Source organism: Melitaea cinxia, chromosome 4, assembly GCF_905220565.1.
Source record: "Melitaea cinxia chromosome 4, ilMelCinx1.1, whole genome shotgun sequence".
In the NCBI taxonomy this organism is placed as follows: Eukaryota; Metazoa; Arthropoda; class Insecta; order Lepidoptera; family Nymphalidae; genus Melitaea; species Melitaea cinxia.
The window spans coordinates 8,352,522-8,424,610 of record NC_059397.1 but is presented as its reverse complement, the minus strand read 5'-3'; the positions used below and the strand labels follow the sequence as shown (position 1 = coordinate 8,424,610).

General features: G+C 33.7%; 4 protein-coding genes across 4 annotated transcripts; 2 read left to right on the top strand and 2 right to left on the bottom strand.

The window, feature by feature from the left end:
* The first annotated feature begins 15,791 nt into the window (after positions 1–15,791).
* On the top strand, positions 15,792–30,325 carry LOC123670117 (hornerin). Its single transcript, XM_045603624.1, has 7 exons — positions 15,792–19,143; positions 20,235–20,392; positions 20,932–21,069; positions 23,154–23,400; positions 24,321–24,577; positions 28,739–28,921; positions 30,194–30,325. Exons 1-7 carry the CDS (start codon positions 15,792–15,794, stop codon positions 30,278–30,280), a joined length of 4,422 nt encoding a protein of 1,473 aa, XP_045459580.1. The 3' UTR covers positions 30,281–30,325.
* A 5,838-nt stretch (positions 30,326–36,163) lies between these two features.
* LOC123653348 (caprin homolog) lies at positions 36,164–41,766 on the bottom strand. Its single transcript, XM_045589364.1, has 4 exons — positions 41,511–41,766; positions 40,616–40,798; positions 38,512–38,678; positions 36,164–37,968 (listed from the first exon to the last, which is right to left on the bottom strand). The coding sequence occupies exons 1-4, from the start codon at positions 41,631–41,633 to the stop codon at positions 36,603–36,605; spliced, it is 1,839 nt and encodes a 612-aa protein (XP_045445320.1). The 5' UTR covers positions 41,634–41,766; the 3' UTR covers positions 36,164–36,602.
* Positions 41,767–54,713: 12,947 nt separating this feature from the next.
* On the top strand, positions 54,714–55,750 carry LOC123653347 (single-stranded DNA-binding protein, mitochondrial). The gene is made up of 3 exons (XM_045589363.1): positions 54,714–54,939; positions 55,160–55,244; positions 55,325–55,750. The coding sequence occupies exons 1-3, from the start codon at positions 54,922–54,924 to the stop codon at positions 55,660–55,662; spliced, it is 441 nt and encodes a 146-aa protein (XP_045445319.1). The 5' UTR covers positions 54,714–54,921; the 3' UTR covers positions 55,663–55,750.
* A 5,293-nt stretch (positions 55,751–61,043) lies between these two features.
* LOC123670116 (ets DNA-binding protein pokkuri) lies at positions 61,044–64,334 on the bottom strand. Its single transcript, XM_045603623.1, has 4 exons — positions 64,016–64,334; positions 62,966–63,517; positions 62,631–62,880; positions 61,044–62,543 (listed from the first exon to the last, which is right to left on the bottom strand). Exons 1-4 carry the CDS (start codon positions 64,281–64,283, stop codon positions 62,207–62,209), a joined length of 1,407 nt encoding a protein of 468 aa, XP_045459579.1. The 5' UTR covers positions 64,284–64,334; the 3' UTR covers positions 61,044–62,206.
* Between the last annotated feature and the right edge of the window lie 7,755 nt (positions 64,335–72,089).

Here is a 72,089-nt window from a genome sequence, read left to right as displayed (position 1 = left end):
CAGCGGCCCAAGTTGTAGCTTTGTTGCAAGCGGGCCATAACCAACGGCAAGTCGCTCGTGAACTTAACATAAGCCAATAAGCTATTTCACAAGTATACAGAAGGTTTCAAGAGACTGGTGGCTTCGTTCGGAGATCACAAACCAATAGACTCCGGAACACATCTGAGACAGACGACCGCTTTATTGCCTCAACTTCGTTGAGAAATCATCATCTCATGGGCGTTGATGTGCAACAGGGGCTCAGTAGGGTTCGAGGAGTGGCTGTTAGTCAGTGAACAGTTAGAAGACGCCTGAAGAAAGCCAATTTAACTCCTAAACAGTCAGCCAGAGGCCCGAAACTGACCGCAGCTCACCGTCAAGCCCGACTTCAATTTGCTCGTGAACACCTCAATTGGACTATTGAGCAATGGAGCTCCATTCTGTTCACTGAAGAGAGCAGAATGTGTCTCCATGGGTACGACAGAAGAAACCGAGTATACAGGCGTCCAGGAGATCGGTTCTCGCAATGCTGTTTCGCTGTAACAGTATCATATAGCGGTGGTTCAGTCATGATGTGGGCTGGAATATCATACGAAGGGAAGACCGAGCTTGTTTTCGTGCCTGATGGTGGTCGGAGTGGTGGTCTAACAGCTCAAAAGTACGTGAAAATCATTCTCCTCGATCATGTTGTACCTTATGCAGGGTACATAGGAGAAGATTTTCTATTGATGCATGATAATGCTCGGTGCCATACAGCAAGTGTTACTCGCCAGTTTCTTCAAGAGGTGCAAATTGAGACGATGATGTGGCCAGCCCTCACTCCTGATCTGAATTGCATTGAGCATTTATGGGACGAGCTCAAACGGAGGGTGCGAGCTAGAGATACGGCTCCATCGAGCATCGTCGAGCTCAAAACTGCGCTAGAGGAAGAATGGAATACGATACCTCAAGATTTTATCAAAAAATTGATAAAATCAATGAAAAATCGCATGCAAGCCGTTATAAAAGCTAGGGGAGGCAATACAAAGTATTGAAAATTTAAATTTTCTTTACTTTTATCAAAAACATTTTTTTTATTCATTATGTTGTTGTTTTCATTTTTCTTCATTTTTATGCACTTCTGTCAAATTAAATTTTATCAATAAATACTCAACCGATTTTTATCATTAGGATAGCATTTTTTTAAGAGAAAAGATTAGGCTTTCAAACAATAAAAAAAAACAAGAAAATCGGATAAGCCATTTTCCTAAAAATCGAACTTTTATACCAATATAGGGCTTGAGTCGATTCAGTTGCACGCGAGTGTAGTTGTTCGTTTCGACTCACGTAGATTTTTTTGCTAGACTAGATATATAGAGATTATGGAATTTATTTTAAAATACTCAATAAATACTACACAAAGTATATTTACAGATACAGCTAACGTAATATAGAAATTATTTCAAGTACAACAATGATTAATTTGCAAATCGTATTTCTATGTAACAGAAAAGAGAAATACAAACACTTTTTCTACTAACTATGTAGAAATAGTCTGTATTTACAAGTCAAATCCATTTATGATATTTTTATTCGATAGTCTTATATTAAAAAAACCAAAAAGAAACTTATATCTAGAATCTCCTTTTTTTCTCGGAGCTTCTTTATAATACAGTACAGTTTAAACATTCAGTAATATTATTAATTAAATTTTTAATACTAATTGCAGCCTATAGTTATCTGACATAGACAATGTGTCTAACAGTAACAGATAACAGCCCCCGAGAGCATCCTTTACATCCTGCTAATAATGTATCTACTGATCTTTTTATAACTTTACAAGAATAACTGGCAAATTGGCTCAACGTGTAGAGTCGCTGTCGCTTATCATAATTATAATAAGAACTCGGAAACATTGTTTCGAAATAGAAGGACTAAGTACCTACCCCATAAACAGACGCTCAAATTTAAATAAAAAAGTTCATCGTATAAATATTAGATAAAACTTTATATAAATATATAATTTTAGTCGACGACTTATCTATTCGCCTAAGAATATTTTTGTTTGAAATTTTTTTCACAGAGGGTTGAAAAAATGTCGGAGCGATCACCTTTTATTTAAAAATACTATTTAACAGATAACATAATACATACAGGGTGTGGCGTAAATAGTGGTCCACCGTTAAGGATTCGATAAACCAGTTAATTTACTATAACATATTACAATTTTATCCATTTTTACCCAAAGGTTCCGAAAATATTTTTATTTTTTATTTTTTTACGATATTTGTACCCCTTGTTACAAATTTGGTTGTAGTTTTAATAAATATCATTATTTTTTCATTTTGATTACTGGTAATTACTGCTGAATACTAGAGCTATCGTTAAATAACATGTTTTTAATGTAAATTTAAAGCTTTTGAAGAAAAAAATTGGTTTTACTCTACTTTTAACCCAAATTGTTAACATATCATGCTAATTCAAGAGCGATTTTTGTAAAAAAAATGTACTAAGCTGTCAGTGCCCATTCATTTAAAAATATGCCTACCAAATACCAATTTCAAAATGGTATCACAATAGCAGATCCTTTTGTTTAACAGAAAGATATCCAATTTTAATTGAAGAAAAGAAGATTTTCATTAAAATACATTTTAAAATTTAGTTGCGTTAATACTTATGATTTTTGTAAAAAAAGTAACTACACTGTCAGTGCCTATTTATTTTAAAATATTCCTACTAAACACAGATTTTAAAACGATTTGCCATCCCATTAATAAAAAAAATTATTGCAATTTTAATTGAAAAAGACTTGAGCAAACTCGCTCTCGCTGATTTTTCTAGCCACTGTCTGGATTCTAGTCCTCAAGTGGTCAATAGAGGTGATTTGTTCCTTGTAGACATTTTCTTTCAGGCAACCCCAATAAAAAAAAGTCCAGGGGATTTAGGTCTGGCGAGCGCGGTGGCCATATTATTGGACCTAAGCGCCCTATCCACCTATTTGGATACGCTGTGTTACAGAGTCGACGATTTAAATGGTTTATTCGACGTTGCAGAGCATGTATAGCTGCGAATGGGGGCCATTTCGAGCATTTGGTGTAATTTTTACAGTGTTTGTAATCATGTCAAAGAATAATAATAAACGATGACAGTATGACTTGTTTTTTTTTTTAATGCCTTGTTCTAATTTACAAGTTAGGCCAAGATCACTCTGTAACAGTAGTAATTTTTTTTTATTTTAAGTCTTTTTCAATTAAAATTGCAATAATTTTTTTTATTAATGGGATGGCAAATCGTTTTAAAATCTGTGTTTAGTAGGAATATTTTAAAATAAATAGGCACTGACAGTGTAGTTACTTTTTTTACAAAAATCATAAGTATTAACGCAACTAAATTTTAAAATGTATTTTAATGAAAATCTTCTTTTCTTCAATTAAAATTGGATATCTTTCTGTTAAACAAAAGGATCTGCTATTGTGATACCATTTTGAAATTGGTATTTGGTAGGCATATTTTTAAATGAATGGGCACTGACAGCTTAGTACATTTTTTTTTACAAAAATCGCTCTTGAATTAGTATGATATGTTAACAATTTGGGTTAAAAGTAGAGTAAAACCAATTTTTTTCTTCAAAAGCTTTAAATTTACATTAAAAACATGTTATTTAACGATAGCTCTAGTATTCAGCAGTAATTACCAGTAATCAAAATGAAAAAATAATGGTATTTATTAAAACTACAACCAAATTTGTAACAAGGGGTACAAATATCGTAAAAAAATAAAAAATAAAAATATTTCCGGAACCTTTGGGTAAAAATGGATAAAATTGTAATATGTTATAGTAAATTATCTGGTTTATCGAATCCTTAACGGTGGACCACTATTTACGCCACACCCTGTATGTTAAAAGCTCAAATGAAATGGCGCAATTTATTTTTACGTTTAAATCTGTAAACACGAAGCTATTGATATTTATTATGAACAAGTTATTATTAAAAATATGACTCTAAAGTACAGCTACATTTGAATTAATCAACACTTTACAGTGCGACATACCAAACCAAGTTTTGTGCTCTCGGTAAATTTTAGTATTTTAACTAATAAAATAATATTTCATACTGTATTCATGCATTTTAGCTATATGTAAATTTATTACCACCATTACATTTATAGATTCACTTCAGGACATTGTTTTGCAAGTATTGGGCAGAATTTCGACTTTGTATATTATTTACCGACCAATATTTTAGCACTTCTTTGCGCTTTATAAGTATCTGTACCAAAGCGCTCTATCAGCCTCAAATAGTACTATAAAACCGCCGAACAAATAATATATTTACTGGTATCGAAAATGGTTAATTTATCGATATTTAATGTTGTGTCTATTAAAAAAAATAAGAATATTTTGTCTGCACAAAAATCTGTATTTTGTAATAAGACGGAACTATTTCAGCGAATCAAAAATATATTTTTTATTATGTTTTGGTCTAAATATCTTAGAAAAAAAAACAACTTAATTATATTAGTGACGCGTTGGCGCAGCGGTCACAGTATTAACTGTTGCGTTGGCGGTCGCGGGTTCGATCCCCGCTCATGACAGATATTTATATTGGCCATATAGATAGTTTGTCGTGGTCTGGGCGTTTGTGCATGTGTATTGTGTGTGTTTCTGGACCGCCAACACAGGAGAAAATCCTACTGGGGGCCGTTGAGTGTGAAGCGTTTATTTATTTGTTTATTCAGATTATTTGAATGGAAATAGTTGCTTGTAAAAATAATAATTAGACCATAGTTGAAAAGAAGTAACCAATAAATGTTTTAGACTAAAAAATAAATGTTTAAATTGCATTTTTTTAATATAGTAAACCTTAAAGCTATTAAAAATTAAACGACAAACAATAACTCGAAAGTCGTAACATATACTTATGTACCTATGATTTAATTTTAAGAATGTGATAAAGTAATAAGCTACTCGTCTTCTATTTATTATACCTATATGAGCTTTATTTTGTGGTTATTTGTAAAGCCGTCCAGCACGGTTGTAAACATGTGCGTTGTAGAAATACTTACATTTATTATTTGCATTTTAATACGTTCATTTTGTGCCAAATTGTAACAACAATAAAGTTATGTTCCATAATTTCAAATTAAAATTATACGCTGTAATAAATATAAAATGAATTATTTTTATTATGACCCGGTCAGCATCCAAATCATTAAGATTTCAGTATGAACTCTTTTAAAAGACCTCTTATACCTATAGTTCTAACATGACGTCTTAAGTAATTCATTTTTATGAGCTCAGAATTCAGAGTTCATAATGAACTCATAAATGTTTAGTCAATTTTTTGATGTCTCAATGAATATCTTTTTATCTCTGTGTGTTATTTTTGCAAGTTCTGAAAAAAGAGCTCTGAGGGATTTTTTTGATGAGATCTAAAATTCTACGTTTGGTGGCGCATGCGGGTATTAAAGATGACGACGTATGAATGATGACGTATTGAGACGTAGGATGTGAAGTCCAAATCATAAATCTGACCTCATATGGACTGACCTAAAACGTCATTTGCTATCTGGAGTAATGCGCACAAAACAAGCGTGTAAAACCCTCATTCCTACTTTTACTTTAATAGCGAAAAGAAATATAAGGTACACTTCTAAAGGCAACTATTCGCCTATTGCACCTTATTTTTAAAAGCATAATATAATTATCACTTTGGAACATATTAAGTGGTAAAACAAGTTATCGATGTCATATTATTTGATACACAATCCGAAAAAATAATTTTTATTCATAGAAATGCTTTGTTATTCAGCATAATCCTAAACATGTTATATCTAAAATAAAATAGAAAAATATTTTTAAAATGTGGTTTAAACGATACCTACGAGTATATTAGCAAAAGGTAATAAATACTTAAAGAATACTTGATTACAAGTAAAAATATGTAAACAAGTACCAAAATATACAATAATTTTTTTAACCAAGCCTTGATTTTTGTAAAAGTGCAACAAGCAATCGTTCTCCGAACTACTCTAGTTCTTATCGCGTTTTCGAATTGTCTGCAAATAGTAAAAATAGCATTTTGTTATACTAGGATTTCGTATTGTATTCAGTTTTGAAATATATAATTATGTAATTGATATATTCGACATGTATTTTTGTGCTGCAAATTGTACTTTTCAGTTCACCTGGTTTTTCTCATTCTCTGGTCATTTTTTTAAGCTGATTATTATGTCATACTAACTGAGCCCACGACTTTGTCCGCGTGGAATGAAAAAAAATGTATTGTTCAGTTCGCAGTTATAAAATAAATAAATTAATAAAATAAAAGTAGCCTAAGTTACTCCTTACTATATCAGCTATCTCCCGTCAAAATTGGTTCAGCCGTTTTAGAGATTAGCCGGAACAAATAGACGGACAGACAAAAAATGTTATTTTGGTATATGTACCGTTTAAACATCCATATGCATGTTATTTTAATATTAAAAAAGACACTCTAATTTTATTTATTTGTATAGATGTTAATTTGAATCAAAAACCAAGAATACAACAGGCGTTACTAGATAATCTAATCGAAATAAACGTGTTAAGCCGGCAATTGTTTTTATTATTTCACATCCAGACATCCAGGACATTTAAAACGTAGAAACCTGGTGAAGCTTTTTTGTACGCGTTCTATCCTATTAACGTGAATACGATACAAGGGATTTCAGACTGGGGACGCGTACTCCAAGATGCTTCTGACTAGGGTATTGTATAGTAATTTAAGGGTTGATACTGATCAAAACTCAGAACAAGCTCTCTTTACAAAACCAACCATTTTTGATGCTTTGGCTACTATCGAATCGAAATGGTTCATGAAACTAAGTTTCCTATCAAGTTGTATACCTAAGTCACGGATAGTAGACGACGACAACGACGTACGACAAGGTTAATCACAGACTACTAATATCAAAACTGGAGCAGTTTGGTCCCTTGCTTAAATGGTTTGCATCTTCCCTATCAGAGAGGAAACAAAGAGTGATGTTAAAAGGTTACATGTAGGTTAGGTGCATGGAGCATAGAGGTTAGGTGTTAAAGGTTACTCTCAGTTTATTGACATTTTATGTACATATATTAATCAAAATAACATTAGACTGTAGCACTGTTTGTCTTGATTAACCCTACTAACCAATGTTTATTTATGTTTGTTTGTCTTTTGTTTCAGATCCGACGTTTTTTCTGATTCACTTCTTAGTCTTTATTTTTGCTCTTACGACTTGCATTCTTACAAAGCCTTATACAAAGCAAAGTTTTCTGCCCTAACTTAACAATTCTCATAACATAAGCTAAGCTCCACTCAGATATTGGCAAATCCTTCAGGGAGCCAAAGTAAAAGAAGAAGAAGAAATATCAAATTGCGTATCAGTTTTATTAAACAAAATGACATAACTTTTTCATTACAAATTATAAAATGCAAACAAAAATTTCGATATGAAAATTATAATAAAAAAATTAACAGATGTACCTACTGCGGATTTGACCTTATATACATTGATACATACATATTTAATCATTAACGTAGAGTCCATGTAGAGCTCGATGTAGAGTCTACGTCAAAGAGTAAAATAACATAAACAAGTCTACGTCGTAGAGAGTAGACACTTAGAGTAAACTACAAACCTACCCAACCCCAGACTGCAAAATAATGATATTTGTAATAAAAAAAATACTAATTGATAGATTTTGAATTGCTCAATTCAACTACGTTGTCCTTTTAAATTGCTCACCTCAAATTATATAATTAAAAATCAAAATTTAAAAAAAAAATTCAAATATTTTCAAACTCCTATATCTTTTGATGTATACAATATTTTAAATTGCTCAAAGTGTTAAAAAACTGCTCAAGTTGCATTTATAATTGCTCAAGTATAGTTTAGAACAGATCCACTTCCCTTAATTTTTAAATAAATATAAATAGTTTGAACAAATAAAATATTGATACTTGTAAAAAAAAAAAATACTAATCGATACATTTTCAATCGCTCAATTCGACTACGTTGTCCTTTTAAATTGCTCACCTCAAATTATTTAATTATAAATTAAAAAATCGTTGAAAAATATTCTTTTATCAATATTTTCAAACTCCTATATCTTTTGATGTATTCAATATTTTAAATTGCTCAACGTGTTAAAACCCTGCTCAAGTTGCATTTATAATTGCTCAAGTACAGATTTGAACAGCTCCACTTTCCTTAATTTTTAAATAAATATAAATAGTTTGAACAAATTTAACGTTTATATCGATAAAGTGAGCGCTGCAGATGCGCATAGACAATGATGGGAAGCCAAAAAAATTGCGGATATTCGTAATAAAAAGATGCTAATCGTTCGATTTTCAATAGCTCAATTCAACTACGTTATCCTTTTAAATTGCTCACCTCAAATTATTTAATTATAAATCAAAAAAGTCGTTGAAAAATATTCTTTTATCAATATTTTCAAACTCCTATATCTTTTGATGTATACAATATTTTAAATTGCTCAATGTGTTAAAGAACTGCTCAAGTTGCATTTATAATTGCTCAAGTACCGTTTGGAACAGCTCCACTTTCCTTAATTTTTAAATATATATAAATTGTTTGAACAAATAAAATAATGATATTTGTAAAAAAAAAAAAAATACTAATCGATACATTTTCAATAGCTCAATTCAACTACGTTATCCTTTTAAATTGCTCACCTCAAATTATTTAATTATAAATCAAAAAAGTCGTTGAAAAATATTCTTTTATCAATATTTTCAAACTCCTATATCTTTTGATGTATACAATATTTTAAATTGCTCAAAGTGTTAAAGAACTGCTCAAATTGCATTTATAATTGCTCAAGTACAGTTTTGAACAGCTTCACTTTCCTTAATTTTTAAATAAATATAAATAGTTTGAACAAATTTAACGTTTATATCATAAAGCAGGTGTACGCTGCGCGTGCGCATAGACAATGATGCGAAGCCAAAAAATTGCGGATATTCGTAATAAAAAAGATACTAATCGATAGATTTTCAATAGCTCAATTCAACTACGTTGTCCTTTTAAATTGCTCACCTCAAATTATTTAATTACAAATCAAAAAAGTCGTTGAAAAATATTCTTTTATCAATATTTTCAAACTCCTATATCTTTTGATGTATACAATATTTTAAATTGCTCAACGTGTTAAAGAACTGCTCAAGTTGCATTTATAATTGCTCATGTACAGTTTTGAACGGCTCCACTTTCCTTAATTTTTAAATATATATAAATTGTTTGAACAAATAAAATAATGATATTTGTAAAAAAAAAAAAAAAAATACTAATCGATACATTTTCAATAGCTCAATTCAACTACGTTATCCTTTTAAATTGCTCACCTAAAATTATTTAATTATAAATCAAAAAAGTCGTTGAAAAATATTCTTTTATCAATATTTTCAAACTCCTATATCTTTTGATGTATACAATATTTTAAATTGCTCAATGTGTTAAAGAACTGCTCAAGTTGCATTTATAATTGCTCAAGTACCGTTTGGAACAGCTCCACTTTCCTTAATTTTTAAATATATATAAATTGTTTGAACAAATAAAATAATGATATTTGTAAAAAAAAAAAAATACTAATCGATACATTTTCAATAGCTCAATTCAACTACGTTATCCTTTTAAATTGCTCACCTCAAATTATTTAATTATAAATCAAAAAAGTCGTTGAAAAATATTCTTTTATCAATATTTTCAAACTCCTACATCTTTTGATGTATACAATATTTTAAATTGCTCAAAGTGTTAAAGAACTGCTCAAATTGCATTTATAATTGCTCAAGTACAGTTTTGAACAGCTCCAGTTTCCTTAATTTTTAAATAAATATAAATAGTTTGAACAAATTTAACGTTTATATCATAAAGCAGGTGTACGCTGCGCGTGCGCATAGACAATGATGCGAAGCCAAAAAATTGCGGATATTCGTCATAAAAAAGATACTAATCGATAGATTTTCAATAGCTCAATTCAACTACGTTGTCCTTTTAAATTGCTCACCTCAAATTATTTAATTACAAATCAAAAAAGTCGTTGAAAAATATTCTTTTATCAATATTTTCAAACTCCTATATCTTTTGATGTATACAATATTTTAAATTGCTCAACGTGTTAAAGAACTGCTCAAGTTGCATTTATAATTGCTCATGTACAGTTTTGAACGGCTCCACTTTCCTTAATCTTATTATATATATATATATATATATATATATATATATATATATATATATATACAGGGTGTGGCGTAAATAGTGGTCCACCGTTAAGGATTCGATTAACCAGATAATTTACTATAACATATTACAATTTTATCCATTTTTACCCAAAGGTTCCGAAAATATAATTTTTTTTTATTTTTTAACGATATTTGTACCTCTTGTTACAAATTTGGTTGTATTTTTAACAAATACCATTATTTTTTCATTTTGATTACTGGTAATTACTCCTGAATACTAGAGCTATCGTTAAATAACATGTTTTTGATATAAATTTAAAGCTTTTGAAGAAAAAATTGGTTTTACTCTACTTTTAACCCAAATTTTTAACATAACATGCTAATTCAAGAGCGATTTTTGTAAAAAAAATGTACTAAGCCGTCAGTGCCCATTCATTTAAAAATATGCCTACTAAATACCAATTTCAAAATGGTATCACAATAGCAGATCCTTTTGTTTAACGGAAAGATATCCAATTTTAATTGAAGAAAAGAAGATTTTCATTAAAATACATTTTAAAATTTAGTTGGGTGAATATTATTACAAAACGTATTAAATTCTAAAAAACAGATAAAATGTAACTTTTTACTTTTGAAATATGATTGTAGTCTGACAACGACATGTCTCAGGTAAAAAAGCCCGACCCATTTTTTACGTGAGACATATTTAAAAACAAAACATCTGTTGAAGCTCTCGCCAATTGAGTAACTACTAACTACTACTTAATACTTATGATTTTTGTAAAAAAGTTACTACACTGTCCATGCCTATTCATTTTAAAATATTCCTACGAAACACAGATTTTAAAATGATTTGCCATCCCATTAATAAAAAAAATATATTGCATTTTTAATTGAAAAAGACTTAAAATGAAAAAAAATTACCACTGTTACAAAGTGATCTTGACTTAACTTGTAAATTAGAACAAGGCATTAAAAAAAGAACAAGTGATACTAGTCATCGTTTATTATGATTCTTTGACATGATTACAAACACTGTAAAAATTACACCAAATGCTCGAAATGGCCCCCATTCGCAGCTATACATGCTCTGCAACGTCGAATAAACGACCGTTTAAATCGTCGAGCAAACTCGCTCTCGCTGATTTTCCTAGCCGCTGTCTGGATTCTAGTCCTCAAGTGGTCAATAGAGGTGATTTGTTCCTTGTAGACATTTTCTTTCAGGCAACCCCAATAAAAAAAGTCCAGGGGATTTAGGTCCGGCGAGCGTGGTGGCCACATTATTGGACCTAAGCGCCCTATCCACCTATTTGGATACGCTGTGTTAAGGTGCTCTCGTACTCTAACAGCATAGTGAGCGGCACAGCCATCGTTCTGTAGCCACATGTCTTCTTGGACTTCAGGAACGACATTTTGCAGAAGCAGGGGCAAGTCAATTCGCAAAAAATTTAAATAACTATCTGCGTTTAAAGTTTCTGGCAGCTCGTGTGGACCGATTATCTGTCCGTTAATGATTCCAGTCCAAAGGTTTATTTTAAATTGATACTGTGATCTATCTTGTCTTATGAGATGCGGGTTTTCTAGCTGCCAGCTATGCAGATTGTGTAGATTTAAATATCCATCCTTTTTGCAGGATGATTCGTCGCAATTTAACAGAGTCCGGGGCAGGGATAAAGAAACGACGGAGGTAAACACATAGAAAAAACAAAACGCATACGACGCACGAGTGACGAGATCGTACTAAATTATTTCGAGATTTCTGGAGATTACAACGTTAGGAATGAAAGGGATAGCATTCATTAACCATATCTTTTTCTAATCACTCGTATTGTGCGATACTCAATTGGCGAGAGCTTCAACAGATGTTTTGTTTTTAAATATGTCTCACGTAAAAAATGGGTCCGGCTTTTTTTACCTGAGACATGTCGTTGTCAGACTACAATCATATTTCAAAAGTAAAAAGTTACATTTTATCTGTTTTTTAGAATTTAATACGTTTTGTAATAATATTCACCCAACTAAATTTTAAAATGTATTTTAATGAAAATCTTCTTTTCTTCAATTAAAATTGGATATCTTTCTGTTAAACAACAGGATCTGCTATTGTGATACCATTTTGAAATTGGTATTTAGTAGGCATATTTTTAAATGAATGGGCACTGACGGCTTAGTACATTTTTTTTACAAAAATCGCTCTTGAATTAGCATGTTATGTTAAAAATTTGGGTTAAAAGTAGAGTAAAACCAATTTTTTTCTTCAAAAGCTTTAAATTTACATCAAAAACATGTTATTTGACGATAGCTCTAGTATTCAGGAGTAATTACCAGTAATCAAAATGAAAAAATAATGGTATTTGTTAAAACTACAACCAAATTTGTAACAAGAGGTACAAATATCGTTAAAAAATAAAAAATAAATTATATTTTCGGAACCTTTGGGTAAAAATGGATAAAATTGTAATATGTTATAGTAAATTATCTGGTTTATCGAATCCTTAACGGTGGACCACTATTTACGCCACACCCTGTATATATATATATAAATCAATTGCTGTTCTTTAGTCTCGCTAAAACTCGAGAACGGCTGAACGGATTTATCTTATCTTGGTCTTGAAATATTCGTGGAGGTCTAGGGAAGGTTTAAAAGGTGAGAAAAATTCGAATAATTTCCGGGAATACCCTAAAAACAGCCCTTTTCTTTTTCCCATACAAACGTTTTCTAACTAAAATGTAGAGTCAATTTGAACTTTATTGCTAGTCAATAAAGTTCATGTTAAATAATATATTAGGGCGCATTTTACGTAAGTTATTAATGATTAAATTGATCTTAATCGTAGACCGCATTTTACATACTGTAAAAATTGTATTAACTAGCTATTTCACATTACTAATTATATTCTTGCGGGGGCGTTAACAATGGAAAATTCCCATTTTTAAATTATATCTCATATCGACTCCAAATTTGGTACGAATTTCCTATATATGTGATCATAGAAATGATCAATGAGCGGATTTTAGGATAACTCATCCCCAATAAGGATTTCAGTGGTGGTCGTTAACTAAACGTACGTAACTCCGAAACCACTGAACCAATTTTTATCATATTTTTGCACGCATCTATAATTTGGTCCAAGTTGGGAGATCGGGTTATTTTTTATCTCAGTCGGACCCGGTAGGTGGCGCTACTATCGGTAAATAAGCTATCAAATTTGGTAGCTGTTTTCCGGGCAGGATTATATTTATTTAAAAATTAAGGGAAGTGGATCTGTTCCAAACTATACTTGAGCAATTATAAATGCAACGCGAGCAGTTTTTTTACACTTTGAGCAATTTAAAATATTGTATACATCAAAAGATATAGGAGTTTGAAAATATTGATAAAAGAATATTTTTCAACGACTTTTTTGATTTGTAATTAAATAATTTGAGGTGAGCAATTTAAAAGGACAACGTAGTTGAATTGAGCTATTGAAAATCTATCGATTAGTATCTTTTTTATTACAGATATCCGCAATTTTTTGGCTTCGCATCATTGTCTATGCGCACGCACAGCGTACACATGTCTTATGATATAAACGTTAAATTTGTTCAAACTATTTATATTTATTTAAAAATTAAGGAAAGTGGAGCTGTTCCAAACGGTACTTGAGCAATTATAAATGCAACTTGAGCAGTTCTTTAACACATTGAGCAATTTAAAATATTGTATACATCAAAAGATATAGGAGTTTGAAAATATTGATAAAAGAATATTTTTCAACGACTTTTTTGATTTGTAATTAAATAATTTGAAGTGAGCAATTTAAAAGGACAACGTAGTTGAATTGAGCTATTGAAAATCGAACGATTAGCATCTTTTTATTACGAATATCCGCAATTTTTTTGGCTTCCCATCATTGTCTATGCGCATCTGCAGCGCTCACTTTATCGATATAAACGTTAAATTTGTTCCAACTTTATATATTTATTTAAAAATTAAGGAAAGTGGAGCTGTTCAAATCTGTACTTGAGCAATTATAAATGCAACTTGAGCAGGGTTTTAACACGTTGAGCAATTTAAAATATTGTATACATCAAAAGATATAGGAGTTTGAAAATATTGATAAAAGAATATTTTTCAACGACTTTTTTAATTTATAATTAAATAATTTGAGGTGAGCAATTTAAAAGGACAACGTAGTCGAATTGAGCGATTGAAAATGTATCGATTAGTATTTTTTTTTTTTTTTACAAGTATCAATATTTTATTTGTTCAAACTATTTATATTTATTTAAAAATTTAGGGAAGTGGATCTGTTCTAAACTATACTTGAGCAATTATAAATGCAACTTGAGCAGTTTTTTATTACTTTGAGCAATTTAAAATATTGTATACATCATAAGATATAGGAGTTTGAAAATATTTGAAGTTTTTTTTAAATTTTGATTTTTAATTATATAATTTGAGGTGAGCAATTTAAAAGGACAACGTAGTTGAATTGAGCAATTCAAAATCTATCAATCAGTATTTTTTTTATTACAAATATCATTATTTTGCAGGCTGGGGTGGGGTAGGTAAACTACAATAGTTTACTCTGTCTACGATCATTAATGTCAACGAAATATTTTATGTAGTGGTTGGCAACACATTTTCTAATTTTTTAAGTAAATAAAAAGTATTTAGGAAGATATTAATCCTATTAATATACAATATACATCCAATTAATATACATATTTTTTTGATAAAAAACTATATGTATATTTTAACAAAAAAATATTTAAAAAATGTTGTTCGAGATCTTGTATAGATGGCACTACATCGCTTGTTGTGCGGTCGTTCTTTCGACATTCGACAAGTAAGATGGCGGCGATTAATGTGAAAGGCGAAACGTTGTCGTATTTCTAATTGTAAATAAAGTAATTGCTTCGCTGAAACAATAACATCGCTAAACAAAGAAAAGAAGACTAGCTACAAAGTTTATTTTATTTAGTGTATAGTTGTGTGTAACATATAATACAATTTAAGTGGTCATAATTTCACAATAGACAAAACCCGTCTCAACGAGCACTCGAAGAGTCGAGGCCATATTTATGATGTTATCTGTCGTGTGAGCGTCCTCTGAAACCACATTTATAAATGGTTATTCCAAACTAATGCGATGGTATGTTATATTCGAATTATGCTGATATTGTTTAACAGACTTTGGTACGATCTTTTTGTATTGTTTTAACATATTGACGCTACTGTCTTTGAGCGGCGCATTATTATTATTTCGTTAAATGTTTATATTGGGAGTTATTGTAATCAATTTCGTTTATTTTAAAATTTCTTATTTTTTTTTTGCAAACCTTAAATAATTTGATACAGTACTGAAACATAAATATGCGTCTTATAAGAATTCGTCAATAAAGACCGAAGTGGTATACTAATGTTTTTTTTTTTCGTTTCAGGAGATTTATCTGCTTATGAAGAATAATTGACTTATTAAATATGACTTCAAGTGCTCCAATTTAGTGGAAGTTAATAAATGATCGTGTGTAAATCAAATTATGGATGAAAGTGTGGATTTTTATTAATAATTTACATAAATTGACACAACACAAAGTAACACGAAGGTGGTAATGGATCCAGTAGGACCATGGTCAGCATATGCTTCGTACAATCGGCTAGCAGGAGTACAAGCTGGTGCTGCAAGTGGGGATTTTCATCACCATCTAGCAAGTGGTGGTACTGGATTGGGCAGTCAAACAGTGCCTTCTACAACAAGCCAATTACTTCTTCAAGCAGCTCATACGACAGCATCATTAGCAGGCCAATTAGGGTCATCAACTGCTTCACCTTTTAATCCTGGCGGATTTCTCTCCCCACCTGCTGTGGGATATGATGCAGTATTTTCACCTTTATTTCATCATGCAAACCCGAAACCAGCTCATTATAGTTCATCACTTCAAGCTCAACACCGCCAAGTGATTGCACAAGCTCAAGCGGCTGTAGCATCAAAACAGTCCTCAGTTGAAACTGAAATCTCATCATTAAGAGAAAGTTATTCACATCAAACTCTAGCTGCACAAGGATCTTCATTTTTTGATCAACCCTCTACTCCAGGCAGTACAGCAGGATTAAGTTGGCAAGGAAATAATCAACTTCCTAGTCCGTTTGGAATTCTACCTCATGAAAGTGTTGTGCCCTCTTCTCCGAGTCCTGCAACAACAAAGGCATCAGCAACATATGAAAACTTTAATGCTCACTTTGCTGCTGCACAATCTCTTAACAATCACCTCAACTCTCAAATTTCCAGCACTGGTAAACAAACAAATAGGTCTGGCTCACCAGCCGCTGTATCTAAACAACCTGCATCATCTTCATCATCAACTTTTTTTCAATCACCTTCATCTTTTGGAAATCAGACTGATAGTTCATATAGTACAAGTGGTGCAAAAAGTGGTCAACTATCATCACAGCAGGATTATGCAGGAAGTAAGTCCTATTCAAGTTCTGCAAGTAACACTTCTCACTCTCAGCAATCGTGTATTGTGTCAACTCCATCAGTAACCTCTTCCTCTACACCACCCAGTAAAGATTACCGCTCTTCCTCTACAACACCCACACGACCTTCAGCATCAATTTATAATTCCCAGTCCCCTAAAGCTGCCTCTAATGAAAAGAATTCTCGTAGCTTGACCTGTAGTAGTAGTGGTTTTGTATCGCCCACGTCTAAACCTCCACAGATACAGACAAAAGCACAAAGTAAAGTATATCCTGAACTCGGCAGTGAACAGAGAAAAAGTTGTGAATCAAATGATAAACTCCAACCCCAATCTTCTCCTATAAGTTACTCTATTATGGATGCTCCTGGAAGGATGAACTATAGCGGAAATAGTGGAAGCTCTTCTAAATCAAATAGAATTGGTTCTACTCAATATTCATCTTCCCAGAGTTCTAGTTTTAGGCATTATCAAAGTGGTAATAATGTAGAGTCTGAGTATCATGTTCGAGCAAAAAGTAGCTCTAGTACAGATACAGGCTATTCTAGCAGTAGTTCTCAAAATGGTCCAGACTGTAGTGTTGTTGTAGCCAGAAGGCAAAGTCCTTTACAAACAGCCCCTGAAACTTCACCATTGGGACATGGTTCTAGTCCGGCTTATCCCATGTATCATAGCCCTATGAATTCTATAAATTCCCCACAACAGCATGGAGATCATTATAGTAAAGTAAACAATGCAGCTCCAAGATCACCACTTGATGCTTCTATTTCGAGGCCTCCTTCGCAAAATAGTCAAGTGGCATATCCTTCTGTTATAACAAGAGCTTTGGGTATAGAACAAAGTAAATCATTTAGTGAAAATAGATATGACCGTAATCAAAATTCTAGCCAAAGTTGTTGGGATAGCGAAAGGCAGTCAAACAGAAAATTCAGTAGTAATGGTAATAGTACTAATTCTAGTAATTATAATAATGGTTTATCTGAAAGCAATACCCATGAAAAGTCAACTACTCAATCTCAAAATTCCACTGATAGAAGCTTAAGTTTATCTGACAAACACCAACACCCCTATATTGATGGTAGTAATGTAGCTTTGCAAGATCTTTCCAGTTGTCGTGGTGATCCTATGAGTATAGTAAAAAATTTACAAAACTTACAACAGAGTTGCCAATTACTAGAAGTTAAAGCTTCTAAGAGTCAAACTCCATTATCCAGTATACCAGTGACTACTAAAGCTGTTACCCGTCGAAAAAGTACAGAAAAATCTCCTCATACAAATATAAATGAAATCTCGAATGCTGTGATGGCTGATTACTTGGCAAATAGAATACCTCCTCCAGCTCATAGTTCTACTAGTAATCAACAGCAAAATGGTTACTTAGATTTCGAGAGGTGGAATCTTCCACCCCCACCCCCGAAAATGTTTCCTGGCACATCTGCTTTTGGATCTCAAGCGCCCCTACATGCTACAAATTTTGCTAACCAACATCAGGCTCTAGCAATGCAACATGGACATGCACTCACATATTTCCCACCTTTCCATCTAGGTCCTCATCCTGATTTCCAGTCCTCTGTGGAGTTAACACCGTTATCATCGTTTAGCGAGACTCCACCTTCGGCTTCCTCATCATCTTTTTCAACACCAGAAACTCGTGAAGAGGAACAGCCTAAGGTGGTAGTACCTAATATAGAAGAAGAACTTGGTTTCCTTGCAGAACAACGAGCAAATACTGCATCGTCGGTAGCACCCTCTTCACAGCAGCAGAACATTAACAGCACTTCCCAAGACGCTACTTCAAAAATAATGGAAAAAAAGTTTAACGTTCCCGTCACGGGCCCAGGTTCAGGTTTCATGGCTTCTTATTTAAAATTTTTACAAGGAGAGCGAGATACATCTCCTCCGCCTGCCGGCAGGGGCGCCAGAAAGTCGACTTGGTCGCGAACCACGAACAGTACCACGAACAAAGTATACACTAACGACCACAATAAGAGTCAGTGTGAGGCAAATACCGCTCAACAGAGTACCAACGGCGCGATGGCTTCCAATAACGCACTAAACGCAGGTATGTCTCTGAGCAATCCCGTCATGAGCTCCTCGGCGAACATGAGTTCGACAGGTCTGCTCGGCACGAACCAATTGCACGGCGTGCCGCCGAACGTACTCGGCTCGCAAGCGAAAAACGTCGAGCTAGACGACCCTCGCTACTACAATCTAAACAAAGATAGAAAAAGAAAGTACGACGGCTCGGACGAGTCGGCGTACGACGCGGACGAGGAGGCGCGGCGGCTGAACAAGCCGGTGCTGAACGTGCCCAGCACGCCGCTGAGCGACAAGGGCAAGAAGGGGCGCGCGGCGGGCGCGGGCAAGCCGCCGGCGGCCGCCGTGGCGCCGCAGCCGGCCGCGCCCAAGAAGCCGCGCGCGCCCGCGCCGCCCGCCGCGCTGCAGGCGCCGCAGCAGCAGTACTATTACCAGCACCAGCCCGATGAAGGTGCGTTCAACTTGCTCGATTTCCACTTGAGAAGTAGAGCGCGATGGTGAAGAGCTAGCCCTGAAGCTTGTATGACAGGAGCAAGCTAGCCGCCCCGGAGGCGGCCCGTGAAAACTTGTTACATTTTAACTGTGATATGTAAATTTTTATTAGATAAAATCTATTATTATTTACTGTAAATAATTTCTATAATGAAAATGTGATGTACCTATCTTAGAAGAGGTCGATATTTTAGGGTTAGCCTGTAACAAGATTTCACCAACTTTATTGTTGATGACACATTATTAGTGCCATTTTATTGTAAATTGTAGAATTTGTGACTCTTGTCATACTCGCTATTGAAGGGGTGCTACCATTAATAATTCCAAAATTGTGGTATATTTTTTTATGGGATTGACACCAGTGATGTCCGTTGTATATACTTAACAGTGTATTGTATTTTACAGTATTTGATTTTAGTTGGTACTTATGATAGTGTATTCGTATACTTTGATGTTAGCCGAAAGTGATTTTATATTGTAAGATGACAAAATGCATAATATTAATACATTTGACAGCTATAAGTTAGTGCAAGAAATGTATTAGGCGGCCATGCCCTGAATATGAGTTTTTGTATTTCTATTTAATTGTTATTTGTTTATGCACAATTCTCAATATTTTATGTAAATAATTTTGTATAATAGAAGACATAAAATAAACGCGAGTATATTACTGATATGTGTTAAATAATTTTAGTTTGTAATTATTCCTGGTAGCACCCCTCACTTCGCCAAATAGGGATAACATGTTCATACTTAATTATTGTAATATTTTTTAATTGTAATCTAATCCTCATAAAGGTTACATAGTTTATTTATAAAACTATAATATGTACATGTTATCGCGGTGGTGAAAATCGTTTGTCTCTCCTTTTCCTGACCGTTCCAAATCCTTACAAGTTTTCGTAAAAAAAAATTACATTCAAATTCTTAATTAAAAAAAAAGTGCGATGTCTTTTTTTTTGTGAAGAAAAAGGTAATGCAAATTACATACATGCATAATTATGTTGACTTATTTAATTGAATTGTGATTAATCAGTTTTAATATTTTAGTTACTGCACACGCAGCTGGATTGGGTTACAGTGCATATGGAACTGCAGAAAACGATGCTAATTCAAACAGAAAATTGCACCATATAAAATCGCATCAACAAGTATCAAGCTCAGGGCAAATAGATAATAATAGACCTATTGAAGAAATGCCCTATCAGGTTATTATAAATTATTATTTTAAATATATTTTAAGTTTTTTATTTGACTGTCATTTGGGAGATTACCGCGAGTCGGTGTTCTTTTAAATAACAACGTTTTTGTTGCTGAGGCTTTTTATGTAACAAAATAATATACAGTCATCATTTTCAGTGACCTTTTTAAGAATATTTTTTAATAATTTATTTTGGTTTAGCTATGACTTGCCGAGAAGCGTATTCGGTTAGTCATTGGCTTATTTAAATATATTGATCTTCCATAAACATTTACGATCATGGAAAGAAAATTATTCATTCAAACCAATTTATCGAGTCATGATTAAAATACATAATCTAGATTATGATAAAAACTGGTAAAAGGAAATTATTTTATTTTTCTTCAGTACAATCAAGTTACTGTGCATAAAAGGTGCATATCTGCATACATATTTAGAGCTGCTATATCTTGTGACATAGGGGTATTGTATAGGAGTATCAATGCTTTCAAACTGTTTTTATTAAAATTATTAAATATATGTATAATATTTTTTTTAATTTAACAGTCGGGAGAGTTTGTAGCGATAAAAAGTGAGTTAAATGAGATGTGGCCAGCAATATGGAGAGTGGATGGTAAAACGCTGTTGCAAAAGTATGAACCTTTCGAGGAAAATGGGAAAGTATTATATAGAAATATATCAACGGTAAGGAATTTTCTTTATAGATAGATTGTTTAATATTTTTCTAACTATCTTTACCAGTTCTTTTTACAGGCTCTAAAATGGATATTGTAATTATAATATTTTTGATAAATACAAAAGAGATTTTGTCAGGTTATCGTACAATATTTAGTAAGTCACAAACCTGCTGTGAGCTGACAATATTTCTTCAAGAAATTATAATAGTACTCAATAAAAAATGAAATTAGAGAAAGGTCGAATTCTTATTAATTTTTTTATTTCTTGCCACTTCAACTTTATAACTCATATTCTTTTTAACCGACTTCCAAAAAAGTAGGAGGTTCTCAATTCGACTGTACTTTTTTTTATGTATGTTACATCAGAACTTTTGACCGGGTGGACCGATTTCGACAATTTTTTTTTTAATCGAAAGGTGGTGTGTGTCAATTGGTCCCATTTAAATTTATTTGAGATCTAACAACTACTTTTCGAGTTATATATCTAATAATGCGTTTTTACTTGACGCTTTTTTCGTCGACCTACGTTGTATTATACCGCATAACATCTACTGGATATACCAATTTGGATAATTCTTTTTTTGTTAGAAAGGGGATATCTCTAGTTTAGTACCATGATAAGGAAACCAGGATCTGATGATGGGATCCCAGAGAAATCGAGGGAAACTCGAAAATCCGCAATAAATCTTTACTGGGTGTTTCGATTTTGATAATTTTTAATTTAATGAAAAGCTGATGTTCATCATGTGGTCACATTTAAATTTTATTGAGATCTGATAACTACTTTTCGAGTAATTTTTGATAACGCTTAGTTACTTGACTATTTTTTCGTCGATCTACGTTGTGTTACTTGTCGATGTAATTGAAGTCGGTTTTTTTTTCGTTTGTCTGCAAACACAATTATTCTATTAAGTTAACGAATATTGAAGTCTTGAAAATAAAAATAATAAAGTCTATAAAAAAATATATCAGGGTAAAAAACGAACACAAAAGGAAATATACGCGGCTACTACTTACAAATTTCTCTCATGATTTTATGTAACAAAATTTAGGGGTTGTTACACCACTTGTGGATAAAATTTGTCCTACACAAAAGTTACAAATGGTCTTTAACGGTAGAATAGGCATTAGGGACCCATTTCTCCCCAATTAATAAACTACAACTTAGATTCATATGTGCGAACAGAAACATCTCAAAAAGAATAATACGTATAGTTCGCGTCATGTAAAAAGAACGCTGACCTTGAAGCTGCGCAGAAGCGATTTATCGGTCTATTTGGTGGTACGGGTAGGGGGACGGGAGTGTTTATCAGGTGTCGCATGCTTGCCGGTGTGCTATTGGTTGACAGCGGTTGATAGATCGACGTCGACTCAAAATATTATCGCGCACAAAAGTTTTAAATTACAAAATTCTCCATTTACTATTTATTTCACTAAAAAACAATTATCAATTTATCATTTTAAACACATAAAAACTATTAAGATACGAATATCGGGAGTACAGATAATTATTATTTTTGAATACGACATTTCAATAACTAAAAAAGTTGTTATTGCTTTTGTTTAAAAAAAAATTGTGATTTTGTAAAGTGATAATTATTATACTTATTTAGTCCGAATTATTCGCACTTGTATTTCTAGTATTTTTTAATGTACCTGCCAATAACCATTATACGAAGCCGCGAGTGAAAGCCTAATTAAAAAATAAAACAGTAGTACTTGTGCGCGAGTATACCCATGCGCAAACGCACCCCCTCCAGTTTCTTTCAGCGTTCTTTTTACATGACGCGAACTATAATAAACTATTATCAATTGGATACCATCATCCGTCAAATAGCGTTATCCACCCTATCGCGTATCCCTTAGTGTTATGAATAAAAGTTTTATTTATTTAGATTTCTGACTGCTTTTGAAGTCATTTTAATTTTAGTGTTTTCTAAATTAGTTTTATTATTTTATTTGGTTGTAAGGAAGAAATAAGAAAGCATGAAAATCCTTTAATATTCAGATTATTTTTCTCACATACTACCCATATTATGATGACACTAAACATGTATACATAATTAACATTTTCTTTCATAAATTTTTCAGTATGCTGCATGGAATCCTGAAAATAAGAAACTATATACTCAAGTCCCAGTCAAAGTTCGATCACAATCTCATTTAGAAACTATAGTTGAATTAGCAAGAAGTGAGCTTCCACTCGACGATTGTAATTTTATAGAAAAGCGAATGTTAGAAACTCAAATATATCAAGAGAATTTTGAAGTATATATACAAACGTTAATATCGCATGCACTGGATCCCAATTTCTTGACGGAAATTTTTCAAGAACAAGGTAATGTAAATAAAATTTACTTTTATATTTAAAATATTCCTATTTCTTTATAATTTCAGAGTTCGTTATTGTTATTGTATTTGTAATTCAGTTTTAAGTTACCAAAATAAAATGATTCTGATTTTTGATTGAATTTGATATATTTTTATTGTAAATGTAAAAAAAAAAAACATGGTGGTACGAAGTTTGCCAGGTCAGCTAGCACTTCTATAAAAAATAATCACTAATGTGATAAGCATCTAGTCAAACATTTATAGATATTTGTTTTCTGCCCTCATTGCTTTTTGTGCATATTGATTGATCAAAAATGGTAACATTTTTCTACCCACATTTTTAATTTTGTTGTAGATAATACTATTGCTGTATTTTTAATTATGGGTCATTTAACAGCAAGGCTGAAAAAAGTCCCATAATGTCTTAATCACAATCGACAATTCAACTATATAATCTATTCATTTTTTTTTTCGAAAAAATAATGTTTAGAATTTCCTAATGTGTGTGTAACACAAAAATGAAATCGTACAGAAATTATATATTCTATTCTTAATTTCTATTTAAATCTAAAGCTTCACATTATATCGATAATAATGTGTTTTTAATATGTACGATTTTATTTTTGCGTTACTCACACATTAGGAATTCTAAACATTTTTGAATATCATATCAAAAATTGACCGCTCCAGCGGGATTCGAACCCGCGTCTCCGACACGGTCAGTCGGAACGCGGGTTCGAATCCCGCTGGAGCGGTCAATTTTTGATATGATATTCAAAAGTGTGTTTTTAATCGACTTCGACTACGTTTACAATGTTCTCATTTTGTACTCGATGTATATTAAAGGCGGTCCTTTTTTGAGCACAATAATTTATAGTTGTGTAAATAAGTAAACCCTAGCATAACCGTGCACGCACGCCGTCGCAGACGAGTACTTCCTGTCGAACGTGAAGACGGTGGACGAGGTGACGGAGGCGATGCGCGCGCGCGTGGCGGGCGGCGCGGCGGCGCGCGCGCTGGACGCGGCGGCGGGCACGTGGCCGGGGCTCAGCGTGGCGGCGGGCGCGGGCGCCTGCCGCGCCTGCGCGCGCGCCGCCGCCGCGCGCCTGCTGCTCTACGGCCAGCCCTACAACCCCGCCACGCTCGAGCCCGTGCAGCCGGACGCGCGCCTCGCCTACGAGAAGGTCCATTTTCTATTCATACTTCTTATGACTCGAGCCTGGGGACCGAGCTGGTGAATGCGTGACGAGTGCGTTACGAAAAGTGTGATCGGGCGAGGCGAACGGAAATTGAGAGGGAGGTGTAGGCTATTATTATTATTATATATACTTTATTGCACTCAAAAAATACATGTAAAAACAACATAATAATAATATTTATGGCAAAGGTGGACTTATCTCTAAAAGAGATTTCTTCCAGTCAACCCATGGTCATGAGTAAGTGTTTAATATAGTTAGTGAAGATAGAAAGAGAGAGTTACGTTTCCTAAGTTTTACTTCAGTCGTGTGGTGTTAAAGCACACTTGCTTTATTTTAATAGAGTAACTGTGGAGTTTCTAGCCCGTTCCTCTGCAGAATCACCATTCCGAATAGATGATAGCTTCACTTTTAGCGATAATTAAAATTTTTAATTGTAAGACGATGATTCGAAGGTGCTTTTGAAGTTTATTTGAATATATACATACACATACACCGTCACATGATTAGGACCATCGTATTTTTGTTTTCTATCTAAAAAGTCTTTTCTTATTTTGTATTAAAAAGTTGCAAATCTTTTTGGTTGTAAACTGGCTGGTTTTGGTACCATGAAAATATTAAATTTTGAAAATGAAAAAGTAAAAAACAGTTTCCTGCAACTTTTCATTTGTTTTTGTTTTTTTGTTCGCCAAAATGAGTAAATCCAGCGAAAAATTCGGGACATTATAAACATTCACTTTAAAAAACAGGAAAATGTGACTCAAACCGCCAGAATAAATACTGACGTTTATGAACCTAATGCAGTGTCAGTAAATTTTGTCATCGTCAAAATTTGTTTAAGTGTTTTCAGTCAGGAAATTTTGATCTCGAAGATTCATTTTGCTCAGGTCGCCCAGTTATGGATAAAGATGACATTTTTGAAAAAGTGGAGGTAGATCGACATTTGATTAGTTACTATATAGCTGAAGATACTTTAGTGAAAAAGCTATTTAATGAATGAAGTTAAAAAATATATATCAAAAATATAAAAACATGAAATGAGTTTTGAATATTATTCGGATATAAAAAAGTTTCTATAGGTGTGGAAACGCCATACCATACCATAAAACAGTTTTCACCCATTAGAAAAAGGCTGGTTGTACAAAAAGCTCGATATATGGGTGCTAAGAACTCACTGAAAGAAACCTAATGGACAGTGTTGATTTGCGATTCTATATTAAGACGTAATAATATCGAAATATTTTTGAAGAGATGATCACTGGTGACAAAAAGTCGATCACCTACGATAAGAATGTACGAAAGAGATGGTAGTCAAAGTTCGGTCAAGCTGCACAGACTAGACAGAGATTAGTCTGCAAGTTCAAATTTACTTTCTATAGAACCTAAACGAAACGAAACTTGGAGTCTTTCTTAAAGATAGGTAATTAAGAGAAAATCCGCAAGTTGAAGTCACGGTGGGCCGGTCACATATATCGGACTACCGCATCGCTGGTAATCGCTGTAGCAGACGTATTCTGAAGTAGAGACCGAGTACTGGCTAAGCAAGGGAGTATGAGGCATTCTGCGGCCCACTGGAAAGAGTATCTGCGTAAGATAGCCAGCGGAAGCTGGATGAGGATTGAGACAATTGGAAGATTTGAAATGAACTTGGGGAAAAGCCTATGTCCAGCTGTGGACTGTCGTCAATCAATCACGTCTAACAAATACCTATATTATAAAAATACTAATACGCACCGAATCCGTAAAAGTGAACGATCGTTATCGCTATACATTGAATAATTGCAGTTCAAATAAATTAAGGATATTTAAAATTGTTTGGCATAATTTTCCAAAGTTTAATATACTCTTGTTTTTCCCTCAAATCGGTTTAAAACTAGATAGTTATCATGTTTAAACTACTCGTTGAGCTGAGGGCCGCAGCTTGACGGCCAAGGAATTAATGGGTTAATAAAGTACAAGAAAGTTTAAGGATCAATCAAACAGAATAATATAAAATGAAATTACTTTGGAAAACGTCCGTTATCTACGACCGTCCAGACGAAAGGTTGCCGATCGGCCGATGGCCTGTCACTCCTATCTGTTACAGTATAATAATTAGATTTTTTCTAATAATTTGATGACTTAATGTTTTGTAACTCACAAATTAGTTGATATTCGAATTGCTAATAAGCTCTTAGATTTCTAAGTTTAATTATCCACATAACATTAATCCACGCGGAAAGTAGAATTAATCCTAATTGCAAAAAGTTTAGTCAACATTAAATAAATGCTAGTAAGATTCAAATAAAAATAAAGTTTATAATTAACGAAAAACTATTGAGTTTTAAAGTTGTGGTACATTGAACAATGGTCTAAGATCCGAACTTAAATCGATCTTCACCAAGCTGATAATAGAATAAAAACATACTGTATAATAAATTAATACTATATTAGATAATATATTAAAAATGGGTTGACTAAAAAAGTCATGACTTTGACTGAATATTTTTTAATGATTAAAAAAAAATATTAAAAATTGCACGTACTTCTCCTACATAAAGAAAGAGACCTAGTCTAGTAGTGGGATTCTATAAGCTGAATCATAATCGTGATTATTCAATTAGTGGATATTTATAGATACAGTTAGTTTCTGAATCGAAGCATTTTCACTGATTTTTTTTATTTAATAATAGAATCAATTGCTTAAACAGACACTGATATAAGATTCACAAAACACATTTATCTTATTTAAAAATGTGCAGACACTGAGACATTAAATAAATGTGTATATTTTATATTAATTCATACAGATTCACAGGGTTCATTTAAAAAGCTTAAAACTGTAACTTAAGAGCCATTTCACAAAAATGGGTAACAATCCGCGGAATTGAAACATTTTGACGTCGTTAATCTCAGTATTGGATGCAATAATATAATTTCTACTATTGAAATTTAATAGAGCAACCTTGTTGTAGTAAAATAAAGAGAAACAATTTTGATTTATATTATGTGTATAAAATTATTAACCTTTTCATCAGCCTCCTCCCTGGGTAAACGGCCGCAATGTATACTTTGAAGTCCTACTTTTCAATAACCTCTACGTTAAAACCGCTTTAAAAAATATTGTATAATATAATTTTGTTGAATAATATGACAGATTTTTATTCCATTTGTATCTCTATTAATCGAAAAAAAAAATGAAGCTACGAATATTTTCCAAATAAGTACAATTTTAAAAGCGATATTTTTCTTAGAAAACTAAGAAATTTTAACGAACTATCTTCATCTAAGTAAACTTTTATCATTCAGGAATACAAAAAAAAAAATGTAATTATTTTTAATACATTTTGTATTAAATAATAAAAAGATAGTATATATTATATTACCATGCATCAAGCCCAGTAAATTAGACGAGCGCTAGCGTTCTTAGAGGCAAGGTCGTCGCCGAATTCTGCGCAGCCGTCTCTTTCGCTCACACGCGCCAAGCACCTGTTGTTATAGTGTGATAAACCGCATTCGATACTTTCATAAAAATAAAAACATATTACGAAAATGACTGTAAAATAATATAGTGTATAATTTAATTTTTTTTTCTCACATTTTCAATACAAATAGGCATTTCAATCTGTTTGTCTTGTTATTTGTTAATTAATATGTTTGTCGGTGTCATTGAGTTTATAAAAAAGATAGAACCGGCAAAATTTGCTGGTCTACTTTCATCCAAAACTATGCTACTCACATTCACACACAGATTTTCTGGGGCATAATAAAATGCTATTTTATTAATATCGTAAATATTAGATTTATTCGTAAACTCAAAAAACTAAATCAATTTTTAAAAAATTGTTTCATAAAATTGATTATTTATTTTTATTTTAAATTTATTGACTGTTCTTATATAACATACTCGAAAATAACATACTCGAAATTTTTAACAAATTTATGATGAAAATATTTTGTAAAAAACATTTTATACAGTTATTAATTTTTTATTGTACATAAGAAAATGATCAAGATGGTCTTTTGATTGTCAAACTATACTAACTTGCACAAAGATCGCGCGGCTCGTACGACTCGCGCGATGCGACCAAATTTACCTAAACTTGCAGAGCAAAAAATTGTGAAATGGCTCTTAATACTTAATATTTACATTTACAATATTTTTTTCAGGAATTCCTAGTTTGTACGACGTGTTGTGGTCGTGTGCAATTGTATTCAAGAATATCACATCAAAAGTACCTGATGTATGCAGAGTGTAGTAAACGAGTGGCAGAGAAAAGGATGCAGAATCCCAGTAAAGACACGACAGTTATTCTTAATGAATTATTAGCTGACGAAGTGTGGCTATCTCAGGTAGTTACTAGCGTTAAAAGTGTTAAGTTATAGTTATTATAGATCAAACAATACAAATTACATGTTTTTCTATATTTTTATGTAAGAGGCTAAAGATATTTAGTTGACTATTATTAGTATTAACAAGTTAATTCGATATTCTTCAATCTTATCTAATTTAATAACAGGATATTTTTAAGTGCACATCCAAAAAGTTATCACGCAGCAATAAATTTTTATTTTATTTTTTAAAATAATTTATTTTTTTAAATAAGGTTCCACAACCATCTTGGAACTTAAGAAGCCGACCGATGGCGGGATAACCATCCAACTGCTGGCTTTGAAATACACAGGCCGAATACGGGCAGCAGCGTCTTTGGTGCGACAAAGCCAGTACTGCGGTCACCAACCCGCCTGCCCAGCGTGGTGACTATGGGCAAAACACATGAGTTCACGTTATTTTTGGCGTAAGCTTGTGGAGGCCTATGTCCAGCAGTGGACTGTATAGGCTGTAATGATGATGATGATGAATAAATTTTTACATCAAATATTTCGCAGCAAAAAACCAGTTGATTAAAAAGTAATATTACAAATATTTCGAAAAATAATATCAATAGTTGCTCGTAATTTCTTCTCAGATTTTATGCAAATTTTTCTTTTAATTTTTTTTAATCGTATAAAATAAAAATTTTACTATTTATATTTATTACGATTTAAATTTATTGCGTCGTAATTGTCTAGTCCATACTAATAGGCGCCTGGATGAAACGTATTGCGTACTAACGTATCTACTCCCAATCCTTAAAGAACTATTGTATACAAAAAAAAAGTACCGCGGAGTAGTTCCATAAAAGCAAAACAAACTGTAATGTGTACAATAATACATATAATAATGCAGAAAAGATACACTAAAATAGAAGCTTTGTTATAAAAAAATGATATATGATTGCGTTCATAAAAAGTTGAACATTTAAATAAATAGCGATTAACCACGAAGAAAATTTTTTGCTAAAATAATAATATTTTGATGTAACTATTTTGCTGATAAGAATTGGGATTTCTTCTCAATATAAAATGAATATTTTTTGTTTTGCAGTCAAATATCTTCTATTTATAACTAGATGACACAACAGACCTGAAAATTAATTTCGAAATATTTTTATTGAGACAATATAAAAATGGCGTGATAATGTCGATATCATTCTGAAAAAAAAAAAAAATCTTATTTCTTCCTTAATTATAAAAACATTAAATAACAAAACAAGCTATAAAAAATCGAACTTTTCGTTACAGTTGTTCCGTGACGTGCGGCATTCGTGGGCAGAGGCGGAATCGTGGGAACGTAAGATGCGACACGCGATGTCTAGACAAATGATTTAACGTTAACATTCGCCAAAAGTGTACAAAACACGCCTAAAGGACAATTCTTATTTACTTTTTATACCTGTGAAATATGTACTGTATGTATGTAATTTTTTTATATTTTTATTACGTGTTACATTTAAGCATTTAATATGTTCTGTTCAAACTGACAAAATCGTATCAAGGGTAGTTTTTAAGGAATGAACATCACGTATTATTTATATATATACATATATTTTTTTTGTAATTCAAAACAATTGTCGAATTTTATTGGCTGTTACTTAGTCTCAGTTGTTAATATTTAGATGTGGTGCCATTTTTGCTTATAGAACTATGCAAAAATTGTATACCAATGTAGTGCCGTCGGGTTTCTGTATGGTTTGTGATTTTTTCGTTTAATTTTATACTAGAATATTCTTACTTATGAAGGGTATGAGACAGCAGAGTTTATAAATACATTTATGAATATTATATTTCGTAAAAATGTTGTTATAAAATTTTTTTTTTTTTTTTTCGATCCATCGATGCCCATTATTCTAGTATTTTTTCTTAATATATAATAAAGTAATTATAACTGAATATAAGTCTCATCATAAATATATTAATAAACTTTACGCTGTACGTATTAGTGTTAGAGGAGACGCAGATGAGTTACAACTCAAAGGTCAGAAATCTCGTCTTTGTAATAAAAAGGCCTTTGTAAAATACGTATTTCGAAAAATGTAAAGAAGTAACAATATTATTAGAATGTCTCATAATAATTTTTATTGTAAATAAATTAGATAAATTGTCATAATGTGCAATGCCGATTGGGAACAAACCTTTTTTTAGTAGTGCAAATCAGCTGCCTTAATTTTTTGGATTTTGAAAGTAAATAATTTCCTAAGTATTAATGTTTCGTTTTATTTTTAATCAACTTGGGTTAATATTATGTACATATAAAACGCTTATATTATACTTATGCTTTTCGATAAATAGCAGGTTCAACATTTTATCTGTAAAATAAATAGTATATTAAAATAAACAAAAACCTTTATTTACATACTTCCATTTTACAATTTGAGTTTAATATGAAGTCACATACTAAAAAGTACTGTTACTAAATTTAGGTAACTAAAAGTCCCACATTCCTAAAGCGGCCTTTTAAATATTTCAGAAATTACTGATTTGAAAAGTGATCTTTAGTTTTAAGTTTTGATTGCCCTAATTTATATTTGAACAAAAATGGCGATATTATATTTCTATTTTTGAAATAAGTACACTATTAGAGAATATTTTGTATAATTAATTACAATGGGTTGTATAAGCTTAATCATAAAACGCTGAGTAAAAGTCGTAGATTTTACACATTGATAGTATTGTAAAAGTCCGATTTTGTCAGTAAAGTTAAGGAGAACCTTATTTATTTTGTTCTATTTAAATAGTACTCGGACTTATTCAACACTTTCTTATACGATCATCATCATAATAAATGGCAATTTTATCGATTCAATGTATTTCATTTTACTTCATATCCTATGTTAAATGATTTCAATTAAGTTGCTAAAAACTCAACTTTTAAATAAAATTTGCGAATATGCATTACATTAAACTAAAACTACACTAAAAAAAACTAAATCACTCTAAGTGTCATAATCACTTCCAATTAATATTTTGAAAAAGTTGCTTTGAAATTTACGTAAATTTCGTATTAGCAGCATAGGGGAACTAGTTTTATAATAACCACATTTCAAGTAAGGCTGGACTCCCGAACCAGAAGGAAGCTTAGGGGGCGCCTATGCAGTGTAGGTTTCTAGACTGGTGGTTGCCGGTTCGATTCTCGCTCGGGATGAATATTTGTACAAATTTTGTTTTTTTTTGGTGTGGTTGTCTGTCGTTGTGGGTCTCCCCACCGTGCCTCGGAGAGCCCATAAAGCTGTCGGTCTATGTTGTTATTATAGTTATTTGATAACAAACGCGCCACCTCCAATCTGCAGTAGAGTAGTGATCTCTCTCCTACATGGAGAAAGCCTATGCCCAGCAATGGAGAGTTACAGGCCGAATTAAACATCGATTTGATCTAATTTCTTCATATCTATCTAATAGACTTCAACGCATATCAATAAACGGAACTAAGTCTTCTGGACGTGTGCTAAAAATGGGCGTTCCATAGGGATCGATTCTAGATCCTTTTCTTTTTTTAATATATATAAATGATCTGCCATTTTATGTTAAGATTATTTGTGATATAATGCTATTTGCACATGGCACATCTCATATTTAAAGTTGATAGGAAAAAAGTTAATTATGATGGCGTAAACAGTTCTTTATCGCGAATTCAAGATTAGTTTAAATGAAACAACTTTATTTTGAACGCCAACAAAACCAAGCGCGTTGTGTTTTTGTTGCCCAATGATAAGCATCCAAATTATAATTTTGAAATACATAACGAGAGTCTTTTTGTCAATGATACTAAAGTTTTCTCAGGGATAAATTTGGACTGAAAACTCCAGTGGAATTCCCATTTGTCATCCCTGAATGATAGACTCAGCGCCGCAGCATTCGCAGTTAGAAAAGTACGACAACTGACCCACGTTGCTGCTGCGCGTCTTACGGTCCATTACTGTGGGGTAATACTACAGATATTGAGACTGTATTTATTTTGCAAAAAAGGGCTATTCGCGGCATTTATGACCTTGGAGCTCGAGTCTCACTACGGGATGTTTTTCAAAAGGTAGATTGCTTCGCAATATATTTATGACAGTATTATGTATATACCAGAATATTCATTGTTTTGAAATAAATAGTAAGTAATAATCGCAGTGTAAACACGAAAGAACAACACAAGGAACAAGGAAGAACAAAATTGTAACTCCAACTATATATATATATATATATATATATATATATATATATATCACTACATAGTATAAAACAAAGTCGCTCTCTCTGTCCCTGCACATGTATGTACGCTTAAATCTTTAAAACTACGCAACGGATTTTGATGCGGTTCTTTTTAATAGATAGATTGATTCAAGAGGAACGTTTATATGTATAATAACATCCATTAAATAGTGGAGAAATACTGTTATTTTTGAGTTTTCTAATGTTATGTCGTAAATAATAATTATTTTTTCGCTTAAATTGCAAACGCAGGCTGAACCCTACGAGATTTATCAAAATAATGTACTAAGTATTGTACACATTGAAAAGGTCTACAGAAAACTCCGCGATGGTATATACCTATCTCTTATGGATATCCCACAATAACGTTTTTTTGTCATTTACTTTTTACGACAAATAATGGCTAATTTTCGAAGCGATTTTAACCAATACAGCATTAATCCTTATCCAATTAAATACCTTAAATATATTTTTTATTTAATATAGATCTATATGGCCCTTTACAGCAAATGATTTAAATGAATATTTTTGGAAGATATTACAGATTTAAAAATCGCGGTATGTAGCGTTTGCGGCGGTTCCGGCCGGCTTTTACTCTAAGTTAACGCGTGCGGGTCACGGGCAGTAATGAATAAATCAAAACTACTGGATCGATTTTAATCATTTTTTCAGTGAATGACATAGGCTGGAGAAAAAAAATTAAATTAAAGTTAATACATATATTTTTTCAAATGTAAAATAAAATAGAATAGAAAATGCTTTTCTCGTTACTTATATTATCGTATTATCAATAATAATCAACGAAATTGAATAAAGTAATTTATTTTATAGCTTTCCACATGTCATTTGTTCCTTTTCACAGATTTTACCATTTTTGTGATTTTTCACTATTTAACTTGTAATCCAAACAATTTACCTCATTGTTGAGTGAAATTATCACCTGTTTTTATTAAATCCATAGAATGTTTAGTGTACTAAACACTCTTCCACAATAAGCATTGCTTTCTGGAATAGACAGCACTAAACACAATTTTTGAAAACAATTTTTTACCTTATTACCTACTAATAAAATAGGCTCATATTTTGTCATTGGACATATTCATTTTTCCTTCTGAGGGGTGATTTAAATTAAATGTTTCTTTTAAAGAACAATAAAAATTATGCGATTCAACATTATTGATGTCATTAAAAATATTCAATTTTTCTACTAGATCTAAGAGCTCATTCCATGAGAACCAAGTCTCCTAATTTAGTGAAAAGTGAGTCTTTTATAGAAGAAGTTCTCTCTGAAATAAAATCTTTCTTCTAAGTACTTTATAGCTTGTATGAAAAACTACTCTGCTTCTTTATAAAATTGTTCCTTTTTAGCATCGGATACTCTAATTGATATGGATCTGTTCTTACTGCTATAAAATTTATCTTGCATTCGGCCTTTGAGTTGGCTAGTAGCTTTCTCATTACAACATTTTTTTTTAAAATACTTATAGATGGTTGCAACACCAGAAGCATCGCAAGCGCGTTCCTAACCCTACCTCTAACCCCCCCTCAGAACACCTTGCTCACCACAGAAACACAACACTGCTGTAAATCAGTATTATTTAGCTGTGATAAGTATTATTAAGTTCGAGGTACTTTCTAGTACTAGTATGCCGTGTGGTGTCGGACGAGTAGAATAGCACCACCCCCTATCTTCCCGTGGGGGTCGTAAAAGGTGACCGAGGGATAAGCCTGGCTCAAAATCATCAGGGTCCTGGAGAAGGAAAACTTCATTTGAAACCCGGAATGGGGTCTCCGTCAAGCATTCGTGGCATAGCTCTAAAATACCAAAAGACTCCTGCAGTCGAACTAGCTCCACACGTATCGACTCCTCGTTCCTGTGGGCCTAGCCAGTGAGGTCGAGAGGGTGGCGCAGAGCTTTGGCAACTCTGCGTTTTCCTGAAGAGTGTCCTAGGCGACAGTGTCTGTCTGACACTGTCTAAATCATCTGCAATAGACGAACTAAGGCCAATGATGATGATGTTAGCCTATTAGTATTTAGTTATTATTGAATTTGCAACTGCAGTGCCCATAAGTTTTAACAAAGGTATCAAACTTCGTACTTAAATAAAAAATTTAAAAAGTTCTAGACCATTGCAGATAATTTCTTTTTTCTGAGTTGGCTCCGTGCCCCCCCACACGCACCGAACATAGCTTCGTTGTTTATCAACCGATTATGATAATAATTCTTTTTTTTTTTTGTTGGAAAGGAGATATCCCAAGTGTGGTACCATGAAAAGAAAACTAGGAATTGATGATGGAATCCCAGTCTACTTACGTTATATTACTTGTCGATGTGATTGAAGTCGGTTTTTACGTTTGCGAGCAAACACAATTATTTTATTATTATGACGGTAAGATCGAAATATATTATTCATATATCATCAGTATGTAATTCGTATTTAAATAAAATTTCCAAAAAACACGATTTACCAAAAAAAAAAAAAACGAGCCAAGCTCTAATTCTGAAACTTCTACTACAAAGGTAAATCGTGATGTACCATCAATATTTAATCATCTCCCTCATCATAATCAGAACATCAAAACGTTGTACCAACAAACCATATACAATCTATTTATGCTTTTAAATTAAATATATTAAAATAAATGAATAAAAAAACCACGATGTAATTATAGAATACTTTTAATTTTCTTGCACACAGCCTTTATTGAGAACAATGCTAAAGAATAGAGAGGAAGCTTCGACACAATAATTATGACAACGACAACTTACTGAAATTTGTACGATTTTCATTAGTCACTGTGAATTCATATATTCATAGTAGTCAGTTAGAGATTTAAAACAATTTTAAAAATAAAATGGTGTATTAAAACGATATTAAAAAAATATACTCATGACTACAAGTTTACAAATAATAAATATGTTTAGCATTTCTGATGTCAAACATAAAACAATAATTAACACCTGTTGCATTCCGATTAAAAATATATATATAATACATAAGTTTAATAAAAAACTTATTCAATATTTATGATACAAATTGTAATTTTTAATGAACCCAGTATATTTAAACTATAAACATTAAATTTGAAAAAGTTCCCAAATAAAAGGCTAATTGTCACTGTGTGCACATCTCCTGTTACTTAATACTTAAGTTATCGAGAGGACGAGGCACGCACGAGGTACTGAGCGACCACCAATTGTCACTTGCGTGACAAAATCTATACAAGAATCTAGAATTAACGTAACTTACAATAATCGCATATATCATACATCTAAATTCAAGTAACTTATTTTTTATTCCCTTTTAAGTTTTATTTTACTTTTTTTTTATTATTTTTTTATTTTTTATATTTTTCATAATCTCTTGTTTGTTGTTGTTACCACAGCGCGTTGTTGCCGGTGAAATTTGCCTTCCACGAATGATTTAGTCCGTTTTTATTGAGATATACTCGTTTACTATTCCACGTTTTCTGGCTTACGGTTATATTGGTGAGGCCGCGGGGCTCGCGTGGCACCGCGAGTGCCGCCACGGGGGCCTCCTCTACCGCGACTTTTAAATCCTCCCTGGTAGCTCTGTGAATTATCATTGTATCTATCGCGTCCACCATTTTCATTTTGATGACTGTCACCAGTATCACCATTACCATAGTAAGAATCATTTGAGTTTCTGTTTAAATAACTCTCCTTCCCGTGCCTGTTTGCATAGCCATCGCTATATTGTCTGTTTTGATATCCGTCCTTATTCAATCTGTTTTGGTAATCATTACCATGCCTACCATGGTAGCCATCATTATTTTGTCTATTCTGAAAAGATCCTCTTCCTCGGAAACCATTTGACGACCCCCTACCACTTCCCCTGTATCTTCTAAATCTGTTCTGACCATCGCCTTGGCCTTGAGTCTTACGATCTATTTCTTCTTGTTCAGGACTTCTACTTTCTTTTGATTCATCATCGTTTTTGGGTTCTAAAGGAGTGAGGATTTTTTGTTCTTCATGTTGAACAGGTGACTCGACATGAACGGGTTGTGGTTGTTGTGGTGGAATCGGTTGTGGATTGAGTTGAATAGGTTGCTGTGCATTTTGTTGATGCACATGAGACTGCGTGTGGGTAGGCATTGGTGCAGGAATAGGTACACCCTGATAAGCTGTATGATCAGGATGTGGAAGGAAATGAGGCTGTGGAGGCATTGGAATTGTACCTGCCTCTGGGACACGGCCACTGGGTATTTGAACGTAATGTTGATTAGTAAATGTTTGAGTGGGAATAGGTGCTGGCGGTGAGGGTTGGTTTAAGATTTGAGGGGGTTGTGGTGTACCGACAGGGCTATCGATTTCGGATTCCTGAAGAAAGAAAAAATTTTGAGATCCTATAACTTCAGAAATAGGTCTTTGTTGAGGATATTGCTGAGAGAAATAGGCATGTTCAACTTCTTGCAAAGTGATTGGAGGCAGAGGACGTAGAGGATAACCAGGAGCTGGAACAACAGCTGGGGCAGGTGGTGCTGGAATGGCAACAGGAGGCGCATAAACTTGAACTGTCGCTTCACTTTCTTCCAACTCAGGTGATTGTTCATGGATATCCTCAATAACGTTTTGACACTCTTCAACATCAACAACTACAGATTCCCCAGATTTATCAAAATAGCCACATTCATGAACAGCATTTATAATTTCTTTGATATGACTGTAGGTTGTTCCAAAAATTTCTTTTGGTTTTCCATCAATTATTGCATACAAGTGTTCAGCTGCTTTAATGGAGTAAGCATGAAACCCGGGTTGTCCTTCTTCATTTAATTCATGTTTAGGTGTTACTTCTGGGTACCTAGAATATAGATATATTTATATATTAATGAATCACTCACTCACTAACTCGTTACATTTCATGCGAATTTGCCACATATGCCCGTCAAATTGTTTACATTTTCATGTTTCTGTTTCTTATCTGTAGGTACTAAACTATTCCTTTTTTTTACATCATACTGATACATTGATAATATGATGATAATCACTTCAGCCTATCGCAGTCCACTTCTGGACATAGGCCTCAACACCACCCATTGGTGTTTTACCCATGTGTTTTCACCACGCTGAGCAGACGGGTAGGTGACCGCAGGGCTGGATTTGTCGCACCAAAGACGCTGCTGCCCGTCTTCGGCCTGCGTATTTCAAAGCCAGCAGTTGGATGGTTATCCTGCCATTGGTCGGCTTTATAAGTTCCAAGGTGGTAGTGGAACTGTGTTATCCCTTAGTCGCCTCTTAAGACATCCACGGAAAGAGGGGATGGCTATATTCTTAGACGCCGTAACCACACAGCACAGCACCAATATGATAGTGAATAATTAATTTAACTTAGAAAAACACTTACAACTGATCCAAAATATTCAAATCTTCTTCTGCGAGTTTTACAGCACCATTAGTTCCATTGAGAAAATCATGCCTTGCTTCAGAATTTCCCATTTGCATGAGACAGTCCAAAATTAACAGAACTTCCCTTATTTTATTAGTGTCTGCTGTGTAACGAACCCACGCATCCTAGAACATGACACAACATTTTTTTTAATTATTTTGTCAATTGAATTCAATTGTAATGAAAATATGTAAATAACTACTTAAGAATATAAATTGCGAAAAAAGTGAAAAACTAATATTTTAATATCATTCACAAAATTCGTTCACAAATAACGAGGAAAGAGGAGCCTACAATAAACAAAATAATCGCACACTTTTATGTTTACGTTTATGGTTTTTATTCAACAATAATATATTTATTTTGAAATTTCACATTTCAGCTACACATTCTGTAAGAAGGATAAATTTGTTTTAAAACGTCCTTTGATGTACATCAAGATGTTAGGATACTGTGATTTCATTTATACCAAAAAAAAAAAAATGCCTAAACTGGATGCAGTTGGACAGCCACAGCTGTGGCACTAGCAGAAATCTAGAGATTTAGCTAGCATTGCATTAGCTAAATGTTAGGATATCCATGATTCAGCCTGTAACATCCCACAGTTGGGCATAGGCCTATTTCTCCATGTGGGAGAAGAATATATCTTAATCACCATGCTGCTCTACTGCAAATTGGCAGATATGTTCCCTACTATGAGTAACAATCGCTATCATGTATTTATGATAACAACTGGGACCGAACATCGCAAATATTCTGCAAAATCAGTTTGCTACATTTTCTAATGCACCTATCAGTTTGTTTGATGTATGAAATGTAAGTTTAAGCCTAAGAGCTTTATGAAGAAAGTTAGCAGAGAAGAACCTGAGATCATTTCAACCAGTTTGAGTGCCAGAGCTCACAACATAGCGAGACTTAGATTTGCTCAAGAATGTTCAAGTTAGACTTTGGAGCAATGTCAGGCAGTTCCCTTTTCTGAGGAATCAAGAATTGCTTTGCGAGGTCCTAATGGACATCAGCGTGTTAATCAATACAGCGGTGAAATTTCTGAATGTTTGATGTTGAATCGCAGAGCTACGTGGGAAGCTCAATAATGGTCTGATGTGGTAATTGTTTCAACGCTTGTACAAAATTATTCGTCGATACAGAGTGTTAAGGTTCAGAAGCATTCATTTAACTGAGGAAGGGCACAGCACGAATTTCCTGCTCAAAATATGGAGCAGCCGACTGGGGTAGTACCTCGACCTTACAGAAGTCCACAGCTAAATAAAACTGTTTTCAAGCAGTATTGTGTTCCTGTTGGTGAGTAAGGTGACCAGAGCTCCTGGGGGAATTGGGGATTGGGTCAACACACTTGCGATGTTTCTGGTATTTCAAGTGTCTATAAGTTACGGTAATCGCTTACCATCAGGTGATCTGTGTGCTTGTTTGCCGACCTAGTTATATTTAACAAAAAAAAGCATGTAATAAACGTCTAAGTACCAAGTGTCATTCCAATTGTGCCATTTATTGGTGGTAATTTTGTTTCAATGTAAGGCAGTGCTAGTGCACAAGCAATGAGACTTGTTGCCGGTTACTTTGAAGAAGTCAATATTCAGCAATTACCACTTTGATCTTAGAATTCTGACTTGAAATTGATCAAACATGTATGGGACAATCTCAAATGATGGATTTTGAGTAGTACAACATCTTCTATAACAAATCCTAACCTACAAACTGCTGCTGTTGAGGAGTGAAAAACTTTCCACAAAGTGACATCGAAGACATAATAGACTACGCACAACTTTTATTTTTTGTAAAAAAAATTGCACATCCTCATTTTTTTATTTTTTCTTTATATTAGTTTATAAGGTTAACCTTTATACTTTAAAGTTTAACTTCGAAATTTTTAATGTGTTTTCATAAAGGTTATGTTATTATAACAAAATGAATGAAATCAGTATAGAGCTTTAAAGAAATTGAAAAAAAAAGGTAGATGGGTGATTAATTGTGCCGCTGAGTGTATATTGCTTTAAAAGATGTACGCATGTAATTATATCGTAGAAATGAAATTTGTTCTTACCTTTTTAGCTTGCTTCTTAGCTTCACGTTCAGCAGAAGTAGCAATTGCTGTCACCTGTTTTGAAAGATCTCGAGCAAATTCCAAAGTTTGTATGACTTCATCATACTTGGCCACAGCAACCTTTTGATCACTATTAAGCTCCTTGCCGGCCTTTTGCAAGTCACGGTAAGATGTCAACTTGCTCTGAAAAGCAAGGTATTTATTACATATAGCCGGTCTCATGCATATGTTGCAAGTTGCAACACAATGATTTCTACAAATAAATAGCTTGAAAATTTTATGCCAAATAAAAACTAAATTAATGATTTATTTTTATTATTGTGATGTCTACAAAATAAATAAAGTACAGTGACGAAAAAGTTTGTGCTTAAAGACAAGGGTTTTTTCTATACATCGAAATTGTAGTAACTAGACCCATGCTGGGTTAATTAATATAACATCTACAATAAATTTTAATGAAACAATAGACGTTGTACATATTATACGTATTTATCCTTTATGAGAATTCATGTCTAAAATTTAGCATGAAATATGAAACTGAATAAATACTAAAATAATTCACACGTGAAAAGCGAAAGCACGTGGTGAATAATAATGTGATTTAATTTCCATTGCACTATTTACTAAGACAAATATAATGGATATTTCAGTAAGTCGGTTTGGAAGCAAAATGAATAATAAAGCACATGTGTAAAAATGGCGTCAACGGAATACCGCATCATTATTTACATACACGTTGAATTTCGCTACTATTCGACTCGTAGCGTCTCGAAGTTCGAAATATTTTTGTGGTATTGAAAGTAAAAGAAAGTAATTGAAATATAAACAAAGAATAACAGATAAAATAATATATAAAGCGTTTGTTGACGCCGCAAGCATTGTATGATGCACTTACCTTTCTTTTCTCGAGGTTCCGAATTTTATGTTCAATAATAGTCATAATCTGTCGTATTGGTGAATTATCTGCAGCTTCCGAAGAAGCTGGTTTTTCAGACTTCGCATTCGCAGCTGAAGGCATCCTTCACAGGCAACAACTTCTTCTGGATTGGGTATGACTATGATAGTAGTTGAAATAAAGACGAAATCTATATAATTATGTACGTCTACATATATACCTATTTCAATTAAACAGCATCTGTCAACGAACGAACGAGAACGAATTTTTATTCTGCATGTTGGTATTATTGAATTTAATATACATTCAATATGGCAAATCTTGAGTAATGTTGCCGTAAAACGGGGTGAAAAGGTATAAAGGATCAAGGAGACAAACCCGAAAATAACAATAATTGTTTGTATTTGAATTTTGAATTAAGGGCCGTAAGAGGGTGATATGATGCACAAGAAATCCTTAATGTAACTAATACATTTTAATCGATAAAAACTAATATTGATACCATCTAAATAGCCGTTAAATTATTATATTGCAGCTTCAATTTTTGGAATTTAATCCTTAAGAATCGATTTTCATACAGGGCCCCCGGTATGAAATAAATATGAGGAGTAAAATCTTCTGAACGAATAACCTCGTTACATTTCTCGTGACGCCATCTATCGGAGCTCAGTAGATTTCTGATAGACGACGACGTTTTCTAATAACACCAACGTAATTTACCATTCGATATGATATTAATCTTTTTCTTAGACTAGTAAGAATATTTTGTGCCTAATTAGACAGTTGATCTGAAGGAGTTCTATTTATTTATTTGCAGAAAAAAAATATATACAATTTATGTGATAAACAGTGCAGCAAAAACAATTAAAAGTTTAACAGTGCACTCTGTTTTTAAAGTAATAATACAAAAGCACACACAATATTATATACTAATATAAAAATATGATATTAAGCTATACAAATAATAGATTTCATAGATGTGAATATAATTGGAAAGAAAAAAAAAATAACATCAAGTGGTTAAAGAATAATAATAATTTTTATTATATTCCATTTAATTAAAAAGTGAATGAATTTTTTTCTTGAAAAATTGGTGAAAATTATTTTAGTTAACGGTATTTGCGGGCACCTTTTGGCTGGAACTCTGTCATCAATGTATTTGCATATTCGTAAAGGTTTGCAGAAATTTCAATTTGATTATGTAAATGATGAATGTGATGATTTCGCAGCGGAAGCTTAGTCTATTATCGATTCCAAAATCACTATTGGTAGATACTAGCTTACTAATAAAATGCCTCAATCCTTTTATAAATGTCAAACTGCTGTTTGTGAAGTTCAACCTAGTCTAACTAAATTATTCTTCTTAAAAATAAACTTAATTTAATATTAAGTAAATATATTATAATTATTGCACATTGTTCCAACAGATCACATCCACACTTTGAAACTTGTCATTGAAAAATACAACGAATACGACCTACCTCCCTACACATGCTTTATTGACTATAGCAAAGCACGGGCGTAGCCAGGTTTTAGTATCGGGTGGAGGGTTTGAACCCCCAAAACTACCCCCTGGCTACGCACGTGTAGGAAAGCATTTGAGTTTGTATTCCATAGTGCAATTTGGCGAGCTCTATCAGGGCAAGGAGTGAACCATGACTATATCAATACATATATTGAAGGAAATATACAACAAAAGTAACGCTAGAATTAAAATAAATGAGTATGGCTCAGTCTTTGAAATTGGAAGAGGAGTGAAACAGGGTGACCCCTTATCACCAAAACTCTTCATTACAATACTTAAGGAAATATTCAGAACCCTTGACTGGGAAGATAGAGAGATAAACATATAAAGCAGCCGCCTCTCGCACTTGCGATTCGCGGGTTACATAGAACTGCTCTCGTAAGACTCAAAAGAAATGGAATTCATGATACAGTCACTCAGCAAAGAAAGCAGAAAGGTAGGTCTAGAAATTAATTGGGAGAAAACTAAATTAATGACAAATAGGCAAACCATAATTATAAAGTCACGCTTCAGCCTGTAATATCTCACTACTGGGCATAGGCCTCTTTCCCCATATAGGAGAAGGATCAGAGCTTAATGCACCACGCTGCTCCACTGTGGATTGGCGGATATATTCCTTACTATGAGTAACGAACGCTATCAGGTGTACATGATAACAACCGGGACCGACGGCTTAACGTGCTCTCCGAGGCACGGTAGCGAGACCCACGAGGACTGCACAAACACCCAGACCACGGCAAACACCTGTATGGCCAATACAAATGTTTGTCATGTGCGGGGATCGAACCCGCAACCGCTAGCGCAATAGGTACAATCCATGGCTGTGAGTGTTGCGCAAACGAGGCGTATTATAAAGTCACACTCAACAGAAATCGAATACGCTTAAGACTATATTTATTTGGGATATTTACTATCCTTCAAGTCATGCAATGATAAAGAATTAGAGCGAAGAATCAAAATAACCTGGAACAAGTTTTGGGCAAGGAATGAGGTATTCAAGAGTACTCTACCAATTACATCGAAAACTAAAGCTATGCAGACATGTTTAGTGCCCTGTTTCACGTACGCTTCCCAAACATGGCCTTTGTTAACAAAATAGACTCATAAGGTCAAAGTGTGCCAAAATAGCATGGAAAGGAGTCTCCTGAGCCTTATGCTAAGCGATAAACTGAGAAATGAAAACGTCAGGAAAATTACCAAGGTAAAAGACGTAGCAAAAACCATTATAACCCAAAAATGGAAATGGGCTGGGTATGTAGCCATGGTAGTGGGGCTGAAACTCTTGAGCATAGAGAGGTTCTGGTCGAACGCATAAATTTGGCTTTGAAAGAGGTATCCGATTGGGTTGATGTCAACCTAGTCAAATTTAATTCTTCCAAAACGCAAGCTTGTCTTTTTACCTCTAAATAGAGTCCATTCTCTTAAGCTCCAACTTAAAACTACTGGTAAGAAACTAGGTAGCTTCAACAAAGTCAGGTAATACTTTACACCGCAACAGCTTCTTACTCTGTACCAAGCACAAGTTCGATTGTGCATGGAGTACTGCAGTCATTTATGAGATTTCTCTGCCAAGTACCAGCTTGCTACTTTAGATTCTGTGGATCGACGCGACGTAAGACTCATGGGTCTCGAATCACTGGTTAACTCCAGACTTCAAGTCTAAAGCATCGACGCAGGGTTGCCCGTCTGTCGGTATTTTACAGGATATATTTCGGAGAGTGTGCTCAAGAACTACAAGAAAGTCACTAACTTAAACTGGAGACGACATGAACGAGTTTTTGTTTTCTCTTTTTTTTATTAGAGTTTATTATGTATATGTGTATATATTTGTCTATTATGACTTTTATACAACATATATCCTTATTATTACATTTTTAAATATATTAAAAAAAAAGACAAATAAAAATATTTAAAAATATAAAAATAGTAGTCCTCCGTTGGCAGGTTGAGGCCCAGGTTGCCGGTAGTTTAGGTTGTAGGCTGAGGAACCTCGTCACAATGAGGGCTGTTTCGAGCAACACTGCTTTTTGAATCCGACCCTTGATCCAACAGTCATGAGAAAGTTGCTTAAGGTGTTGGTCGAAACTCTTAACAATGAATACAATAAAGTATAAATAAATAAATGGGTTGTCTGGGAGAAATGCCATAAGTCCGACCATTGTTCTTCACTGTTTGTGACTATCTTTAAGTTTTGTTTATAATATATTTGTGATGTACAATAAAGTATTAAAAAAAACTGCACAATTTGGACCCGCCATCACCTTGCTATCACCGACGGAAATTTTAGTTCTGCTATGGCCGTTAGGGTAGCCAGTATCACCAGCGAAACTAGCGGATATTCAATCTATATTATATCTCATTACACAAGATGCAAAGAGCTTTTATAATGGTCTCATTAGTGATAATGCAATAGAAAACGACATAGATGGACTAGATATGGTGGATTTCGAAACCTAATTTGATGATAACGTCGAATAAACGTATCTATATGTATAATTTCTCCATATCTCTGCAAGACGCAAGCTCATATCTCTGCAAGACGCAAGCTTTCCAACATCTATTTTGAACTAGAATAAAACCATGCTAGTATTATTATAAGTACATAAATATTTACTTAAATATTTACAAACAGTTACATAAATATTTACTAATATAATGTGTATAAGTTGTTTCTTTTGCAAGCTCAACATCTGCCTTAATTACTATTTTATGTCTATCTGTGTGAATTTGTAATTGGTTTCTTTAATTTTCTAATATGTATAAACTCTAATTGTGTATTATCATAACTGTAAATTCACCTTAAATAAATAAATAAATAAATTTAATATATTTTTTGGTAATTAAAGCTATAAGTTTCACTTGTATCAGTAAATCCCTGGGGTGTGGTTCTTTTTTGCATATTAGAAAAGCTGTCAACCAGTACATGTTAAAAGGAACCACATGCAGATTTTCTTAATGATCCAGTAAGTTTAAGAGTATTCAGATTAAATTTGTATACTCATACTTTAATTAGTAATTTATCCATGAATTTAAATAAAATATATATTAATTTTGCTTCATCTAACAGAGCTGCACATGTTTTTGTAAATCCTTTGATATCTCAGAAGTTCGTTTTTGCTGGGTGGTTCCTTTTTGCATAAATACGGACAATTATCATAATCGGTTGATAAACGACGAAGCTATGTTCGACGCTTGTGTGTGGGGGGAGGGGGGGGGAGCACGGGGCCAACTCAGAAAAAAAGAAATCTATCTGCAATGGTCTAGGACTTTTTAATTTTTTTATTTAAGTACGAAGTTTAACAAACAATTTTATAAAGAAGCAGAGTAGTTTTTCATACAAGCTATAAAGTACTTAGAAGAAAGATTTTATTTCAGAGAGAACTTCTTCTATAAAAGACTCAATTTTCACTAAATAAGGAGACTTGGTTCTCATGGAATGAGCTCTTAGATCTAGTCAGTGGCGTAGCGTGGTTGTCGGCCGCCCGGGGCGGAAGAATATTTTGCCGCCCCCGTAGGTAGGTTTAGGTATTTCAATTTAAAGTATACTAAAACTTACTTAGCTGAGTGGCTACGACATATAGAATTTAGCCACCCCGTTTCATCCCGTGGGTGTCGTAAGAGGCGACTAAGGGATAGAAAAGTTCCAATAATAATAATAATAATAATAAAGATAAAGCTTTATTTAATTCCATGCAAAATTCATCAATCCTTATCTCCATTTGCCCAAATCAAAATTTCAATCAATTAAATAACAATACAAAATAATTAATAGTACTTATTAGATTTTATTAGATTAGTGATAATTATTAAGACATACTATTTAATGTAAAATAAATAAATTAATCTAATATATAAAATTCTCGTGTCGCGGTGTTTGTAGTTAAACTCCTCCGAAACGGCTAGACCAATTCTCATGAAATTTTGTGTGCATATTGGGTAGGTCTGAGAATCGAACAACATCTATTTTTCATCCCCCTAAATGTTAAGGGTAGTCCACCCCTAATTTTTTTTTTATTTTTAGATAAATTATTTATATTTTTATTTTTTTATGATACAACATTAAAAAAATTCATACAACCCTAAATTTTCAACCTTCTACAATCAACCCCTATATTTTATTTGTTAATTATAAACTTTAATTTTTTTGGCAGGATTTTTATTTTTATTTTGTCATGACTTAGAATAAAAAAAAAATATATTACTCTTAATTTTCAACCTTTCTACGATCAAGCCCTATTTTTCCATCGCAATTTTTATTTTTTATTATTTTTAATAATTTCCTTTAATTGTGATTTTTTTCTCAATTCAATTTGATCTCCTGCCTTCGCCGGTCGATAACTATCAATCGATCAGTTATCCCCGCTAGATGTCTACATTACGTTGTCACCTCTCATCCAGCAAACATCACGGAGTAGGGATGAGAATAAAGCCGGTCTCCTGTCTTACTCACTATACTGTTTTCGGCCATTGTTTTTTTTTTGGTTTTATTTGTGTACCGATCGTAGTAGTGACTGTTATACGTATTATTTTAATTTTTCTGTGCACTAAATAAAGCATACTTTCATTGTCTACAACGCTTTCGTTTATAAGTAAATCCCCGCACACTTATATTATAGTAGATAGTTTATTGGCAAAACAACGTTTGCCGGGTCAGCTAGTTAATAATATGAAATAGCAAAGTTCCAATACCACTGTGGAACTTGTGAAGCCGACCGATGGCGGTATAGCCATCCTACAGCTAGCTTTTTAAATACACAACCGAAGACAAGCAGCAGCGTTTTCGGTGCGACAAAGCTAGCCCTGCGGTCACCAACCCGCCTGCCCAGCGTAGTGACTATGGACAAAAACCCTCATGAGTTCGCGGTAGAATTTTAGGCCCTCAGTTCTCGGTAGCCCCACTATTCCCGGCTACAGCAGCGGCCGCGGTAACGGTGGGGCGGAGGGTGCTGAGGATCACCGGGATACGGTAGGCTGCCACTCAAAACTACAGGTACTACGTACCGGTTACGTATAATGGAGGCATGTTACGGCTGGACCACAACCTTACCGAACTGGAAGTAAAACCGAATCTTAAACTTAAACTTAAGTGAAGCATACTGGGGTTGTCTGAAGTTTGAAGAGAGGGCGAAGACACGATGATCCTGGACTCCGGGCACTTGTTCTGCTTCCGTGAAGGTGATGGGCTTTCCCAAGGTGGCGTCGATTTTCTGGTCCACAAGACTATCACTAACAACGTTGTGGAAGTCAGCAATGTGTCGACCCGGGTAGCGTACCTTGTACTTAAACTCACTGACAGGTACTCCCTAGAAGTGATACAGCTCTACGCGCTGACCTCAGCACAATCTGGCAATGAAGTCGAAGCCTTGTATGACGATATTACTAGGGCCATGCATGGGACTACTTCGGCCTTCTACAACGTTGTTATGGGAGCCTTCAACGCTAAAGTGGGAATACAAGACCGCGACGAATCGAGGATCGGACCACGCGGGTAGGGGCGCTGGAATCGCAGGGGGCAGATGCTCGTCAACTACTACGAGTCAGAGGGGCTCTTCTTGATGAATTCATTTTTTTAAGAAGAAGCCCCAAAGGCGGTGTACATGGCAAAGCCCCAACACTATGACGAGGAACGAGATAGATTCATCATAGCGGATAAAAGGCATATATTCAGAGATGTCTCCTTGGTTAATTGGTTTAACACTGGCAGTAACCACCGGCTATTGCGGAGCACTTTAAATATATACCTCCGAAAAGAGCGGGCCCGCTTAGTGAAATCTACTCTCCGACGTACGCTGCCCCAATTACTATGTGGCTCCGAGCAGTTTCAATGGGAACTCCAAAACCGATTCGATTCGCTGGAAACTACTGGCAACGTGGAAGAGATGACCGACAACGTGGTGAAGACGGTGTGTACACTAGGTCGTAGGCACTTTAGCCGACGAAGTCAACACAGCAGTCCAACTCTCTTCCGAAGCCTTGGATCTAATGTGGCGGAGGCGCGAGTTGCTCACTGCACAAGCAGCTTCGCCAGAACAGAGGGCTATTTCCAAGAAGACACGAAAACTTATACGCCGAGACCTCCACTGCTCAAATACGAGAGAGATTGCTACTCTGATTGAGCAGAATAGGGATGACTTAGTTACGACTGAGCTACTTAAAGCCGCAGGGCGACCTGCCCTAAAAGTCTTGGCGAGACTCTTTCACGCCGTCACCCACCGAGGTACCACGCCGGAGGTGTGGTCCAGTAGTGTGTTTGGTGCTGTTCTTTAAGAGAGGCGACAAGTCTCTGTCAAAGAATTACACATCGATCTCACTTCTGAGCCATATCTATAAGCTGTTTTCGAGTGTTGTTACGGATCGTCTCGCCAGAAGACTCGACGAATTCCAACTACCGGACCAGCGAGGTTTCGAAAAGACTACAGCACTGTAGACCACATTCATACTGTTCGATAGATTATACAAAAGACAGAAGAATATAATCAGCCGCTGTGTATGGCAATTGTGGACTATGAAAAAGTCTTCGACTATTGCTTGTCAAAATGGAAAAACAAAAAATACTGGTTATCCAAATGTTTTGGATTAAGTTTTAAAATAGCCTAGCAATTTTTTTTTTTTTGTATTATAAATGAATTTGATGTAATTTTTTTTTATTATTTCACTTTATACGTAGCGAAGCACGTACCGGGCCCTAGTATTTACTAATTGTTTTTATTATTTAAGTGTTGTTCAATTTTGCCGCCCCCTAAAAAGTGCCGCCCGGGGCGGGCCGCCCCCCCCGCCCCCACTACGCTACGCCACTGGATCTAGTAGAAAAATTGAACATTTTTAGTGACATCAATAATGATGAATTGTATAATTTTTATGATTCTTTAAAAGAAACATTTAATTTAAATCACCGCTCAGAAGGAACAATGAATATGTCCAATGACAAAATATGAGCCTATTTTATTAGTAGGTAATAAGGTAAAAAATTATTTTCAAAAATTGTGTTTATTGCTGTCTATTCCAGTAAGCAATGCTTATTGTGGAAGAGTATTTTGTATACTGAACATTCTATGGATTTAATAAAAACAGAGGATAATTTCACTCAACATTGAGGTAAATTGTTTGGATTACAAGTTAAATAGTAAAAAATCACAGAAATGGTAAAATCTGTGAAAAGTAACAGAAATTACATGTGGAAAGCTATCAAATATATTACTTTATTCAATTTCGTTGATTATTATTGATAATACAATAATATAAGTAACGAGAAAACTATTTTCTATTCTATTTTATTTTACATTTGAAAAAATATATGTATTTTTATTATTTACATAAAATCTTTATTAATTAATAAATTGATAATAATAACAATAATAATAATAATAAGATAAATTACATTAAACTAAAAAAAAAAAAAAAAAAAAAAAAAAAGCCTTAAGTATATATACATTATAACTAAAAAATATTACTAAAAGGAGTCCCTTTAGGCAAGGTTCCGAAGATACTGGCAGCGTTCCCTCTTTGAATAGCTAGACTAATTCTTTGTCCGAAGTAGCTGCCAGCTCTTCGGTCTCCTGTGACGTCGAATAACCTTTTTGCTATTTCCTTAGAAAGTCTTATAGCGCTAGGACCCCATGGACCAAGGGTCTCGACACCAAATGGGACAAAATCATATTCGGAGCCTAGACCCCTGTATTTGTCCGCTTTTGTTTTTTCAGCCGCTTCACAAGCCGCACCAGCTCTGTTGTTGGTTCCATGTAGATGGGAAGGGGCTAGCGTGTCTGAACAGGTTGCATCCCATACCAGCACCCGGCCCATCTTCCATGGAATCAAACTCATACCGTCCGGTCTCTTGCCATCGTCTCTTGCAATACCAGTCGGCTCAAGTAGACTTGGCACGTTGACGGTGGCAAGGGACCGGCGTATGATATCGTTAAGTGCGGCATGTCTCGAGAAGCGGCCTGCACTTTTTAGGCATGACAGACCGTGATGTCCTAGCTTATCGACATCACTGCCACAGGGACATTTATGAGGAGCGCAGACCGGAACCCCAAGCCGTAGACAGGTTGCGATTCGGAGCGTGTCAGGCTCAAGAAATGTTCCTGTATTTGTTGAAGGGTACGCGTGAAGCCAGTAGCCGGCCTCGTGCGTACCCACGGCCAAAAGCCTAGCACGCGCCGAGCCTGTACTACAGCTTAAAAGATTGTCATAAGTCAATTTGCAGTTTATGTTGTCCCAGCTCCTCTGTGAATTTGGAGAAACTGGAAAATTTTGACCTGGGCATGCAATTAAGAAAGCGTTTCTAGCTTCTTCCAAGCCAGCAATCTCAAAGTTTGAAGGGGATGCCCTTAAAATTTTACTTATGAGATTTGCTGAACTATGGACAGAAGATAGGAAGGCTGGTAAAGTGACACTGGAAATTTTGCGAATCCCTAAACCACCATAACGAATAGGTAGGGATGCTTGGGTCCAAGATTGCTCGTTCAGTTGCATATTAAGAATCGATTCCAAGGTAATTTTGATTAAGTCATCTATTTGTGTTAAAAGATCTGGGTGATTCCAAAAGGAGCAGCAACGGAGCGCATACGTAAATTTAGGGACGAAAAGACAATATTTTAAGATGCAAAGTGCATAATGTGGACTAATTTCAAGGAGACTGTCAACTGAATTTTGAAATTTAGTGATTGAATTATTAATATATTCAGAAATAGATTCATCAAAAATTGGAGAACCTAAAAGGTAAAGGGAATTACTGTTAATTATTTTAATATTTGGAGCCAAAATATTAAATTTTTGTTTTACGTCATGTAAATTTAAGTCGCAGTTATTTATAAAAAGTTCGCATTTGCTAAAATTAAGTTCCAAACCAATGGCTTCAAATTTATTTTTGATTAAAAAAAGGTCCGATAACACAGTATCCACATCACCTCCTAGGGTTCCGTCGTCCAAATACCAGACGTTGAATTTAGAATTTAGATTTTTAATTATCGGATTTATAGCTAAACTAAAAATTGCAGGCCCAAGGGGATCACCCTGTTGACAACCCACTTCCGAGGACAGTTCATTAGAACGATATAATAATTTTGTTGGGTCAGCGTAACTGAGAAGAAGATAATTGTATACTTCTGGTATATGTTGTTTTATTTCTGTCAGCAGGGTATCCCTATTTACCGAATTGAAAGCATTTTTGACGTCAATTTTGAGCAACACGTCAGGCTGGCCGTAAGTTAGGAAAGAGCGTAGGGCATGGACGGCTGCCTCACAGCCTCCTTTTACACCGAAGCCTAACTGTACGGGTTCAAATTCCGAATTTAATTTTGGTAAAATATGCCGAACAGCAATTTTGGAGGCCAGACGTCGAAGTGTTGATCCAACAGCAATTGGTCTCACCCCTCCGTCCTTTTTGGTGAGGGCGATGAGGTTCGCGCCGAAAAAAATGGGAACAATTTCTGGATTGACATTACCGGAATACATAAAATTTATTAATTTAGTGATCGAATTTACAAGTTGCTCACCTGCATCACCCACAGAATGCGATGTTAAATCTTTCAAATGTTGGGGTGAGATTCCATCCAAACCTGCAGCCGAACCTGGTTTAAAAGATAAAATGGCATCCGTAACATCTTTCTTTTGAATTTGAAGGCATTCTTGCCCTGCTGTTGGTGGGTCGAGAAAAAATGGGTTTACTGGAGCTGGAGGGTGTTTTGTCCGTAAGGCCTGAAGTGTGTCAGGGGTATCTGGTGATAGCACGTCATTGGAGAACAAAAGGCGAGCGGCACCTTTGAGATCTCCATCACAGATTTTTTTTTCGATGATTTTGTTGCGATTACGATCATGCTTGATTGGAGGTGCGGGAGAAGGCGACGAGCTTATAGCACAGTTATTCTTGATCTTTTGTGTCAACGATAAATTCGGTTCATCAGTTTTTATTATATGTAGTGTGCTGTATGAAAATAAAAATAGGTTCTGCCAGTCTTGAGTACAATTGCTAATGTAACATTTCTGGATTAATTGTGATAAATATGTAGCAACTGTTATTCGGGCTCCTCGAGGGATTCTTTTAATTATGGGTATACTATTTTTCAAATGGCTGAGATATGTGTGGAAAGGCTTTGTATCGTTGGCTACATAAGTAGGCGCACGCGGAATAGTTGGATGGATGTCTAATGGTGAACTATTTTGGCTACATTCCCTGTGTGTTTTTGTAGTATGTATTTTGAGGCCTTTCAACGATTTGAATATCTTGTTGCACTGTGTACATGTATGGGTCGTCTTCGACGTGCCATCACTAGATTGGGTCACGGACTGCATTTAAAACATTTAAATACATTCATTAAAAAAAAGGAATAACTTAAAAACAAATTAAAAAAAAAAAACACAATAAAGCAACTTAAAATAAACACTGAAAAAAAAAAAAAAAAAAAAAAAAAAAAAAAAAAAAAAAAAAAAAAAAAAAAAATAAACACTGAAATAAAAAAAAAAAGTCAAAATATGACGGCTGCTATATATGTATTGTTAGCATAATATCGATTATTTTAATACGTTTCGTGACGTCATGCAACAGTGTTAATAAAAATAGTTCCCTACCCGCTAATACGTTTTGTAACGTCATGCAACAACGTCAATAAAAGCAGTCCCTACCCGTTCAGAGGGCTCTTTTGCTTCTCGGCTTTCGGAACGATAGGTCGTTGTTTCATGACGAGTGCGTTGATCATTTTTATATTCAAAGTAACTGTTGTTTGCTTGGTTAATTTAAATTGTAATTCTCGGTCATTATTTTCGATTAAGTTAGTGGTTAAGGTTAATTTTTGTGATAATTGTTATATTTGTAAAAATGAGTAATAAATAGAAGTTAAGTGTTCGGTTTTCTGTCTTTTTTTTAAAATAAATAAGTTTGTTTCTCCTAAAAGTATTAACTTTTATTTAATTTTTTTTTCTCTCGGCCATAGTTTTCTCTCGGGTGCTTCCGGCACATCATCGTATATATATAGTTGGATTTGTTTGGAGTTAAAATTTTGTTCTTCCTTGTTCCTTGTGTTGTTCTTTCGTGTTTACACTGCGATTATTACTATTTATTTCAAAACAATGAATATTCTGGTATATACATAATACTGTCATAAATATATTGCGAAGCAATCTACTTTTTGAAAAACATCCCGTGGTGAGACTCGAGCTCCGAATAGCCCTTTTTTGCAAAATAAATACAGTCTCAATATCTGTAGTATTACCCTACAGTAACGGACCGTAAGACGCGCAGCAGCAACGTGGGTTAGTTGTCGTACTTTTCTAACTGCGAATGCTGCGGAGCTGAGTCTACCATTTAAGGATGACAAATGGGAATTCCACTGGAGTTTTCAGTCCAAATTTATCCCTAAGAAAACTGTAGTATCATTGACAATAAGACTCTCGTTATGTATTTCAAAATTATAATTTGGATGCTTATCATTGGGCAACAAAAACACAACGCACTTGGTTTTGTTGGCGGTGGTTTGGAAGAAAGGGGGTGGTGCTATTCTACTCGGCTGACACCACACGGCATACACATTACTAGCCCCTACAAAATTTATTGTATTAAAATATTAAAAATATCGATACTTTTTTAACAAGCCTAGGCTGTCTAGGTACTGATCATCTGTGCTCAGAACCATAGACCATAGTATAAATATTAATTTGTATTTACTATATCAGTAACTAATACTTAATCTGTGTACTATATTCGCGCTTTTTTATTAGGTACCTACCTATTTCTATTTACACTTCTTGACAGCTTGACTTTACTTTTCTGCAAAGACTCTTTGTGCAAAGAGTAAAGTAACTTGCTTCTTTTCTGGCACATCTTTGTGATCTCGATGGTGTGACTATATAAATTATATAAAAAAGAAGGCTGAAAGAAGACAAAAAAAAATGCAGTGCCTTTATAAGGTAAGTGACTTACAATTTTATATAACCTCTTAAAATACCGGTTAATAAATAATGTTAATACGAGTTTAATTTTTATATTATACAAAGTTTCACAGTCCGTAGAAGTTCGGGTAGATTTTAACTACTTAAACACGAATCAATTGGAAACTATTATCGCTCTGTATCTTCTTCTGCAAAATGCATAATAAATGATTATACATATTTCAAATAATTTTTAAAGGTATCTTCAACACTCCGAAGAATAGTCTTAACTCAACAATTACACACATCAGCAGTGCAATGTGATGTTCAAAACACGGAGAAAAGTAAGTCGTTATTTCTAACAATAAAAATGATTTAGGTGATTTGAAACAATTTGATATATTTTTATCAATTTGAATTTTAGCTATCAATCAAGTCACATTATTGGGTCGAGTAGGTGCTGATCCTCAGAAACGTGGATCTGAAGATCATCCCGTAGTGAACTTCCCACTAGCTACTCATTTTAGTTACAAATATGAGTCAGGTGACATTTTACAAAAAACGGATTGGCATAGGATCAGTGTCTTCAGACCGGGATTACGTGACACAGTTTACAAGTACTTAAAGAAAGGTCAAAGAGTGTATGTCACTGGAAAACTATCGTACGGTGAAGTTAAACTAGATGACGGGCAAGTTAGAACAGCATCAACAGTAATAGCAGACGATATTATATTCTTCCAAAGTCAACCTCAAAATACATAACCACTTTTTAAATTGTACTAATACTGATTTTTATTAATGATTAAGTAAAGAAATTAATGTTATTGAATAAAAGTATTTCAATTAGAAATATATTTTTAATTTGTTTTAACACATATTTTGACCAAAGTAGAAATGAATTACTTAAGTCATATTTATAGCAGTCTTATACAATAAAAATATTAGTTTGAGATTTTTAAATGGTATTTTTAATACAGTTGAAAGTATTTTTAGTAAACAAATAATTATAAGAAACTGTTAAGTGCGAGGTAAAGTTCTGAATGTGGCCATTTATGAACCACCATACAATATTTAACAGAAAAAAAAAAATTACTTTACAAACTCAAAAAAGTTGTTGGTAATTATTTTTTTTATTTTTACAATTTATAGTTAAACCCATAGCAAATAGTTTTGTGTAGGAACTTTTAAATGTGTTTGTAAGTCATTATGGCCAAAACAAACAAAAATTTGTAGTGAGTGATGATTGAAATCACAACTGCACTAACAGCCAGTTGTGCCCACTATGGCCTGTCGTTATATGAATTTGAGGGCAAACCTTTTAGACGAATTTTATAATTTTTCTTCTATGCTATTTTTTAATTGGAAATTGGTTTTACAATTTATTTATTTCCCTTTCGGTTTAGTAAGTTGGACCAGTGAGAAAAAAAAGATAAATGTGTGTTTTCAAAACTAACAACTGTTTTGTATTTGTACTGATTATAATAAAAAAATATTCTTGTCAATTATAGAGAAGTAGCATCATTAAGATATTTTGACTTTTTATACTTCTCTAAAAGTAAATTTTTTGTGTAATACATAGGTACTACTTTTCTTACTACTTTGTAACGTGAGATTTTTTTATACTCACAATTAGTACAAAGTATTAAGATTAATGAAATTAACAGTAATTGATTTTTCTACAAACTACAAATCCATTTTCAATTGCGATATAAGATTGAAAATATTAAAATAAAATAAGTATTGCACACATTGTGGAGATTGCGTTAAAATATTGGTAGGCGCTATTTATTTCCTTGATCGCGAAGTATTGTTTGTTTTTTTTTGCGCGTACTTCTTTTCCTATATTTTTACTAAATAATTGTGTTTGCTTGCTAACGAAAAAAACCGACTTTAATTACATCGACAAGTAATACTACGTAGGTAGAGAAAAATAGTCAAGTAAATACGCATTGACTATGGGCAACACACTAGTTCAACACACGAGTTCGCGCTATTTTTGGCGTGAACTTGTGGAGGCCTGTGTCCAGCAGTGGAATGTGATGGCTGAAATGATGATGATGACTGATGAAATACGCATTATCAAAGATTTCTCCAAAATTTGTAATTAGATCTCGATGAAATTTAAATGTGACCACATGATAAACATCGGCTTTCGATTAAATAAAAAATCATCAAAATCTGTACAACCAGTAAAAAGTTATGCGGATTTTCAAGTGTTTCCCTCGATTTCTTTAGGATTCCATCACCAGATCCCGGTGTATATATATATATAGCCGGGCCGGCAGCCCCGGCCCGGCTAACCTAGAGGGTAACCTCGAGGCCCGTACCCAGACAGGCCCTCAAGTCTGCCATGAAGAGCCACAACTCAACGGGTCCCCCAGTAGAATTTTCTCCTGTGTTGGGGGTCCGGAAACACAATACACAAACACAACGCCCAGACCACGACTAACATCTATATGGTCGATACAAATGTCTGTCGTGAGCGGGAATCGAACCCGCGACCGCCAGCGCAACAACCAGTGCTATTACATTTTCGCTAACGCGTCGTCAGTCATAAGGCATAACACAGTTCCACTACCACTTTGGAACTTATAAAGCCGACCGATGGCGGGATAACCATCCAACTGCTGGCTTTGAAATACACAGGCCGAAGACGGGCAGTAGCGTCTTCGGTGAAACAAAGCCAGCCCTGCGGTCACCAACTCGCCTGCCCAGCGTGGTGACTATGGGCAACATACATAAGTTCGCGCCAAAAATGTCTTGTGGAGGCCTATGTCTAGCAGTAGACTGCAATAGGCTGAAATGATGATGATGAAGATGACGACTGTGATCTGGGCTATAGATCGGATCGTAAATCAAATTTGTTAGTTTCTTTTTAATACCATCGTTGGGAAATGCTATATAATTTATGTTGTATTACTTTAGTGATGAAAATATTTAGGATATCTATTATTATTTTAGCAAGAGGTAGTATCTCGGCCACGTGTCACTTTACTTTTGTTTTTATATTTAGGCATAATCGAGCTTACTTTATGATAAGTTCAGAAACAAAATTACAAATTGTTTTAAGCTAGCGACCCGCCCCGGCTTCGCACGGGTGCAATGCTGATACTAAATATACTAGAGAATGTCTTTATTTATAGTGTGAAGCTAGCTTATAGCATGGTTATTATTAACACAATAACAACAACATTCAAATGTGTCGTTAGATTACGCGTTGTTACAGAATACGTTGAAGAAATAAAGGTTCACTGCTCGTTCCCCGTAGGTGGTGATAGGGTGATAATATGTAGCCTATATGTTGACACGACTTCTTAATAATATTCGTGCCAAATTTGAAGTAAATCCATGCGGTACTTTTTGAGTTTATCCCGGACATACATACAGACAAACATACAAAAATTCTAAAAACCATATTTTTGGCTTCGGTATCGATTGTAGATCACACCCGAAGTATTCTTTTAAAAAAATATTCAATGTACAGTTTTGACTTTCCTACCATTTTATTATATTACTAGCTGCTGCCCGCGACGTCGTCTGCGTGAACGCTATACAGTACCAAAAATACCTACGATTATACCTTTTAAAATAACATTCATTTACCCGTTTCTTCTTTACATTTCATATCTACAGAAAAAATCTCATAGATGGCGCTGCTTTAAAATTGTCTACTTATATTCATTTAATTATTTTTATCGACTTAGTTACTTATATTGCGTGATTTTTATAGTGTGAAGCTAGCTTATATAAGCATGGTTATTAACATAATAACAACAACATTCAAATATGCGTCGTTAGATTACACGTTACAGAATGCGTTGAAGAAATAAAGGTTCACTGCTCGTTCCCGGTAGGTGATAGCATGATAATATGTAGCCTATATATTGACCCGACTTCATAATAATATTCGAGCCAAATTTGAAGTAAATCCATGCGGTAATTTTTGAGTTTATCCCGGACATACATACAGACAAACAGACAAAAATTCTAAAAACTATATTTTTGGTTTCGTTATCGATTGTAGATCACACCCCAAGTATTCTTTTAAAAAAATATTCAATGTACAGTTTTGACTTTCCTACCATTTTATTATATGTAACATAGATATTATTTTAAATAATATACATTTACAAACTTAGTTTCTACGCAGTATTTATATTCTCAATCACTCTTTAGCAAAAAGTATCTCAAGGTTCACTATTTGTCGCTAAATTCGACATGATTGTCTTTTCACCTTTGGACGATATAAGTATATATGAATTATTTATACTTATTTATGTGTATATATGAGTATAAGTATGTACGTATATTTACGTATGTATACATGTATAATTTTATACTCTATTGTAATTTATTTCTAATTTTTATAACAATTATTTGTACACTTCCTAACTGCTTTTCTATGCCCTGTCATATACCCAAAGATTGTCTGGAAGGAATCGCTCTTTTAGCCATAAGACCGCCTTTGTACATCTTCCTCTACGTGTACTACTTTTTAACCGACTTCCAAAAAAAGGAGGAGGTTCTCAATTCGACTATTTTTTTTTTTTTTTTTTTTTTATGTATGTTACATCAGAACTTTTGACTGGGTGGAGCGATTTCGACAAATTTTCTTTTAATCGAAAGGTGGTGTGTGCCAATTGGTCCCATTTAAATTTATTTGAGATCTAACAACTACTTTTCGAGCTATATCTAATAATGCGTTTTTACTTGACGCTTTTTTCGTCGACCTACGTTGTATTATACCGCATAACTTTCTACTGGATGTACCAATTTTGATAATTTTTTTGTTGGAAAGGAGATATCCCTAGTTTGGTACCATGATAAGGAAACCAGGATCTGATGATGGGATCCCAGAGCAATCGAGGGAAACTCTCGAAAATCCGCAATAACTTTTTACTGGGTATACCGATTTTGATAATTTTTGATTTAATCGAAAGCTGATGTTTATCATATGGTCACATATAAATTTTATCGAGATCTGATAACTACTTTTTGATTAATCTTTGATAACGCGTAGTTACTTGACTATTTTTTCGTCGATCTACGTTGTATTACTCGTCGATGTAATTGAAGTCGGTTTTTTTTTCGTTTGCGAGCAAACACAATTATGTATCTTTTATTGGTGTGCAATAAAGATTATTATTATTATATTTGTACCATTTACAATATCGTTTGATTGAGAAATCATAAGAAATTGCTAACTTTTCGAATTGATTTGAAAAAAAAAATAACGCACTTACAAGTTACAGTCCACTCGTCATTAGAGTCGTCGAAACTGTGGTCGACTAGTCGAGACACTGGTGTAACCATGTATCGCGTCGTGCAACACAAGGATTGCGGGGGAGCTTCTCGCTGGGTTATAGTGAGGTTTCGAATTTTTTTTATTATTTAATAATAAAAATGGAAAAAAAACAATACAAATTATGCCGTTACAGAGAAAAAAAACAATTTAGCTAAAAAGCCCTATTATTTCAATTATTTTTTAAAATTCCGATAAGTTCACAAAGATATTTAAACAATATTTTTTTTTATCACTATTTTAAATATAAAATATATTTTTATATGATAAACATGGATTCAACAAAAAAAAAAAAAAATCTTTAAACTTGGGGTGTATTTTGAGTTTGAGCAATTTAATAATTGTAATATTAGTGCCCTTTAGTGCACTTAGTATAAACTGGTCTGGTCAATTGACTGGTGGCCCAATTGAGGGCTGTATAAATAATACCAAAGTTATTGTGAATTTAATGTGTTAAGTGAGTGGTAAATGTGAAAATAAGTACATTATCAAAGTTACTTGACTTGTCAATATTTCTAAATTAGGACTCTGTACCTATGTTCTGAAATTCTTTATGTACCTAAGTTTTTTTGGATGCTAAAAACTGTTTTAATATTTGGTTTTGTTATAGCACAAAGAGATAATTCTAATTAATATGAGTTTTTTTTTGTTTATGAACTCTAATTTCGTTTATTGCTCTATAAGCATTATCAATATTTTTGTTATCATCAACAATAACTTCTTTCTTTCGCGTGCATTATTGTTTTTTTTTTTAAGTTATTTAATTCATCCTATTAATTAGGATTGGATAAGAGGTACCTTTTTATATATGCTCATAATGAAAAAGAAAAAAATATATATATTACAATAATATTATTTCCATTTATTTTAGGTTATAATCTGACACAACATTTTAGATTATATTTACTTTTATTGTGTACAAGTTTGGAAATCGTGGCTACCGCCAAATAGAAATTATTGTAAAAGTACAAACTTGATTGTTACTATTCTTACTGTTACCTAGGTACTTTGATAAAGCTTCACATTTTGTTTGACAAATTCTACATACATTATTTTGGTTCACTTATTCTAATTTATATTTAACTAATATTTACAAACACGATATCTATTACCTTTTATTACATTATTTACTTATATTGTTATAAGAGATCACAGAAAATTGTAGCTGGAAATCATTGAGTAAAAGCCCTAGCATATTCTATAAGACTACCACATCATACTTTTTATCACAGTGGGATTTTAGATTGAATTTCAAGGCATTGTTTAGGTAGGTTAGTTAAATTATTGTCTTTTTAACATTTATTATATAACATAATTTGTAGAACAAGTGTAGATGAAAATCTTTGATAATAGAAGTTGCCAATTATAAAACAAATATAATTGTGGTAGCTTTAATTAAATATTTCACATGCTACAATTATTTATTTTTTTGCCAAAAAAACAAAACAATGGAAGACAATAATATTTCGTGTGATATTGTTTTTTAAATCTTCAGCAATCTATAAAAAAAAAAAAAAAAACAAAAATAAACATATGTTACTTAATTAAATTAATAGAAAAATGCAATTTCAACGCATTCCGCAGATAGATGTAGCTCTACAGATGATTTTGGCAACATTTTTTTATTGTAACTGCAAGATTTCAGTCAGCAATTACAAAATTATCCATTGCACAAAATATTTATATAGTCTTTATGACTTCAACACAAATAAATTCTTGTCCTCTTTTGCTAACTAGTTACGTAATTGACACTATTAGATAAAAATCACTTGGCACAAAGGCATCATTATAGGTCCATACCCTGTCTTTACCCCAATGACCATATTTATCAAATTACTCTCAGTGTTTATATTTTTGGATAATTCTATTTATATTCATTATTTAAAGGAAGACCAATATAACTGAGAGATATTTGACTAAAATACAGCAGATGGAGCATTTTGCACAATCAAAATTTAAAACACATCACACTGAGTGTTCTATGTTATGTCACATGTTTACAAATCATTGTTCACATTTTTCACTTTTTAAATTGAGAGCATAATGTTCATTGTTATACTCCGCTTCTCTTTTTAACATCATATTATCGCCGATGAGAGCACTAATACGATGTTTGTCGTGAGGAGCGGGTGGGTCGGGTCGAGCTCGTTTCCTCCAGGGCTCTGACGCCGTCATACTTAAGTCAGTGGGCATATCTTCATCAACGTTATCCTCTTCACATCGCTCTTCTTTCATTTCCGTTTTTACCGCTGCTTGTTGTGCAACGCGAGTTGGACTCATTTGTTGCCGTAGTAGTGAAATATTTTTTATGTTTTTCAGTTCCGTTGGGTTTCTTAAAAATCTGTAAAAGGAAAAATTTATATTTTAATAAATTATATAAAAACTTTTTGTACCAGATTTAATATTGATATGATAATTGTAAACTTACTGGTAACAATGTCGTTCCCCTTGTACTTTTCTTAGTATATTGACACGATAGTAGTATCGTAGAGCACGTGACATTTTGTCATAATTCATTGACAAATGATTTTTTTGAATACCCCAAAGCTTAGCAAGACCAGCTGGATCTACTATCTTAAAAACGCCCGTTTCTCTATTTTTCCACGCAATGTAATTTGTGTATCTTTGCGTAGGATCATTTAAAAGTTGTTGCAAGAAATCCCATAGAAGTCTACCATCTGAAAAGGACAAAGTTATATTTATTAACAACCCTTTTTTTACTATAAATAATCGAAGAAGATAATTAATATTTTAGTAACTTACTTGTGTTAGATTCGGGCATATCGTTTGGAAAGAATTCCCGATGTTGAGTTCGGTAATGCGTGTGTTGTTGCGCAACATGTGTTTGCGGCGCAGGGCTCGTTAAAGCAGTTTCCTTCGGTGACCGAGGTGCCGAAAACTGGGCTTCTTCATCCGAATCCGAGTGATTACTTCCAGAACTAACAGCTTGAGCAGTTACGGGTACTGGTGGAGCATAAGCAGGGGCGTAGTTCATAGCTTCTCCTCTTTGAGGGCTTCCAGAACTATCCACCGATGGTGCTGGACTTAATGTAACAGAATTAGGCTGAGCTGCCGCAGCAGCGGCACTGTGAAAGTGGTGGAACCCATCTACTGCCCAAGTAGGGGTTGGGGGGTGTGAATGTGGCGATGGGGGGTATGGAGCCGCGCGCGCTGTAGGCGTCACTGGCGAGGATGGTACTCTCCCAAGTAAGGCTGCATCGCGTACTAACATTTGTAGAACATTATGTAAAACATCACCAGCTCCAGGGCAACGTTCTCCCAAATCAGTTTTTGTTAGAAGACAAAGGGCTTTACCTGCAATAGAAATACAAAGTTGAATACTAATAACGTAGCCTATTTGAATAAAGTTATTTTTAAATTAGATTTGATTTGATAAAATAAATACTTATAGTAAATTTTTTTTTTTTTAAATCATTATCACTTCAACCTATCGCAGTCTACTGCTGGACATAGGCCTTTATAAGTTCGCGCCAAAAATGTCGTGAAGTCATGTGTGTTGCCCATAGCCACCACGCTGGGCAGGCGGGTTTATGATTGCAGGGCTGGCTTGGTCGCACCGAAAACGCTGTTGCCCGTCTATGACCTGTGTATTTCAAAGCCAGCAGTCGGATGGTTATTCCGCCATCCATCGGCTTTGTAAGTTCCAAGGTGGTTATGTATCTGTGTTATCCCTTAGTAGCTTCTTGGGATACCCACGGGAAGAGGGGGCATGTTATATTCTTTACTACGCTACTACAGCTTTACTGTGCTACACAGCCATTTTTTATATAAAAAATTAAAAATCTTAATTACCATTCATTTGAAATAGATCCATATCGAAGTTAGGCAAGTCGAACTCCCTCTCACACCATTTTAAGAAAACGGCAACATCTTCGCGAGTCCATAATCTTGGTTCTGGAGGGAGACCAGCTGGTAATTGGGCCTTTGTATCGCCGAGAGGTGATGGTGGAGGCGGTGCCCAAGGTAATGGGTACCTCCATAGAAGTTCCGTCGGGCTAAATGGTAGCGGTAACCGCTCCATACTGGGTCCCGACGGTAATTGAAGACTAACTACTTTCATCACGATGTTCTGTAACAAAATTATTATTGAAATTAGAATTTCTATACAATAAATATTTTCATTTTAGTTTTTTGTATCATGTTATTTATAGTGCATCTACTCAGCAACAGGTGGCGCTAATACTAAGTACGAGTATGTACATACAATACAATACAAATATACTTTATTGCACAACCAGAAACAATACATGTAACATAGAAGAAAAACCAAAAATAATATGTACAATATGACTGCCTTGGTCTTATCGCTAAAGAGCGTAAGTGCGTATGGTTTAGTTGACCAATACTAATTCTTATCATTTCATTAAATGTTACGTAAAGAATTTTACAACATTGTACCGTTATACTTATTTACCTTCTTGTTTTGTTTTCATTTTGTAAGTCTTTGTAACTTCGCCCGCCTAATTTTACAATTTTATAACTACGTTTACTTTTTTTACGTTTTACAGAAAAAAATTGAATCTTTTGATTTGTTTAAACTAAACTAACCATATAAAAGCAAACTAACATAGTATATAGTCACGAGTTGTTGAATATTATTGTAGTACGTAACATATTTGTAATATTATATTGTATAATTATTTAGTTACATGTAATATTTACTTATAATGAGCAGTTATAAAATTATACTACCTTAAAACTTATTAAATCCAATTATAACAATACATAGGATGTTTTTATATTTATAATAATATTTACATATTTAGTTTTGTACATTCCTGTGACACGTTTAACTTTTTGTTTTAACATAAGATTTTTTTTTCAAAAAAAAAAAAAATTTAATGTAATGGTGAAAGGTACAATACTTTTTTACAAAAGGACAAATGAGGAGGGACGAACGCCTATCAACTGTCTGATATGGAGGGTGCACGACACGTGCATGATAATTCAATAGATCTTATTATAAATGTCAATTATTATTGTATTATTATGTACATCGAGGTTATGGTAACTCCGAAATTGATCATGACCCATTTTTAGTGTTTTAGAAAAATATCTAAAGCCGGATTCTGTAGCGGTTACAGTCATATTTGGTCTTATCGGGCGGGGTCGGAAATGCGTGAGTTAGAGATAGCACGGCTTGCCGCTCGCGATAAGCTCCGCTACTCACCGGCCGAGCTGATCCGGAACTGGCTGTGTTGTCAAAAATCCTTTCAAGCAAAATAATATTTTGTAGAATCAGCACATTCGCATTGTCACAGCACTAGAAGCACAATATCCAGTGTTCACAGAGCACGAGTCACACGCGTAGCAGCAACGATCCCTCCAAACGTGTCGTGTTACGGCACGCCGTAAACCAGCAGCGTATCTGAGGGAGCGAGCTCGCAGACAAGCGTCGCGGGCAACTCTCCGACGCGAACTGACGATGCGGTGGAGGCGCGGGCGGACGGACGCGCGTCCACTGCCCCTCCTCCGCGCCTGCACCGCCTCGCCTCACATAATATAGCGGAGACTGAGATAAAACTTCGGGAACCCGTTTGAGAATAGAGTCCCATTTTAACTGCGTATTAAAGTGCTAATAAGTTTCTGCAAACCTAGTTCATGTGATGAAGCTTTAATGTAAAACAATACAACTAACTTTACTACTTTTTTAATTGTAATTTATATAGGATATGTCATTTCTTAGGGCATAAGGAAGTGCTTGTGTGGCAAGATTACGTCAGCGTTTAAGCGCGCCACTTTTTAATAATGTAATAATTCCTTAGTAGAGAACCTAAGTAAAGCAAATACGATATTATTTGGTATTTCGGAATTTTGTAACTATGAAATAAGTGTAAACACAAGTATAGATAATAATTATTAGTTTAAATATAATCTGACTGCCTTCTCACTACCGGTTTGAAATATTCGACAGTCAAGACGGAAGTGGCCTCGGCATCTTTACCTGTTGCTCCCTTCTCCCACCGAACGCTCAGCTTTACATCTCTTTCTTACACTTACCGATCCTATAAGAAAAGTGAATAAGGCGTCTTTGGCGATTATGTGGAGTAATGTGGAGAATAAAACATTAGGATGTTTGGTCGTTCGTTTGCTCTCATCGTGACCGTGACCGTAGATCTCGCGGGTACTTTCTTTGTCGAAAATTTTATGCGAAAAGGTTTTGTCTGTTACCTAAGCACCTACTTCTGAGTATTGGTTAGATCATTTCTTTTTGTAAGTATGTAAAATAATGCTGAATTTGGTTATTACAGATTTTCCGTTTTAAAGAGGTGGTAATATCGAAAAAGAAATTTTGTGTTATCTATTTAAACACGTTACTGATCTTTTTAAGTTGTAATGACAATATTGTACTAATAATCGGGTAATAGTCGAACGTGGCTCGTTAGGAATGCGACGAGCAGTTGGGACCAGATCTCAACACATGCGGAAGTGCCCGAAATAAGTTCATTGCGTGAGCATTTATGTTTGGCGGTAGTATACTAACATATACATGTATTTTTTATATTTGTGTGCGTTATTTCAACTTGGAACTTGCAACTTGGAAACTTTTCGATACAATTAATCACTTTATTTATGTTCATGGTTAAATATATGATTAATGTTCTGTTTACTTTTCAGGATAAACTAAATTAATACTATTGACACTATAATAATTTATAGGCAATGTATAATAATTGTAAGAAGATCTCGTTTTTTTTGTTATGATCATATGCACAAAAACTATTTTATTATATTTTATATAAGAACTATTTTGTGATTAGGAAACAACTAAATAGACGCTACATATAAAACGGAAATTGGTACAAGCGAGTAAAGGGAATTATCAGGACGCTGGGTTACCGGAACCAGGAGGGTCACAAAACTAATCTCTGTTTAACTTCTGGTAATGTCCACGCTACGGAAAAAGGAACCTTCATTGCGGAAGTTGAACCCTCTTTTCTGTGCTATGCTTTCTGTCCTACATTATATATTTTATATACAAGTATACAGCATACATAATTTTGTAACATGGCAACAATAACTTTTCGTATTTTGATTTGCTTAAAGTCTACAGATTGCAAAGTTGTATCATAAGAACTTTTTTTGCCAGAAACTTTGATTTATAGGTTGTTTTATTAATGTTCGAATCCTAACTGGGGTCCTTCAAATGGGGGGTCCTGTAGGTGTTATAGATTATGTTACACGTGAAAAAATATTCCTAGTCCTTTTTGAAATTTTACTGTTGTTTGAGCTTCCTTGTATGGTGTCATAATGAATAGCATGTAGTGGTATTTACAGGAATAACCTTACTCATCTTTACTGCAGCATTACTGCATATTTGATTAAATTTATCTAATCATTTTTAAATATAAAAGCCTTTTTTAGTTTTTGGTCACTGCTCTATAAGTTGAATATACAATTCAATACAATACAACTACCAATCTAACTCAATTGCTCTTAATCTCTTTTACAACTCTTTTTAATGTGTATTTTCTAACTTTCGATATCTATTGGTAAACAACATTATAGAGTGTTTTATATTATAATATGTAAATGTGTAATATGTAATAATGTGTAAATATGAAATATGTAAATGTGTGTACCCTAATACTCGCTTGAAAAAATATAGAAGATCGACAAGTAATAGGAGGCTGATAAATATTTATAGACGACTTAATTAATGAAAATTTATCCGCTCGTGTAAAAGCTAGGAAATCTACATAAACTTAGCGGAAGTCTAGACCGGATGACCCGACATTTGAAATTGTACATATGGAAATGGCGGCATTTCCTGTGAGCCGATTCGAATCACGCGGGTTTCTACACTAATTATAAGCTGAATATAATTTTATTTCTATTAAGTAGTCAGTTTTCTAGTTACTAGCGTATTTATTTAAATTAATTTAAAGGCGAAAATATTTTGTTTAGTATAGTCGTAAGGTACAGGTCAAATGACGTACCACAAAAATTGTGCTTTATTTATTTGAAGAAGAGTTGTAAACAAAGTTGTAATTGTTCAAGATGGGTTTAGCAATTTAAGACTTCTTCCAAATGATTGCCAGCAGACCGCGACCCCGATTCAGCCGTTGTTCTGCCGTTACATAATTTGCCGCCACTCAAATCTAGGCAATGATGTCACACCGAAAAGTTGCGCCACTTTCTGCCTGTGAACTGGTAGCTTGGTAAGCAATACCACGTTGCTTAGGTTTCGAAATATTTTATTCCGAACAATGTAAATTAATGTGGGTTAAGTAGTGATTTATTAGTTTATACTAGCGATTTTAATTTATCCGGACAATAATATTGAGTATTTAAGAAACAATGTTTTATGCACGCCGGGAAATCCAGTTTCTGATAGCAATAGTGTTTTGGTTCAGATAGATCCATAATTTTTATGTAATATCTAATCTTGTTACTTGGACTTTCTGATACGCTCGTATGATGTCTTTTTAAGATGTTTCAGTTCAAATTTCTTATTTTATAAGTAACTTTTCATTGTTTATTTGACTTTTTTAAGGTGAAAAGACAACGGACACTTATTTTTTGATCCTAACGACTAACCCCCAGCAGAGTTTCTGTTCGTTCGAGTGTCACATGACAAAGCGACCCCTTCGGTGATTTGGGATCAACATGATCAAAAAAATCGGGTCGGGAATGCACCCGCACTGGGAGAGGGCACATGATTATTCATCGTATTAGGTATAAATATAAATTATACCTTTTAATATTCTATTTCTATCACAGTGACGTATGTTAACAAAAAAACTTAAAATTCTGTTTTTTACTTAAAATTATTCTTTAAAGGAAATTACCCCTTAAATTTTTGTTAATAATATTTAGAATTAATAAATTATATGTAATTATTTTGTTTTTTATTTTTTGAAGTGAAAATACCTTTTTTAACATTTTTTACACTAGAATGTAATTTCAGTTTTTGACATTATTATTTAATCTATATCTGAAAAATATTTATAAACGAGTAATTATATTTTCCAAAAAATAATTTAATAAGGGTCAGCTTCTATCTTCGTTGTTTCTTGATATAATTACAATTTTTTTTGTTCTCTTTGTGATATTATATGCGCCTCGTAAAAAGTATCGTCAAGGGGCTCTCTTGGTATGTCCCAATCGGGCCATGTGCGCGCGCTCCCACGCGTAGTTGACACGTAAGTGTGCGCCAGCGCCACAACGAAATCTACGACACAACGTCTGTGTGTGTAACTGAGCTGCTACTTCCTGGTACAATGCGCGAGATGCTTTATTTAAATTATATCTTTGTGTGCGTACGTTTTATTATTTATATTCATCTACCTCTACACGAATATTTATTACATTAACGCAGTGTGTGCTTCAAGTCTTTTTAATCTCTATTGTACTTCCTGATTATACGTTTGTGTGAGTGAGACACTTGTTTGAATGTTGGGGCGACTTATCTCGGCGAGGGACATAGTGCAGCGTCCGATTACATTATTAGTCGGATAGGACTATTTTGTTTTCATATATACTCGTATATTTGACATTTAATTTACAAAATATATTAATATATCTTAAACTAGGTAATTAATTGTATTAAATAAAATTTTGAAGATGTTAATAAAAATATAAAGTATAATAAGTAACGTATGTAACACGACAATAGTCATTTATTGAAACTCACGTCTCTATCAGGTTGTTTATATTTTCATTAGAAACAGGAAGCATAAATCCGTTGTAATATGTGCAACCCAAACTGTTCTTGGTACGAAACAATGGCAGTTCCGCTGTTGTTTGCAAAACGTTCGATTTCAGGAAGTGACCGAATGTTGATTGATTTTTTATTCTCGAATCAGAGTTATATGAAGTAGTGTATATATTAATAGGGTACACTTAAAGGTAAAAAAAAAAAAATAGCACACTATGGTATATACTTATAGGACTTTATCGATGTGGTCGATGTCGATATAATTCAACACTATTGTTGTAGAAAGCAAGTGGACAGATGCGCCTCAAAGCCAGCAGTTTGCACAATTTGAAAGGGTCCGATTGCACTCTCGGAGGGAGACTTATGAATTTACACTGCCATCCCTCCGTCGTACACATCTGTCGCCATCGACTGTGGATTAGATACAAACGTCATTAATTGATTTTTCTAAAGCCGAAGGGTTAGGGATTACTTTTCAGATACACATGTCGTTTGGATACTAGCCGATTTTTCTTAAGAATTACATGAAAATAATACTTTATTATGTCACGTGTATGTTCTATCTTTAACAATTGCTACTTTTCTGAAACTTGTCGAAAACTGTTATTACATTTAGGTACGCAACTACGCACGTATTTTAAAATTTGTAACTACTAGCATTTGGCTTAAGTGATTTAATTGCATTGTTTATTGTCTCTGTCATATGTTTAAGGATTTGTTTCTTTTGCTGATAAGCGTTCTACTAACGCTGTTTACTATCTTTTTTTATATTTCAAGATCTCGTCTGAACTCTAGAAAATGCTAATAGTACTGTTACTATATAATTTTTAATTTCTAAATCTAACATAGTAACAGATAATTGAAAAAGGTAACAAAAATACAATTGTAAATGTCAACGTCAGCACACGTGTAATGCAATTTAGGTATGTTCTATTTCAGGTTTGAGTTGCACTTGTAGGGTATTTACCTATAAGCTGATTCGATAAACTCACTTGTAAATATCAGTGAATTGTTTAACTAATATTTCGATAACCAAATCATTAAGAAACTTTAGCATTATTTCAATGTATGTAGGTACATATACCTATTTAATGAAATATGTTTAGTCCATATACTTTATTTTCACACTAAAAGATAAAACACGAAAACGAAAAAAAAAAAAAAATAGAGACTATTACAAGTTATTAACTAACGACTTTCTGATAGAAAATCGGTAATTTCTTCCAGACAACCTAAATTAAAAGTATAAATTTTGATACGGAAATCGGGTTAGCATTGTATTTAAATAATAAACTTACTTAAAAACATTTACGTAATTGTATATTTAATATACATAATTATGTACATTCATATTCTATAAAAATAAAATTGATCATTTATTTGCTTGTGTAAGTTTTTTATATACAATAGTAATAATTATAATATGTACTTATCAACTATTTATACATACGCCTAAACACATTTTAAAAGATGTAGGTATGAATTTCATAAATACTTTTTTATATTATAGGTATAATGTAGTATAAAATATAAACGTACGTATTATTACAGTGTTAAAAAATATAGTGACCGAAATGTATGATCGGAATCGGGTATAGGTATTAGGTATATAATAAATGCAAGTAACGTTTTTACACCTGTCTATAGAAAGCCGTGAGAGACGAATCAACCCTACATTTTAAGTTACACAGGTGTAATCATTTCGAATCACGCCTTCAAGGGTAGAATTTTATTTCTTACTTGAATGCTATAATTTGATGTCATAAAATATAATTAAACCAGTATCATATAAACTGAAAATTATTAAACTTGGCTAAGTAGGTACTATTCCATTTTTTTTTTCAGTTTAATTTTATTGTTTAATCGTATAATTAAAGTAGTAGCTTTTATTTGTATAGAATGCAGTTTTTTTTGTAGTAGCCATTGTCCAATCCACAGTGGAGCAGCGTGCTGGATTAAGCTTTGATCCTTCTCCAACATGTAGAAACAGGCCTAGCAGTGGGATGTTACAGGCTGAATAGTGAAATTAATAGCGAAATAACAGTAATTTATAAGTTACATAAAATGTGTTCGTTATGTTATAAGAATGTATGTATATTAAAATTTATTATGTCAGAATCAATGCTCGCAATGTTGTTTAAACTCGCGTGGCGGTTATTTGGACTCGTCTTGTTGATTAACCCCGTGACATCGGATCCTCTCTCT

Excerpts from the sequence above, each read along its gene's own strand:
- LOC123653347 (XM_045589363.1), top strand. Across the intron at positions 55,245-55,324 it reads TGTTCAAAACACGGAGAAAA|CTATCAATCAAGTCACATTA; the intron begins GTAAGTCGTTAT and ends TTTGAATTTTAG.
- LOC123653348 (XM_045589364.1), bottom strand. The coding sequence starts at position 41,633 with ATGCCTTCAGCTGCGAATGCGAAGTCTGAAAAACCAGCTTCTTCGGAA. Across the intron at positions 40,799-41,510 it reads GGAACCTCGAGAAAAGAAAG|AGCAAGTTGACATCTTACCG; the intron begins GTAAGTGCATCA and ends CTTGCTTTTCAG. Across the intron at positions 37,969-38,511 it reads TTGAATATTTTGGATCAGTT|GTACCCAGAAGTAACACCTA; the intron begins GTAAGTGTTTTT and ends TCTATATTCTAG.
- LOC123670117 (XM_045603624.1), top strand. The coding sequence starts at position 15,792 with ATGGATCCAGTAGGACCATGGTCAGCATATGCTTCGTACAATCGGCTA. Across the intron at positions 19,144-20,234 it reads CCAGCACCAGCCCGATGAAG|TTACTGCACACGCAGCTGGA; the intron begins GTGCGTTCAACT and ends TTAATATTTTAG. Across the intron at positions 21,070-23,153 it reads TATATAGAAATATATCAACG|TATGCTGCATGGAATCCTGA; the intron begins GTAAGGAATTTT and ends TAAATTTTTCAG.
- LOC123670116 (XM_045603623.1), bottom strand. The coding sequence starts at position 64,283 with ATGAAAGTAGTTAGTCTTCAATTACCGTCGGGACCCAGTATGGAGCGG. Across the intron at positions 63,518-64,015 it reads GGATCTATTTCAAATGAATG|GTAAAGCCCTTTGTCTTCTA; the intron begins GTAATTAAGATT and ends TTTCTATTGCAG. Across the intron at positions 62,544-62,630 it reads GGGGAACGACATTGTTACCA|ATTTTTAAGAAACCCAACGG; the intron begins GTAAGTTTACAA and ends TTCCTTTTACAG.